The sequence below is a fragment of the Manduca sexta genome, chromosome 16 (genome assembly GCF_014839805.1).
Source record: "Manduca sexta isolate Smith_Timp_Sample1 chromosome 16, JHU_Msex_v1.0, whole genome shotgun sequence".
Lineage (NCBI taxonomy): Eukaryota > Metazoa > Arthropoda > Insecta > Lepidoptera > Sphingidae > Manduca > Manduca sexta.
In genome coordinates, this window is record NC_051130.1 from 1,011,970 (window position 1) to 1,070,102 (window position 58,133).

General features: G+C 37.2%; 2 protein-coding genes across 2 annotated transcripts; one reads left to right on the forward strand and one right to left on the reverse strand.

Moving 5' to 3' along the window:
• Positions 1–27,744: 27,744 nt before the first annotated feature.
• LOC119189513 lies at positions 27,745–28,477 on the forward strand. The gene is made up of 2 exons (XM_037439412.1): positions 27,745–27,749; positions 27,835–28,477. Exons 1-2 carry the CDS (start codon positions 27,745–27,747, stop codon positions 28,475–28,477), a joined length of 648 nt encoding a protein of 215 aa, XP_037295309.1.
• A 5,553-nt stretch (positions 28,478–34,030) lies between these two features.
• On the reverse strand, positions 34,031–38,667 carry LOC119188514 (juvenile hormone esterase-like). Its single transcript, XM_037439330.1, has 3 exons — positions 38,466–38,667; positions 35,516–36,780; positions 34,031–34,877 (listed from the first exon to the last, which is right to left on the reverse strand). Exons 1-3 carry the CDS (start codon positions 38,643–38,645, stop codon positions 34,610–34,612), a joined length of 1,713 nt encoding a protein of 570 aa, XP_037295227.1. The 5' UTR covers positions 38,646–38,667; the 3' UTR covers positions 34,031–34,609.
• Positions 38,668–58,133: the final 19,466 nt, after the last annotated feature.

A 58,133-nucleotide genomic window follows, 5' to 3' on the forward strand; every position in this document is an offset into this window, starting at 1 on the left:
AATATTAAATATATTACAAAGTTATTTTGCTAATATGTATTAGATTTTTTGGGGGCAAGCCGTGTATCTTTACAGGTAATTTTGGTAACTTATAAACTGGCAACTGTCTTGTTTACCCATCCAGCTGTTTTTTTTTCTTTTTTTTTTTACGGACCAGGCAATGTTACCCCACTGTACCTGATGGTAAGTGGAGTGGAATCCAATAGAATATCGACTGACGAGAAATGATTACCTGGATATCATGTATTGTAATGTTTATTAATTATTAAGCGGCGATAGCCTAGTTGGGTGTGGAACGGACTGCCAACACGAATGTCCGCAGGTTCAAATCCCAAGGGCACACACCTCTGACTTTTCTAAAATAATGTGTGTATTCATTGTGAATTTATCGTTCGCTTTAATGGTGAAGGAAAACATCGTGAGGAAACCTGCACATCTGAGAAGTTCTCTATAGGAATTTCGAAGGTGTGTGAAGTCTACCAATCCGCACTAGGCCGGCGTGGTGGACTAAGGCCTAATCCCTCTCAGTAGTAGAGGAGGCCCGTGCTCAGCAGTGGGCAAGTATATAATGCAGGGCTAATATTATTATTATTTATTATTAATGTTTATTTCTGTCTCCAAGAAGTTATGTGTACACGTAGAACTTTAGTATCGTTTCGTATTTTCGTCGATGATCACTTCCCGCTTTACAATCCAGCTCATTCCTTATAATAAGAGACAACTTATAAACTTCCTGAATATAAAGCTTCCAGTTCTCGTTTAACTTTTAAAGAAGCTTATACAATGCCGGTAGCTTTTTTAATACTTTAGATTCTGAATTTGATTTGTTCGAAGGCTATTTTTTTAAATTGTTTTAGGATAACATTATATTATACGACGGAAAGAAACAATGAGTGGATGTACTAGTTGCTACTCTGTCTACCCTTTTGGTCTTAAAAACATAAGCTGGTATGTACGCATGGTAGTTTCGAATCTCTTTGACTCAAGTAACTCCTGTGCCAGCTCGAATATAGGTACAACACAAGAGACTTTGAACATGATGCAGAATGAAATTGGATTCGTTTTTACCACCAACCTAACCTGACCCTTTCGACGGGATCCCATCTTGAGCAAGCATATTGAAAACATAGAAATAAGTATTGCTGACATAAGAATCAAACCTAGGGCCAGTCCTAATACCAAACTACCACTAGACCATGAAAACACTGTGATACAAGGCTTATCATTTTTCTCCCGCTAGACTTGAATAATCAAAAAAGGGAACCTATCCCTAATTCCCAGTACAGTATTAGACTTTCTGGGTCAGACAAAATAATTCCTATAATAGGAAAACTTTGTACCGACATCTCGTTGGTGACACGAACGTACAACATCCGAGCTCGTGACAGGCTTATAAATATTGTTAAGGACCAGAATTGAAGTAAAGAAATAAAGCTTAAGAAAAGAACAAAAATAAACAAACGGCTTGTAATGATAAAGTAATATAAACCAAGCGCTGAAGCCATTATAAGTAAAATAAGAATGTCGTTACTAAAAAAGTCTTTATTATAAAAATGTTTTTATACTGGTCGTTTTATATACAGGGTGACCTCACTGTCCTGATGATAAGTGGAATAGATTCCAGATAGATGTCAGCGGTTGAAAATGACCGCAACCAATGTGTTTGATGGGTTTTTGATGTATAAGTTATAATATCAGCCCTGTATTATATACTATCCCGCTGGGCCTCCTTTACTACTGAGAGCAATTAGGCCTTGGTCACCACGCTGGTCTAGTGCGGATTGGTAGACTTCACACACCCTCAAAATTACTATAGAGAACTTCTTAGATATGCAGGTTTAAGCGAGAAATAATTCACAAAGAATTCACCCATCATTTTAGAAATGTCAGAGGTGTGTGCCCTTAGGCTTTGAACCTGCGGACAGTCGTCTCGGCAGTCCGTTCCACACCCAACTAGGCTATCGCCGCTTATGTATGTTAATGACGAGGAAATTGTAAGCAGATACTAGCTACATCTTGAACAATGATTTACGAAGCGGTTCGTGGCTCTGCGGTGCTCGTCATCCGTAGACATTAGATATATAGGTGGATAGTGAATAGCCCCTGGTTGGGTTGAAACGGACTGCCGACACGAAAGTCCATAGGTTCAAAACCCAATGCACACACACCTTTAACTTTATGAAGTGTGTATTGTTTTATAAATTATCTTTCAGCTACCGGTGAACAAAAATATCGTAAAGAAATCTACATAATTACATTTTCTTACCCTGCAAACCCGCACTGGGTCAGCATTGTAGACTTAGGTCTAAACTCTTTGAGTAGTGGAGGAGACCCTGCTTAGTACTGGGTAACAGTGGCGAAAGGTCTATATAACCAGATTCCTGTCAGTTTACCTTTCGTAAAGTCTCATTATCATTAGAACTGTTTGCAGACCCATTTATGCATATATTACCTATATCAGGTTCCTTTACAGAATAATTCACGATCCCACTGGTGGGTAATATACAGGGTTGGTAGAAAAATTACTTTAAAGCAATCATAGTCATTCGCAAATCCATCTAAAATATACTTGTAAGTTGGAAAACAATAGTTTTTTTTTTAATTTTATGTACTGCTTTAATTCGAAGCAATTCTTGATTAAAATATGACGTATATTTCCATGCAGTACAGCACAACATTATCCACGCCCATGACAATATTATTTTGGAACGAAACAAAAATATTCCGAGAGTTCATTTTCACGTAAAACGTGTACAAAGGCTTCGGTGCACAAAATAATTTACGTTGGACAAGGTATATCCAATGATTTTATTTTATACGGTAGCGGGTCACTTGGTGTTGGCTTGTAGGATATTTGTAATCGCTCGGATAGCAACCACCGTACATGGTATCAAATCCGCCATAGTAGTAAACTTCAGTATATCGCGTTTTGGAGTCAGCTTGAATATATCATGTTTTAAACAAGACGACATAATTGTGTTGGCTGGCGTGGAGTTGACCTCTCCTTCGTCGACACATTTGGACCCTACTGCGCTTAAAATGACTATGGCGAGTTACTTTGTGTATCATGGTCGCTGTGCTACCACCAAAATTGTTTTCCCTAGACGGAGATCTGGTTTAACTCTTACAATTGTAAAAGCTGCAACATGCTTGATGAAGTATCTATTTAATCGTCAGATGTTTCAAACGAACCGAGCCGCATGCAAAACCATGTTTAATTCTGTTTATATTTCACTCATTTATATTCATTAATCATCGTGAGAATGACCTTCTGCTCTCTTATGTACAGATGTTTAAAGCCCTAACCCCTGATCTTTCGAAAGGTCAAAGTGTATAATCCTTTTACATTACCTACATTCTCCACTATCCCAGTCTAGTTTAAATCTTTATTTAAATATAGACGCAAATTCAGTTTCCTTAAACGTTTTCAAGTTCCAATTTGAATTCTCGGTTTGAGAATTAGTGTACACTCGTTTGTCGTCCGGTTTTCTGGAGTAATAAAACTTTTGGTTTAAAGTATAGTTTTCTTTTTTATTTGGACTTCATTGTAGTTAGTGTTATAAGTCACGCAATAAAAATAATATCAGCTCTGTGTTATACTTACTGCCCACTGTCGGGCACAGACCTGTACTACTGAGAGGACCTAAGGCTTAGGCCACCAAGTTGGCTTTGCAGGTAGGCTGGCTTCACCATCACAAGTCTTATAGAGAATTCTCATTGGTCTTCCTTATTCTCTTAGGTTATTTCACGGTGTTTTCCTTGGGCGTTAAACCGAATTAAATAAACAATTCACGGGTAACTCCAAAAAGTCAGAGGTCTATGGCTTGGGTTTGAAATCTGCGGACTATAGTAGTCCGCTCTATTACCAATTAAGCTCGAAAATTTCTCGCAATGGCTTACAACTATTTTGCCTATATTATCCTTCATGAGAGTTTAGACAGTTACAGGGCCCTTATTCTGTATGATAGTGAAATCGCGTAACGCGGCCGTGTCATGTTATCTTCGAGAAATGTGTGTGGAATGGTATTCTGTAAGCCAAATTTCTATAGTACTAAACGTGATGGGTTGTGTTACGTGCTTGTTACGCACTGTCAAAATAACGTGCGGGATAGAGAATAAGGCCCCAGGACTCACTGCTGCTTGCCAACAAAATAGACAATGCCGTACCTACTCTTATAGATTCTTGCATACGAGAGACCTCATAAATACATGACTAAACGAGGTTTAAGGTGTCTATCACATTATTCTGCCACTACCACTTCTATTAAAACAAACCTACGCCAAATTTTCTACACAGAACATATCAAAACTTGGGATATTAAAACAAAATCTTACAAAAAAATACTTTTACGTATACCGAAAAACTAAACTATGATATTAATCCAATCCAATCTGACAATATCTATCCACGAACAGTCGACAAACATGCTGAAATATGTTCCACGTAATGGCCGTAGACCTTACGCATTTACAAACAAAAGAAGTTACGATCCCCATAAAAACAAATTAAGTTGATGCGAACGTCTTACTGAAGACCTAGGTAATCTAATAGAAACCCTGGCTGGGGCAAGCGAGCTTGTAAATTTGGCAAAACACGCCGCCGTGCCAAGTTATTTAGGTCTGAGTTAGGGTGGATTACAGGTGCTTAGGCTTAGCAGTTTTGGACTGAGTAATTCGTATGTATGTTACTTTTTATCCGTGGATTTACTCACGTGAAAGTCTAAAAAATGATCAAGGAATTGTGGATGTTTAAGCAGTTGTTCGGTGGATACAACCTGCTTTATACAGGGCATCTTTATGCCTTTATATTAAGAGTGAAAATCATTTGCCTGATTGGGATGATGGGCAATAAAAAAACACTTAATATTGACCCATCTGTTCGTTCTGGCTAAAAAACGCTTGCATTATTATAAAAACTTTTCCGTATTTTCTTAATTTATCACATAACATTAACCGTCATGTTGGATTATATCGTCGAAACGCCAAGAAACTTTATCCATACAGCCACGACCTATTTCCCACAAAAAATAAGCCTTTCTTAGGCAAATAAATATTGTTTAACTATGGAACCGGTCCAAAGCAGATGTTCAAACTATTTTGACGTCGCGCGATGGTACGGGCAAGTCTGTCAACATAGCTACCTGAACTACCTCGAATAACGTTGAGACCACAAATACACAAAAATAGTTTAACCTTAAGGCTTTTCGCAGGCTACAGACGTTTTTATCGGCTAAATAACCATTCATTTCAATAAACGATTCCAATTGCTTTTTTCTATCGGTCGCGAAATTGGCCCTATCAAAATAGTTTTTTGACAAGCTTGCAAATTACTTATTTTGATTGTTTTGAGTACCTGGGCGATGTAATTGTAATTGTACACGGCACGAGTACAACTACCGCGCTGAAGTCCTCAGTTCGAATCTCGGGTCGGGCCAAAATAAATGACTGGATTTTTCCATCTTAAAAAAATTACTCAGTCGCCGCTCGGAGTCAGGTAGTTGGCGATGTGATACCCTCGTGCCGGACGTAAAGCCGTTGGTCCTGCGCCTGATGTCTCTCCGATCATGTCGGATTGCCGTCTCACCGGACTATGAAGGTGAAGGAACAGAGAGTGCGCCTGTGTATTGCGCACACACTTGTACACTGTAATATATCCTGCGTATTGACTGCCGTTAGGAACATTAACATTCGGTTAGGAAGGAATCATAAATTATCTCGGGATGAGATTTAAGATCGAATATCGACCGTTTGTCGAGTAAAAGGAAACAGTTTGAGTATGTAAATTATCGTAACTTTGCGCGCTGTCGGATATAACAAGAATATTCTTTGTTATACAGTTGATAAACTTTGACGTATTATTACTGAGCATCATGAGGTGTAACATACAATAAAGGTGGTCTTATTATAATTCAATAGTTTATCAATTAGACCAACTATTAATGCCCTAGTGACATCAACCGCCATATTTCGTGGTTTATCTTTTGCAACAATAACGTCTGCATGGTGCTTAAACTCTAAATCAGATGATGACGGCTATGCAGTGCCAATGAATAACCAATTGAATTTTTTAACGTCTCTGAGAAGATTTTTTTCTGTTTGTATTTACCTATAAATTGATCATTTTTGTAAGCTCGGAGTGTCCTCATAACTACTAAAGCGATTCTGAAAATTATTAATCGAAACTGTATTCGGGTATACTGCATTTTCCTCTTTATCTCCTGGTCGGGCGAAGTTATAGTATTTTTTTTTGCACAATATAGGTATCCGGAATTGTGTCCAAACTGCTGAGTAACCAGAATTGTGTTAGCGAAATTCACTAACAGGCCGGCATAATTGTGTCGACTGGCGAGACGTAATAATTTCTCATCATTCGAAACTCTAACTGGACCACATTCCACTTACTATCAGGAGGAGTGGGGACATATTGCTGCGCCTGATTAAAAGAAAACTTACTAAAAGGATTTTCTACGTGTGAATAAAAAAAACACAAAGTCGGATGAAGGATTGGAATCCGGCACCTCCCTTATACCACTTCACTTCCATTCCTAATTAATTGGTGTTAACCCAGTCTAGTCGGTCTATTTATGTAGACAAAATTGGATACAGCGCGACTCATAATTCATACTACAGTAAAATAATATCGTAGTCTGACCTAGAACATAAATTATTCGAGTATGTTTTTGTACACTATATTATAACAGAATGGATGCCTTATTAGTCTTGTGGTAGCGTTGGGGAATAACCACGCACTGGAGTCAATTCCCAGGATGGGAAACTATCAATAAAGGTATTTAGATTTCAGATTGAGTGGAACGGGGCTTCGTTTTTCCCGATATGGCAAAAGGCTTGTCCCTATTACAGCATGGGACGGATATAATCATCATGATCAGTGAAATATTGGTGAATTAGTTTCGCCCCTGCTTGACTCTCTGGGATTTAAAGCTGAAGGTATCAATTTCAATATATGTTAAGTAATTTACATACATAACATCACGCATTTATCCCCGAAGGGGTATGCAGAGGCGCAACTAGGGCACCCACTTTTCGCCAAGTATTTTCCGTCCCATGATGTGATAGGGGGCGAGCACAAATTTCAGACTCCAGGCTGATACTGAGCAGAAAAACCCAAATAATATCACTTTGCCCGACCCGGGATTCGAACCCAGGACCTCAGAGCGCTATTGTACCGGTCATGCAATACAACTACGCCACCGAGGCAGTAATTTATTAAGTAATTTATATAGGTATAATAGTGTTTATTATTTGAGGTAAGTTCAATTCGTAAACGGCGATAGTCTATTTGGGAATGAAACGGATTGCCAAGACAAATATCCGCAGGTTCAAAGCCTAGGGCACTTACCTCTGACTATTCAAAATTTATGTGAGTATTCTTTGTGAATTATCACTTTAACGATAAAGCAAAACATCGTGAGGAAACTATACCTGAGAAGTTATCTATAGGAATTTTCAAGGAGTATGAAGTCTACCAATCCGTACTAGTCCAGCGTGGTGGACTAAAGCCTAATCTCTCTCGGTAACAAAGGCCCGTGGCCATCCTTAGAACAGTATATAATACAGGGCTGATAGTATTACTATTACAATTTATTTCGTGTAAATTTCTCGTTTAAACGTAAATAAATAGAAAAAGACTAGACACATCAGTTGTCATTAATCATGGATTATAAGTTCTAATACGTCAATAACGAGGTCCAATAAAATATGCAGAAGGATCTCTTACACGCACTGAGCCTAGACACTAGTGAATAAAATATAACCATACGACCTGGATTGTTTAAATAGTAAACATTAGCCGTATAGGATCAGTATTTTATACCATGTTTTAAAGGTCGTAAGATAATTAATGTTGATAAGTGGTTTCCAGTAGTACTCGTATGTTGAACTTCATATTCACCTTTTATCTCCACCCAGGTATCCAATTTCCACTGCATGTATCACTTGATGAAATAAGGGACGGGCCAACGCCATATCGAGCACGAATGTAAAGGAAAAACGCTGAGGAATTTATTGCGCCGTGTGTTGGCGAATACTGTACCGGCTGAGTCCCAAGACCCGGTGTGTTGGCCCACGCAATGATCCAGGCGTCTGTGAACAGTATTTTTGGCGTCCTCTTTTTTCTTCCGCTTTCGGAGGGACTGGTTCGCGTCGGGCGCATGTGAGGAAGTAGGGTTGCGGAATATGGAACTAATGACAGTGGTTCGGCAGCCAATTAATAATTACGTTTGAATATTGGAAAAATTTGGCAGTACCAATCACTTTACCCGGGGATCGAGCCCAAGGCCTCAGCACTGCATTCGTATCATAATACAACTACGCCATCGAGGCAGTCATAATACATTGTCATTATATCAAAACTAAATTACACGACAAGCCACGTAATTAGGCCAAATACAACAGACATAATAGTTAAATGGGTATCTGTTTATCCTTCTGAAATCTGGTGGTGAACACAGATTTGATGAATTATAGTGCAACTAATTTATTAAGGGCATGTTTCACAATGTTCAGCTAAATATTATCCGTCAGTTAACGTATAAGGTAGTTAGAGCCTCTTTCACAAATTCTGAACAAATGCAAAAGTCACATAAATGTATAAGCTGACCAAGTACAAGAGTGCTACTCTAACCTACGCTCCTAAATAAATGGTAACAGAATGTGTATCATCTCCATGAAATATTACTACTGTATTTGCGGCGATAGCGTAGTTAGTTGTGAAACGGACTGCCGAGACGAATGTCCGCAGGTTCAATACCCAAGGGCACACACCTGTGACATTTCTAAAAAAATTATGTGTGTATTCTTTGCGAATTATCGCTTGCTTCAAGGGTGAAGGAAAACATCGTGAGGAATCCTGCATACCTGAGAAATTCTCTATAGGAATTTTCGAGGGTGTGTGAAGTTTAGCAATCCGCACTATGCCTAATCCCTCTCAGTGGTAGAGGAGGATCGTGTCCAGCAATAGGGCAACCCTGATTCCGTCACCACACGTTATTATGACAGTTCATAACAACCAAGTAACGCATCCCATCGTGTTTTTGACAATTGAAATTGGCACGCAAAGTATCATTCGGAGCAAATTTCACTAAAATTACACGGCTATATGAGTTTACACTATCATACAATAAGGCCATAAATATTACATCCTAATTAAAGCCCATGTACTAGTTCTTAAACCTTAAAGGCTTCCAATTCGCCTCGTCAAATTAATTTAACATAATGACCGAAATAAAGCTGAAAGAATACAAAAATAAGTAACTTCGTGTGAGTATTCTTCAAATTATATAAAATGTAGACATATAAACAGGAATGAGAGTTGTGAAATTACGAGCGTACTCTCAGAATTAAAACACGAAACACTTTTATCAATTTTTTTCACACGAAAATGTATGGAAATGGTTGCTTTTGCCTTAGCTCCTTCGTTTTTTAAATAAGCCAAAAAAGCAAATATGTCACCTTTGTTAGGATTTTGAACTGTAGATAGTAAAACAGATTGATCCCTAATAATTAATTGTTTACTACATCTTTTAATAAAATATTTAAAAATATTTCTTTAATATGTAGGTATTGGTCCACGTTTAAAAATCCAAGGCGTAGTCAACTAGTAGTATACTAGTACATAATACAAAAGTATGTACGTTGAATCCTAGGGCGGGAGGGGCTCTGGGGATTTTCTAGTGATCAGAAACAGTATTAAGTTTTAATGTATGCTTTATTTATTTTTATGTTTCATGCTACTTTATGTCAGATATGTCTGTACTTAATCAAATTTTCTTCCTTCTTTTATTTAATGCACCTACTGTGTATTGGTCGTTCCATTTAGAAACAAACATTGCCACTTCAATCAGCAAAATCTATCCGCGTTTGATCTGATAGCTTTTGAATGCCGTTCGTTAGCGGTATTGCTGTGATGGGATATGACCTCGTTGCTTTTTTACACTAACTATAGATTACTCAACTGTACATGATAGAGAACACAAGCGGCGATAGCCTATTTGGTTGTGGAACGGACTGCCGAGACGAATGTCCGCAGGTTCAAATCCCAAGGGCACACACCTCTGACTTTTCTAAAAAATCATGTGTGTATTCTTTGTAAATTTATCGTTCGCTTTAACGGTGAAGGAAAACATCGTGAGGAAACCTGCACATCTGAGAAATTCTCTATAGGAATTTCAAAGGTATGTGAAGTCTACCAATCCGCACTAGGCCAGCGTGGTGGACTAAGGCCTAATCCCTCTCAGTAGTAGAGGAGGCCCGTGCTAAGCAGTGGGCAAGTATATAATACAGGGCGGATATTATTATTATTATTATTTACATGATAGAGACATTTGTAAACACGGGGAAGTGAAGAAACTTGGTTTATGCTTCGATTTAAGTAAATTAGCTTTCCCTCATGGCTCCTGTCGCGTTACCGCCCATTCTCCAAACTAATAGCCCTCAGGTATAATGTAGCTTCCGATTTGTAAAAGCTAATAAAATCGTAGGAGGTCGCTGGATGCGGGCTGCTTCCAAAAGGTCGATCTGGTAATCTTTTGGGAGTCCTACGATCAGCAGTGGACTTCCTGCGGCTGATGATGATGATAATGATTCGTGAGAGTTTTTAAGATCTAATACCGGCTTGCGGACAATTATGTTACCAGGTACTAAGTAATTAACACTCATGCTGTTATCAATAATTGTTTATTGATGGAAAAAAAAGTACAAAAATAGGTTCGATATTTTTCTTGATTACTTCCTGACGAGACAACAATTTATATTTGGAAAATCTTCTCCTTTTCCAAAACGACTCGAAACCAGAAACGCAATATTTCCCACAACTCAATTTGAGTTTTATACAGACTTCCCGCAAACTTAAAAAGTAGGACAAATCCAAACCGGGACGTATGGCACCCATACGACCTTACAAGCACTTAATTTTGTATCGTTTAACATGCACGTCATGCTATGTGATAACGAGATGTGGAACATCGCCAATTTTTACTAATATTGTGTCACCAGAATTTTCGTTCAGAATTATTACTGTATATTTACCAAGAGTCTAATGGAATGGCGAGAAGTATGACTGGACAGCAAAGTGGCAATCCATAGTCTCTGTCTACCCCTACGGGATATAGGCGTGATATTATGTCCGTAAGTTCAATGGTAATGAATATGGGCTGCGAATTGTTTTAAATTATATTTCTATATCTGGCCATTTTTGGTGTCGTTATTACAACTTCGAAAAGAACAGAAAAAAAATCTGTTTCCAATTATTCTTTCCGAAACAGCACTGTTGTGTTCCGGTTTGAATAAAATTGTAACCGGTGTATCTACTGGACATAATAAGAATTAACATCTCATGTCACAGGATGGCGAGCGCATAGGAATACCAAACAATGCTATGTAATTCAAGGTGTTGGATTGTGTTTCTACCGTTTCTGGCGGTCGTATCGCTTACCATAAGGCGAACGGCAAGCTCGTCTTGTCATTCAAAGCAATTCAAAAAAAGGTTTAATCGACTGACAAACCACCGACAAAAATTGTAAGTATTCTGAACATTGGTTTCACTCATTCTAATATCACAAAGAAAATCATTTTCATTCATATCAACAGTTCATAATCCTAATAGCGTACTTGGTCAGGGTAAATAAATTTTATTACACCGTCAATTGTTACGATTTTGATAAAACAATAAAGATTAATGTTCAAGAGTTATTGCGTTATATTTTATTATGGTGATTACATTGGTATGGAAATTCGTGCGACTTCGGCCAAGAGAAAATATTTTATGGGCGGTCGGTATTTATTGTGTGGGGAATTTATCTATATATTAAACATATTTAGATGTAATGTTTTTTGTTTCTTTGAACACGCAAATCTTTGGGGCTTGCTTAGATTTTTTTTTTTTCAAAAATAGTACCAAAGACGTACCACAGAATACGGAATAGTACCAATAAGGATACACTGCTCATACGCAGCGAAAGCCAAATTGGGAATCAAATATCAGCAGGTTTTAAACTCAAGGTACACAGATCTCTAAGTTTTCTAAAATTACTGCTGAGTATTAGCCCGGAGTCTGGAATTTGTGCCCGATATGGCGATAGGCTCGCCCCCTATCACATCATGGGACGGTACACACTTGGCGAAATGTGAGTGCCCTGACCGCGTCTCTGCATACCCCATCGGCATCAATGCGTGAGGTGCGTATGGAGCCGCGGACAACGAATCTGTTTAATGATTGTCTACGATCTATAGTTCCAGTATTCACATTACATTACCACAAACATTTTTTACGTCTGATCCCACCAAGCCCACATTAAACAAGCGAACCCCACATCAAACCGGACATAATTCATATCCCCATTGACAAGTCTGAATTAATAGTTACGTAATAAATCAGGAAAGTTGTACGCGGGATGCGGGCCACCTTGGAACTACGGAAAACTGCCGAACCTTACCGGCTTATAGCGATAACTTACTTTCACTACATATATGTGCCGTATGTTTTATACCGATTATATCTGTGAAAGTATGCTTCTAATGCACTAGGTGTTGCTCGTGACTTTGCTTGTATAGAGACCTGTCCTGCTATAAAAGTCCCTGTTCACAGGAGCGATTCATAAGGCTTATTATACAACCAGTGCCATTCGAAAATTATTTAGTGTAAATTTTTATCGCATGTGGAACACCCTAGATCTTAATTAATAAGTTACAACGGATATGGAAGAGCAGTATCTTTTATAACAAGTATTGCTATACTTAAAAAGAGAAGCCAAAGCCTGTAATTGCAAAGGTTTATATATAATATAATAATATCAGCCCTGTATTATATACTGTCCCATTGGACACGGGCCTCTTCTACTACTGAGAGGGATTAGGCCTTAGTCCACCACGCTGGCCTAGTGCGGATTGGTAGACTTCACACCTTCGAAATTCCTAAAGAGAACTTCTCAGGTCTGCAGGTTTCCTCACGATGTTTTCCTTCACTGTTCAAAACAAGCGATAATTTACAAAGAAAATACACATAATTTTTAGAAAAGTCAAGAGGTGTGTGCTCTTGAATTTTGAACCTGCGGACATTCGTCTCGACAGTCCGTTCCACAACCAACTAGGCAATCGCCGCTAAAAAGGTTTAGTTGATACTAAATATATTTTTTTAATAGACGAAAAGCACTTTTACCGGCTAGAATGCGTGAGGAGATGAAAGTAAATGTATGGAAAAAAAAAATAGTACCAATGCATAGTCTATGAGAGACTGAAGTCATATATGTTAACACGTTAATACCTAAGAGAAACTGTTTTAAGTAACAATTTTAAATAAATAACATGTAAACGTATGAAAAATGTAAATAAATCATGCAATGGTGTATTAACCTGTGATCCAGCTTAAAATAGCTTTAAATAACTGAAACAATACATATCGGATTATGGTGTCCGCGCAAAGCCCTTTCACGAGACAAAAGCGAACGAACTGCCAAGAGTACTATTATATGACAGTTTATGAAGAACAAAGACCCGTTTACCCTTTTCAATATTTATTGTCGACATAAAATACATAGTTTGGGCTCCTGAATATATTTGGTGAGGGAGTTTTGGCTCGTAGATACGACTATTCAAATAGATGTATAGATGTTGCGGTGTTTTGGAGATAAAAATATTCGCAAACCCTTTGTTTCAGATCGTAAATAATTTTAAGCTGGCCAAGGCCGTAGCTAAGATAGTCTGCAATCGTTAACGCTAACGTTATTTTATTTATTTATTTGGATGACTTAATGCTATCAATATAGGATCGGGGTATAGGATCAATTAAATGTCTTTCACTATTTTAAATTAATTATATTGTGCTCGACACCTTTCACCTTACATGGTTTTAACAGAGAGGCGCCATCTTGCGCTCACTTTATTTTAATTCCGCCCGTGCACCCAGGAATGCGCAACATTCAGCCTACATCAATAACAATATATGACGAAATGAACACAATACATAAGCCAATTACGAACCATCGCATATAGTTTTAAGGTTACTTAATTCTATCGTCTTGAAATCATAAAAATAAGTTAATATGTCGGCTATATGTTAGACATATTTATTTATTTATTTACAAGTTTCTATACATAATTATATAAAGGCCGAATTAATGTCGAAGGCATTCTATACCAGTCAACCTTTGGGTGGTGCAGAGATGAAACAATATAGATGGGTGTAAAAAGTAATAATTTAATATAGAATAAAAAATACTATAAACAATATATCATACAAATAAAAATATAACTACACGAACATACTAAATAAACATAAATACAAATACAATATAAATATATTACAAATATTAATATTATATAAAATACATATACTTAAAATAATAGATTATTGAGATGTTTCCAGTTTGTTAAGCAACAGCAGTCGTTGCCGCCCTAATTTCGAGTGGTACTTATCGTCAGGATTTGACATACTCATATTTTTTTTTTACTTACGTTACCAATTGTAGAAAGGCGTCTTAGCTATGAAATGTATTGTGAAGAGTCGAATAATCATGTACTAATGTTATCTATGACTTCTCTGACAAGTCACTATTAATCCAATTACTTGCTGCAGATTAAATCAATTACTGCTAATGTATTGATGTGCCTGCTTGTTATTAAAACATCTGTCATCACCATTGTTACGCCGTACACAATCAACACTAAAATGGGAATAAATATTAATTATAGACTAGGTGTTGCTTGCGGATTCACACGCGCGGAAAGCCTTTCCCGCTACCAAAGTCACTAAAACAGTGTTCGACTCCAGCACCATTTTATTTAAAACGTAAGGTTTTAATCCATTATTTTATATATATCCAGTTCTTTTTGTTTTAAATAATTTTATACTTTTATGTTACACTTTTAACGTGCGTCCCTAAAAAGTTTGATACCCAAAACCGAAACTTTAAACCCCAATGTTTTCGAATCAATACGGACCCAAAAAACAATTTTTCTGTATCACACTTACTCCGCAACGTTTTGGAAGTTAAAAAATCAGTGACAAGGGTAGCCACTCTGAACTGCGGCTGTCGGAAACTTTTTTGATTTATTACTCGCAGAGATTTCTGAATTTGTTTTATGTATTTCGCGGGACGCGTCTCGACTATTAAAATTGGGCTCGCTCCGGCGGGATAAATATACCAAATGTGACCAGAATCTGATGTCACCCTTCCTTAGAAGTTGTTGAATTGGGGTAATACAGACAAATACTTTTGTGTCTGGGGTAAATTGTTACGAATGATGCATACTTTTGTAATATTTAAACATAGTATGCCAGCTTTGTTTTTTAGGTTGCGGTATTTTTTGGATTCATTTTCGTGTCTTCTTTGGGTGTTCTATTTTTAATTACTGAGAAACTCAACCCCCTATAGAATATCTAACTCTTAATATTTAATTAAAATTCGGACTTATATCATTTTTAATTAAATCTTTTAGAGCGTTAAGATTATAATTATTCAGAACCTCAACCGGTGTCTTTAACTACTGTACTAGCATTATGGCTGCACTGTGTGAGTCTGTAAGGTTCGAAGTTCGATTCCTTAGCCTGAAACCGAAATTAGGCGACTTATCAATTCATTAATAAACATGGCAGTTCATCATCTCAGCCACAGGAAGTCCACTGCTGAACATAGGCCTCCTTCAAGGATCTCCACGTCGACCTGTTGGAAGCGGCCTGCATCCAACGACTTCCTGGGACCTTAGCCAGGTCGTCCGTCCGCCTTGTAGGCGGCCGTCCGATATTTCACTTGCCTGTACGTGGCCTCCACTCTAGAACCTTTCGACCCCAACGGCCATGGCTGTTGCTATATTATAATTTGTATCTGATATGACAATAACATCACATCAGATCACATCACGTGACCGGTAAACACGATAAGCCACCACTATTTTCGCCTTTGCTTGTCCTCGCGAGAACAAAATTCGTTTGCAACAGTTTTTACTGCCACTATTAAAAGAACAGTTTGTTTTCTCAAAAGTGAACTTGTTACCTATTAATTAGCGAAGCACTTTCGTTAGTTAATGAGTTGAGCTGTCGCGTTTTTCTGCGACTGTTAGCCAAGATGGCGCGTGCCCGGAATTAAGGCTCGGACGTGCTGAGAGCAAATAAGATGGGGTACCCCATACTACACGTAACTCGCGTGGGATGCTCTGGGAATTAATAAGACGGTAGGAATATTTTTTATACAATAATTTAATTGTAATATTATGTAGCCATCTAATTATATATAGTAATAATGAATAAAAGGAAGTTATAATCAACTGGACGTTATATCTGACTATAGCCTAAGTCTTTTCTAAGCTTCTTCTGGATTTTTTTAGGGGAGACCTGTGTTAAGCATTAGACTTTATGTGGCTGATGATAATGATGATGATAGCCTAAGTTAGCTGGCAGAACTGGGATAGTACCACTGTCTCGGATAAATCCTCAAGCCTATATCGAAGGGATAACAGTATATCCATAATAATTGCATAGATATAAAACTGTATTCTGTCTTACGTTTATTAAATAGACTTAATTTTGGAAAGAGGTAATTTATGGGCCAAAAAGTGATAGAGGCTACTTATTGTTGATAATTTTATAGTCCCTTAGAGACTAACCATAAGAAAAGAAACACGTAATGTGAGCGGAAGTGCGAGCGAAAGTAACACGTATTTATTTAAGGACCTCCAACGAAGGATACACGGCATATAATAAATACAATGTCGTAGCATTTTTACAATTAGCAATGTGACGTGCCTCTTCAATTATTTTTAATAGACTGATAAAAGTGAAAATTATTTATCTAACGTTACGTTCTATTAGCAAATTATCATTTGTTAGGATAATAATGTTGTTGTGAGGATATTTGTGAAACGTTTTGCTATAAAAACATTTAGTGTTTGATAGATCGAGGCGGTTGGTCATTGACAGTGGTATCGATTGTGTAATATTTGTGAAATATTATCAGTAGTCAGCGATAGTTCTTTTTATTCTAATAAAAACCCTTTCAGTTCCTAACATAGTCACAATTATTAAACAATTATAGAAGTGCTGGCATTGAAGAAATTAGAAATGATTAGGAAGCGGATTTAACCCTTCGAAAATTTGACGTCACACCGTATTCTTAGAGGTAGTGTTTTTACCCCTTCGAGGTAATTTAGTTTCTGTATCTTTACCAATGATAAAAGAAGTATAGAGGATGGGTAATATGGTCACGTGACATGCGGCACATTTAATGCATAAAATGGTGCCGACTCCGCCCCTTACAATAGTGATATGCTAGTACCGAAAATTTTGTATCGACATCGAAGAATTAAGAGAGACAAACAAGCCCCAAAAAGATCAAATACGAAAGGGGTTAGGAACTACCATAATATAAATATAACAAACCATAATGTAAACAAACAAACTGAAACTGATTTATAAGTAACAATTGTTAAACAAAGCAGTACCTGTTGTGACAAACATCCAGTTGTGTTTGATCTATATTTGTATGTTGCACTATTCCTTGCTAAAAATTTAAGTTACAGATTAAGATATTTATTTAATACATGATAAATGGAATAAGATAGCGTAGCCAGCAATTATTTTGTTGGTTTTATTTTATTTTATTACTAGCTTTTCCCCGCGGCTCCGCCCGCGTTATAAAGTTTTTTGGGCTAAAGTTTTCCGTTATAAAAGTCACGCTATATATTTTCCCGGGAGCCTATGTTCTTCCCAGGGTCTCAAACTGTCTCCATACCAAATTTTATCCTAATACGTTGGGTAGTTTTTGAGTTTAACACGTTCGGGCAGACCGATGCAGCGGGGGACTTTGTTTTATGATATAATTTTGTAGAACTTTTTAAGAGGAACAATCCCGTCATACATTATTGTTGCATAACTTTAACCGTTTACGCAGCGCACGCAACAGAAGCTCTCAAAACTAATAAATTGTCCCCGTTTTTGCATCATGTTTCATTACTGCTCCGCTTCTATTGGTCATAGCGTGACGATATATAACCTATAGCACTCCAGGAACAAAGGGCTATTCAACACAAAAATATTTTTTTCAGTTCGAACCGGTAGTTCCTGAGATTAGCGATTACTGCTCCACTCCTATTGGGCATAGCGTGATGATATATATAGCCTATAGCATTCCAGGAACAAAGGGCTATCCAACACAAAAAGAATTATTCAGTTCAAACTCCTAGTTTCTGAGATTAGCCATTACTGCTCTGCTCCTATTGGGTATAGCGTGATGATATATAGCCTATAGCACTCCACGAACAAAAGGCTATCCAACGCAAAAAAATTTTCAGTTTGGACCGGTAGTTCCTGAGATTAACCATTACTGCTCCGCTCCTATTGGGTATAGCGTGATGATATATAGCCTATAGCACTCCACGAACAAAGGGCTATCCAACGCAAAAGAATTTTTCAGTTCGGACCGGTAGTTCCTGAGATTAGGCATTACTGCTCCGCTCCTATTGGGTATAGCGTGATGATATATAGCCTATAGCACTCCACGAACATAGGGCTATCCAACGCAAAAAGAATTTTTCAGTTTGGACCGGTAGTTCCTGAGATTAACCATTACTGCTCCGCTCCTATTGGGTATAGCGTGATGATATATAGCCTATAGCACTCCACGAACAAAGGGCTATCCAACGCAAAAAGAATTTTTCAGTTTGGATCGGTAGTTCCTGAGATTAGCGCGTTCAAACAAACAAACAAACAAACAAACAAACAAACTCTTCAGCTTTATATAATAGTATAGATTATGCTCTTTGATCGAGAAACATAACTATGGTTCAGCAAACTAAAATCAATGACCGTAAAAATGGTGGTTAAGATAATCAATTATAATAATTATTTGCAATAACAACAATATGATTATGTATCTATTTCCGTGCATGCAAAGGTTGCTCGAAACATAAGACCGCCAATTGTAAAAATATATCTTACATTTCATCTTTATGTTGTTTCTTTTATGTTTATCTATTCTTTTATGTAACAATTTTAATTTTATTCATAGCAATATATTAAAGTAATATTACTATTAGGTGAAGTATAATAATCACTACTATTTTACTTATCGGGAATATTGTTGGAAAACAGTTATCTTTACTCGCGTTAATTAAACGTGTGGTTTATGCATATCTTCTCAAAATGTAAAGAAATATGTATTTGGTGTAGGATTCCAATCACGTCGCTCAGTATTCTCAATTCATTTTGCCTTGGTTTTTAAATTTTTTGGTTATCTTAAAAAAATATTCTAATTTCACTTAGTTTGTCGTTCTGAATAATACAATATTGATCTGTGCTCTAACATTCTTTCAAAGACAAAAACCGTAACTGATAAACGGGCGTCTGTTAAAATATCGATATCAATAATTTCTAAACAAATCCACCCATCCCTAAGCTCGTGTGTAAACAAACATAATGATTTTAATGGATATAAATCACGCCTAAAAGAGTTCTAAGCTTATCAAACAAGATCCACATATAATTTTAATTGATAAAAACACACCCAAAAAGTAAATATACAAAGATATTTACAAATTTTCGGTAAAAACAGTTACTAACCTATGAAAAGATATTTCGGGGTCTTTCTTGCGTGAATTCGATTTGCATCCTTTCACACAACACTGAGTCACTTTCGAAACTTAACAAATACACTAATAAACAAACTTAACAATTGAGAATATGATTATATTACTTTAAATTCAATATTTATGAAGATTTGTTTACATCGTCTGACACTACATGTACTTGCTGACTGGGCTACGATAAATGGCGTTTCGGCCGCAAGGCGGTCCCAGCGTGTTGAAGTAAACGAAATAGTGCCATATTCGAAGAAAGCAATTATTTTTGTCTTTGTTTGTTGCGTTCCAAATAAGCTTTGAGTAAAAGAGATAGACATATATATTGACATTCTGCGTCGATTTCCCTAACATAAATATAACTTATTCATATAGCTAACTTTTGAGGCCTGTCCTCTTTATATTTAGTCATTGATCTTTACCCATTTGGTTTATAACTTGGTTTTGGAAACTCAAATCATTATTTCGAATTAAATAACACATAATAGTGGCTGCATAGTGGTCACAGTGCAAGTTTAGTATGCGACTCGGTCTGAAACTTCCACATCGTTGTCGGACAACTTGTGCACCACTATATTATTTACAGTGCCAGGGACTATGGCGTGGAGTTTTATTAGGATTAATAATAAATATTATAAGGAACAGCTCGGCGGAAAAGTTCTGGAGTGGCGACCACGAACCGGAAGCCGCAGCGTAGGCAGGCCTCCCACGAGATGGACCGACGACCTGGTGCGGGTCACCGGAGTCCGATGGATGAAGGCGGCCCAGAACCGGTCCCTATTGCGCTCAATGGGGGAGTCCTATGTCCAGCAGTGGACGTTTCCAGGCTGAAATGATGATTATTAGGAACTGACGAGATTTTGATAAAAATAAAAGAGACTATTACTGACTTTACAGAAATACTTTCATAACGAACCAACTATGGTCTGTTTACGTCCCAAAAGGTCAATTAACTGCCTCGGTCTCAAATGCTCAGTGTTATATAGCAAAAAGCGTCATGTATACACTCACAACAATATTTTTATCCTAAAAATATAATAATATATATATATATATAATAATTATTATTGTATACTGTCCCATTGCTGGGCACGAGCCTCCTCTACTACTAAGAGGGATTAGGCCTTAGTCCACCACGCTGACCTAGTGCGGATTGGTAAACGTAACGCACCCTCAAAATTCCTATAGAAAACTTCTGAGGTATACAGATTTCCTCACGATGTTTTCCTTCACCGTTAAAGCAAGCGATAATTCATAAAGAATACACACATTATGTTAGAAAAGTCGGAGGTGTGTGTCCTTGGGATTTGAACCTGCGGACATTCGTGTCGGCAGTCCGTTCTAGATCCAACTAGGCTATTGCCGCTCACGATAATACCAGTACTGTTTTACAGTATACTGTTTACTGTTAAGCACGAACCTCCTCTTATGTTAGGGTAATAAGAAATAATTGTACACAATTTTGAAACAGTAACATCAATACAATGTTAATTCATTGAGGTCAAGAAACAATAAATAGGGGCCTCAGTCAGAATGAGCCTGGGTTTTTGGGTCGTGGATTTTAGGGGTTTCATTTTTGTAAAACCGTTAATGAATCCTCCATAGATTTTGTTTTGTACGGCCACGGCGCAATGATCCCACTGCACCTGATGGTAAGTGGAGTGGGGTCCAATAGAATGTCGACTGACGAGAGATGATTACTCTTCGGCAGTCGACATAAATATGCCGGCCTGTTTGAACCGGATACACAGGCTGATCTCGGAACGCGACACACTTGACGAGATGTCAAACGGATAGCCTATAATAAAAACAAATTTGTATAGTCGGAAAAATTTGATTGACTGTTCATTGAAGTATGAAGGCAGAGAAAAAATTGGTTATCCATTTGATTTCACCGTTCAATATAACAATAAATATAAACACGAATATTAATATTTAATATATAAATTAAACTTAATAACTTTTTTATACTCCTGTATCAAAATAATCTTGTGTTACACGTATGTATGTATGTAATGGTATCATTGCTCATATCTTACTGGGTTGATCAATTTATTGCACAAGTCAAATTTAACGCTAGCTGGATAATATACTGGTGGTAGGTCTCTCATATATGAGAGTTAGCCAGCCTAGGTACCACCGCAATATCTATTTCTAGCGCCTAGCAGTGTGTAGTCACTGTTGTGTTCCGATTTGAAGAACATTGTAGCCAGTGTAACTACTGGACATAATAAGACTTAACAGGATCTCAGGATGGCGAGCGCAATGGAATACCAAACAATATTTTGTAATTGAAGGTGTATAGTAGAAACACCATCTAGGTGTTTCTACTGTTTACGGGCGGTCGTATCGCTTACCATCAGGCGAACGAAAAATACGTTTCGTCATTAAACGCAAAAAAAAAATATAATATTCTTGATGCCACTCCAGTGAGCTATCAACACTGTTCGCAATCACTTCTTCATGCGCATAAAATTAAATTTCACACACAATGGTCCATTAACATTATTCGCACGCTATCGCGATTTGGTCACTGGAATTTCATATTGATATGGCACTGCGGACGTCGCCTGCACCCGATTTACTTTATGGGTAATCGTGTCATTTACGATGAGGCACTCTTCTCACCACTAATGAGGAAGGGACGTACTATCGACTATTTTCTCTAAAATAGTGATTTTTGTGATTAGAGAGATATTATTACACACACACACAAATGTTCCTCTAGAGACACTATCCCACTTTTGACAGCTTGTTATTTAAACGTGTAAACAAAATGTAAATCCCTTATTGGCATTAAGATAAGTGTATCAGATTGTGTCACTCTAGTATTAAGGGCTGTGGATTTTTAATAAATAAAATTATATATTATAGTGTTAAAAGCGGCAATAGCCTAGTTGGGTGTGGAACGGACTGCCGAGGCGAACGTCCGCAGGTTCAAATCCGAAGGGCACACACCTCTGACTTTTCTAAAATCATGTGTATATTATTTTTGAATTTATCGATCGCTTTAACGGTGAAGGAAAACATCGTGAGGAAACCTGCACATCTGAAAAGTTCTCTATAGGAATTTCGAAGGTGTGTAAAGTCTACCAATCCGCACTAGGCCAGCGTGGTGGACTAAGGCCTAATCCCTCTCAGTAGTAGAGGAGGCCCGTGCTCAGCAGTGAGCAAGTATATAATACAGGGCTGATATTATTATTATATTATATAGTATTAGTATAATTTTTTTTGTGAGGATATTTGTGACACGTTTTGATATAAAAACACTGAGCGTTTGACAGACAGTCGTACCGGTCGTTTGCTTTGTGTAATATTTGTGAAAGTATATCTGTATTCAGTGTTATTTTTTCATCATCATCATTTCAGCCGGAAATCGTTCACTGCTCGACATAGGCCTCTCTCATTGAGCGTCATAAGGACCGGTTCTGGGCCGCCCTCATCCATCGTACTCCGGCGACCCTCACCAGGTCGTCGGACCTTCTCGTGAGGGGCCTGTCTACGCTGCGTCTTCCGGTTCGTGGTCGCCACTCCAGAACTTTTCCACCCCAACAGCCGTCAGATCTACAAGGTATGTGTCCTTCTCACTGCAAGTTGAGTTTCGCAAGTTTTCGGAATGAGTTTTTTTTATTTTAATAAAAATTGCTTTAGTTCTAACAATATAATCATTTTGGCATCGCTTTAATAAATGAAACCATATAACTGTTTGTTAAAAACAAATCTTAATAAGTTATTCTAACCATAGACGTAAAATAAATTGTAATTGGCGAGCAAAAAAATATTATTAAAAAAAAAAAAACAATTTACACGCCCTAAAGCCTCTACACGAAGAGAATTTGGCGGAGTGGCAAAGTCACACTTTCAATCACAGATACACATACACACACCATATTCGCACTAAATTGCTAAATAATCAAAATATCATGAAACTAAAACTGGTAACATAACTCGAACACATCCATACGTCGTTTCTACTTGCCAAAAAATAATTCAAACAAATACACATTACCTATTTATCCCCGAAGGGGTATGCAGAAGCGCAACCAAGGCACTCACTTTTCGCCAAATGTGTTCCGGTTATGATGTAATAGGGGGCGAGCCTATCGCCATATCGGGCACAAATACCAGACTGCAGCCTGACACTAAACGGGAAAACCCCATATCACTGCCCGATCCGGGATTCGAACCCAGGATCTCAGAGCGCTGTCGTACCGCGCATGCAGTACAACTACGCCACAGAGGCAGTCTACTTGCCATGCTCGCAAATTACTTTATCTTAAAGCCCATAGCTCAACTTCAAAAACGAACCTAGGAGACACTTGTCACAACCCTTGTCTACTAACTAGACAAAGAGGACCTCGTTTTCAGAGATTTTCAAATTAATTAGTTATGTCTCGCTTCATTAACCACCGTTAACGAAAAACTGTGGTTTTAAACTCACATATCAAATACATATAATCCGATTGCTATAATTCAAATTGGCCATTCCACGAATGATATTAATAATAAGCGATATTGCACAAGCTCAATTCAAAATAAACTTAATTAGGTTTATTACTAACTATGGCCGCAATATGAATTATTTCTATCCTATACAGCATGTTCCAAGAAATGTGTATGTAAATTAAACGTGTGTGCTCGATTTGCAGCTAAGAAATAATCTGAAACCAACATAACCGTTCCACTATCCCCCAAGTGGTGGTAGCAACAATGCGTTTTTTACGTAAAAAAGGTGGGAATTTAGATTAAAACTTATGTAACATGTGGATATGGTGGTAATGATGAAATATGAAAACTATGAAAAACAATCTGTGATTTTTGGTATAATACATTTTTATTTAGCCAAGAAAAAAGAATCTAAATGGCACGTTTCATTTCAGAGCTCCTTTACCCACTGAGACAGGTGTAAAATAATAATATAAAATGAGCGTCCCTTGAAATAAAATCATCAAATTGTAAGACTGCCTCTTAGGATTCGAAACCAGGGATGTTAAAGTATTTTTTTCTGATGAGTATCTGTCCGGAATCTTGATCTTTTGCTCGATAGGCTCACCCTCTATCACATCATGGCACGAAATGGCGAGAAGTGGGTCCTCTGCAGTTATGTCTACACCTTCGGGAATAATAGCATGATGTGTGTTTGTATTTATTTTAACAAATACAGCCCTCTTTTTTAGAACATGATGTATATCAACTATAATCGGATTTCCAATTAGAGTTCGCCTTGCGGTTTAGCGAAAAATAAATTTACTTTTATACGGGCGCAGCAAAGTGACCCCAATGCACCTGATGGTGGGGTGCGGTCCAATAGAATGTCGACTAACGAGAGATGATTACCCCTCGATAGTTGACACAATTATTCCGGCCTGTTGGGACCAGATATACACAGGCTGATCCCGGAACGCGACTCACTTACGTGGGCCACTATGGCGAGTTTTTATACCTTGTGTACGTTGCTCGTTATATGGGTGGATATTAAATATATAAAAGAGCAAAAGTATTAATAAACAAATATAGCATCACGCCATTTCGCTTTGCAGAGGTAGGCAGACATGTAACACAAACATGTCACCAGTTACGTTAGCACCCATGTACTGTGGGGCGAGGCTATAGCCATTTAACTAATACACTGAAAGTTTCTAGACTGATATTGAGTTCTTATGATTACGAAAATGTATTAATAAAACTATTTTACGAATTTTATTGCGGTTTTTTATATTATAATTTTCTCCCAAAGTTTCAAAGATTTTGCAGTCTTATTTACAGAAGGGGACTTAGTTGTTGGTCGTTCGAAATCAGAGTTACATTATCCACCTACATTTTACAATGACGCATTTTTGTTATTATTTTAGTTATTGACGGTCCGATCTACGTAGAAAGACCTCACAATGTCTAGATTGATACTAAGCTGAAGAATCCAATATCCCTGCCACTGGATTCAAACCCGAGACAACGGCTCGGTAGTCGCACTGCACACACAATACAACGCCATCGAAGCAGTCTCAAATAATCCCTAATATTAATTTAAAATAAGAAAGGACATTCTGATACTTAACAACTAACCAAAAATACATCGGTAAAATTAATATAAATAATCATCGGTAATATAAATTAAATAAATTCTTTATTTTTTTATGTTTTTCAAAAATTATGCTTGTGCCTTTGAGGTATATTCTATAGATACCAACATCCATATTAATTAATTGTTCAAAATCTGAACTAAAATGTAAGCAAAAGGTCACTGTTATTACCTATTTATTCACTTGAACAATAAATAATTTTACTTATTTGACTAATATATTTTATTCACATCCAGGTTTACACTTAGACTCAGGTTCTTATATTATAAACCTCACCCCGTACATAACCACACGCAGTCAATGTAGAAATCATTCTAAAGTCAGTACGGACTGCAGTACAGTTGAGTCGAACATAATGAGGGTACGAAACGGCAGATCTAGTATGTAGTACAGATATATCGATGGCTTGTGCCCATTATGCTGTATGATGATTAAATTGTAACATATATGCGAAGATTATAAACATTACGCATATTTATGTAGTTATGTAAATTTAAATCTATATTAGTTTGTAATTCCTCCTAAAAATCAATAAATAAATATCGGTTTTGCTAGCACCACCCCAGTCGAGCCGGCTTATTTATAGATCTTGGCCGTACCACTTCATTATTCCTGGGATAGAGGAATACAGCGAAACTTCCTCAATACTGTTACTTCGATGTTGATAAGTTTGATTAAATTCGATCCAGTAGAGCCTCGAATTGACCCTTATAGGTTCGTTATGGCGTGGAGGTCAAAACCGTCTCTATAATTCGGAACGTTGCGTGTAAGTATATTTAAATTAAAACAGTCCTTTGTTTGTATATAACTTAACAGATTTTAATGCAGGTTATGATGTTGTAAATAAAATTCAAGCAGACATGTCGTCTTTAAGAATTGATAATTAGATTTATGGCTTGTCCTAAATAATTTTTTTTTATTGCTTTGATGGTTAGACAAGCTTGCCATACGCCTGATGGTAAGCGATACGACCGCCCATAAACAGTAAAAACACCATCCAACACGTTGAATTACAAAGTATTGTTTAGCCTCCTAACACAGGTATTTGTATACTTAAAGGGAGTGCTCTAATAATTAAAAATTGTATTAAGTAGGTTACATGCAAATAAAGAATATTTTTTAGTATTCTTTTGCGTTTGCCAGCCTGCGATGTTAATCTTATGTCCAGTAGTTACACTGGCTACAATGTAATGTTTAAAAATATAAATCTACTTATAGAACAATAAAAAGGAAACGTTTGATGTAAGCTACTTGTATCACTAATGACAGATCGAATAACAGAATACAGCAAATAACAAAAGTCCAACCAATTCTGTGTAATAGGTTCAAAATAAATCTACTAAATAAAAATTTGCTAAAAGGCAATTATGGGATGACCAGAGTTTCTCGTTTAGTCATTCACACCATTCATCTCTTAGGGGGTAAGCAGAAACCCAATTAGTGCACCCATTCTGCACCATGTGAATCCGTCATAGTATTTCTGATTAGGTTTAATGATTTCACAAATTCTACTTAACGTCAATCCCGGAGTCTAATCCCATAGATTTAAGTGAAATAGGTTAGTTATACCCTTTGAGGCAGCGCTCTATTTTATAAAGCGCTGGCCAGTTTTAAAACGAATTCAAATATTTGTATCTATTGTCAGAGTTGAAAATTGTCGTTTACATTATATATTTTTTGTTTATTTAAATTTTATATACAGTAGATGTATACCTATACAGGTGGATTGCCCGAGGCATTTTCTATCAGTCGACCTTTTGCAGAGATGACACAATGTGTTTTTTTATTCAATATTTCCAGCAATTGTGTACGAACGTGTTATTTAGTGTTGGGATCTCACACATTCATACTACACACTAAATCTAATACGAGAGACCATAAAACCAAATAAAAAATCCATACAAATATTATCGCCCACATTCAAACATAAATTATGGAGAGCCGCGTAGGCGAAGGGAGGCGAGTAGGGAGAAGGGGGAACGTCTGGATCCTTCAGGTTTTATACAAATAAACTATTAAACCATGGCTAACATTGCTATGTTTCCTTGGCTATCGGCAAACATCAATATTGATGCAAGTTATGGGGTATTAGCGTTTCAATATCTGTTCAAGAATTTATAATGCAGTCTATCATCTGGAACCTATAATGTCGTCTCTTATCATATGGGAGATGCGGAGTAACAAGCTCTTTGCCGTTGCTCATTGGTACAGAGGCTGTGGAAAAGGTCCACAAATTCACCTACCTCGGAAGCGTAGTGTCGGAGACTGGAGGAACCGAAGAAGACATCGCTTCGAGAATTGCCAAGTCAAGAGCAATCTACGCACAGCTCCGTCCTGTGTGGCAGTCGCGAAAACTGACCAAGAGAGTTAAACTCAAAATATTCCGGTCCAATGTCAAAACCGTGCTGCTGTACGGATGCGAGACGTGGAAGGTGACAAAGGACATCTCGCACCGACTCCAGGTCTTCGTCAATCGGTGTCTTCGCCGTGTCCTCGGTGTTTACTGGCCTGAGAAAATTTCCAACGTAGATCTGTGGAAACGCTGCGGTGAGACTGCGATTGACCAACAAATTAAACGTCGCAAGTGGAAATGGATCGGCCACACGCTCCGAAGGGACCCTGAGCATATACCGAGGCAAGCCCTAGACTGGAATCCCCAAGGAAAGCGGAAACGTGGCCGTCCTAAGCAGACCTGGCGGCGGACCGTCATCGCAGAGGCAAAGAACATCGGGAAGACCTGGAGCGAAATAAAACGCGAAGCTCAAGACCGAGTGGGATGGCGGCGCACTGTGGATGCCCTCTGCCCCATCTAGGAGACATAGGAATATAATGATGATGATGATTATCATATGGGACCTAACAAGCTTGGATGTGGTCGTAATACACCTCTGCCTGCCACTAAAAAGAAAAAAGGTGTAATGTGGTAGGTTTCTCATGTATGAGAGTCCCCCTGGGTAGGGTCCACTGCAATGTCTATTTCTGCCGCCAAGCAGCAGTGTGTAGCCACTTAGTGTTCGAATTTGAAAGACATTATAGATAGTGTAACTACTGGACATAAGACTTAACATCTCATCTCTGGATGGTGAGCTCAGTCGAGTACCAAACAATATTTTGTATCTAATTCATCAATCAAGGTGTTGGGTGTTTTTACCGTTAGGGGCGGTCGTATCGTTACCATAAGGCGAATGGCAAGCTCGTGTCATCATTCATAGCAATAACCAAGCTGACCTAGTGTGGGCCAGCCTGGTGGACTAAAGTCTAAACAGTAACAATATTAAAGGAGGTGTGCTTAGCAGTGGACTGTATATAGGGCTGATATTAGTATTAGGCTGATATTAGTATTATAAGTTTGTAGAAAAATATAAGAGTTTATTAAAATGATTATTGATGTATATATATGTATATATTTTTTACACCTACCATCATCTCTGCATAACTCAAAGGTTGACTGGTAGAGAATGTCTTTGGCATTAATTCCGCCTTTATACATTGATATATATGAAGTGTAAAATAAATAAATAAACACCTAAATCGCTGATAGCCTATACATTACCCCACTGGACTACTCACTGAAGAAGAAATCAAAAGGTATTGTTCCTAGGATGCTTACGAGAAACGAATCTTTTGAAAATGTTCATAATAGCATCTTTATTTACTTCCTGTTATTGTTTTTACGTAAACAATTGACTGATGTAATTAGCTGTATATCTAGTCTTCTTCAAATAGTGTGTGTACGCACGTACACACACACACACAGAGAGAGAGAGAGAGAGGGAGAGAGAGAGAAAAAAAGAGAGAGAGATAAAATCAACTCATTACCAAGACAATTTATACGTAAAATTTTACGTTCATTATGTTTAGGGGAGTCAAATCTCAATGAAGCGCCATTTCATCTCTTGAGTAACAACATTGTTAGTTGTGGTTGCCTGTAACTGGGATAGTGAGGATTTTGTTTCTATAAGTAGTAATGACAGCTTTTATAGTACCCCACAAATTGCTGAGTCTCTTTCTCCTCTGTTCTCAGGCGTTTCTGGGCACTTTAATGTTGTCCACATTAACGCGCAGAGCATTCCGGCACATTTTCCCGATATGCTGGCCTCGTTTGACTGTACGCATCTACATGCCATCCTTATTTCAGAATCTTGGTTAAAACCCTGTCTAACTTCCTCTTCTTACTCTCTTCCCGGTTTCCACCTTATTAGAAATGTAATGTGGTGGTGTTGCTATATACCTTCGCTCACATATTCCTTACATGGTTGTCAGCACATCGCCGCAGCCGCCTCCATCTAATGCTGGTGAGCACCTATTTCTAGAAATAGAACTTTCACATGCCAAGGTTTTACTTGGTGTATATTACTGTCCTTCCATCCGTATTAATTACTTTTCTTCCCTGGTAATCATCCTTGAAAACCTAGTTCCTTCGTACAGTCAAACCGTAATCATGGGTGACTTCAACACCTGCCTTCTCAAAAACGACCTCCGTTCGTCCTCTCTCAAGTCCACTATTGAATCCTGCAATCTTTCTATCCTCCCACTTTCTGCCACTCACCACTTTCCCAACTGTTCCCCTTCTCTCCTAGATCTCATTTTTGTTTCCTCCGCAAATCTTGTGAGTAAGCATGGCCAACTTTCCGCTGATTCCTTCTCATACCATGACTTACTTTTTCTATCTCTCCGTATCCGTCCACCTAAAGCTTCATCCAAAACCCCATTACTGCGTAATTTTCGTGCCATGAATATCGATAACCTTCGCAAGGATGCTACTGAAATTTGCTGGAGTTTGCTTTTCAAGACAGACAGTGTTGACGATAAGGTTAACATTTTTAATAATAGTTTAAGACAACTCTACAACACGCATGCACCAATTAGGCCTGTTAGAGTGAAACACCTACCGGCACCATGGCTGACAGATGACATCAAATCTCTGCTCATAAAGAAAGCTGCGGCCAAATCATTGTAGCAAGGTGTGTAGGTATGCACAACACGTTCACACATCAGTTGACAACGGAGATCCAGTCAGAGTCTGGAAATTTCTTAAAACACTGGGAGTTGGTAAACCTTGTCAAGAGTCTTTTCCTAATAATATAGACATTAATTCCCTTAATCAAAATTTCTCATCTCCGTCCGACTTTAATAGGACAATTAAAGAAAACACTATAAAGCTTCTTTCTAACTGTCAAGCTCCCGACTGTTCCCCGTTAGTCTTCAAACCTTTTGCTGCTTGTGATGTTAAGAAGGGTATTATGTCGATCACCTCTAATGCTGTTGGAAGCGACTGTATTGGACGTAACATGATTCTTCCCATGCTTGACGAAGTCCTTCCTATAATCTGTCACATCCTTAACCATTCCGTCGCTATTGGAATTTTTCCTACTGCATGGAAGGATGCCCAAATTATCCCTCTGCCTAAAAAATCCAATCCTTCTACCTACTCCGACTTTCGTCCTATATCTATCTTACCTTTCCTCTCTAAAGTTCTTGAACATTTAATCCATTTCCAACTCACTGAATTCCTCTTCACTAATCGACTTTTCAATCTGTTTCAATCCGGTTTCCGCACCGGTCATAGTACCACTACCTCTCTTATTCATGTTACGGAAAATATCAGATCTGGCATGGAGGAAGGGAAGCTAACTGTATTAGGTTTACTTGACTTCAGTAACGCTTTCAACACTGTTGATTTTGACGTTTTACTCTACACTCTGCGATCCCTTTACATATCTCCAACAGCAATTGAGTGGTTTCACAGTTACCTGTTTGGACGTCGGCAACGTATTTGTATTGAGGATAAATATTCTTCTTATTGCTCAACTACTGCCGGCGTGCCTCAGGGCGGCGTTCTATCTCCTCTTCTCTTCACAGTTTTTGTTAACTCGATCTCGTATCAGCTTCGCTCATCCTACCACCTGTATGCTGATGATCTTCAGATTTATTGTAAAGCACCGCTGGAAAATCTGTCTGGTGCAGTTGCTAAGATAAACTGTGATCTGCATCATATTTGTACTTGGAGTAAGGCTCATGGTCTTAAAGTAAACCCAAGCAAAACACAGGTAATTATCATCGGCAGCCCTAGATTGATAACCAGGGTAGATTAGTCGCAAATTCCCCAAGTAATAATAATATCAGCCCTGTATTATATACTTGCCCACTGCTGAGCACGGGCCTCCTCTACTACTGAGAGGGATTAGGCCTTAGTCCACCACGCTGGCCTAGTGCGGATTGGTAGATTTCACACACCTTCGAAAGTCCTATAGAGAACTTCTCAGATGTGCAGGTTTCCTCACGATGTTTTCCTTCACCGTTAAAGCGAACGATAAATTCACAAAGAATACACACATGATTTTAGAAAAGTCAGAGGTGTGTGCCCTTGGGATTTGAACCTGCGGACATTAGATTTTCAAGTGATGTGACATTCCCCAAGTGATTTGTGACAATTCTACTATCCCATACAGTGACTGTGTAAAAAATCTTGGGTTATACTTAGACAAATCACTCACATGGGGACCTCAGCTTCAACATGTCAGTCAAAAGCTCTTTGCGTCAGCGGAATCCTAGCGAAGGTTACGTAACTTCTTACCCATTGCTACCAAGGTTTCACTGGTACAATCCCTTCTCCTTCCCATCCTTGATTATGCTGATGCCAGTTATATCAATATTACTGAAGAATAACTTAATAAGCTTGAGCGCCTCCAGAATTTTTGTATCAGATTTATATTTGGACTGCGCAAATATGATCACGTGTCTGTCTGTTCGCACTAAGCTCAAGTGGTTGCCTATTCGACTTCGCCGGAATGCCCACATCCTTTCCCTCCTCTATATTATTTTGTTCAATCCTGTTACTCCTTCCTACCTTAAATCTAGATTCCTTTTTCTTCACGACTCACATGATAAGTTGCTCAGATCATCAGAGAACTTGAAATTGAAGATGCCTGTGTATGCTACTATATTTATGGAGAAATCCTTCACTGTTGTCGCTGTCAGACTACGGAATGCCTTGCCAGTAGCAATAAGTCGCGCTCAGTCACTATCAATTTTTAAAAGGATGGTAAAAGAGCATTTCCTTACCCTCTAAAATCTAATCGTATTGACTAGCAATTGTTACTTATCTATTTGTGTAATTCATATTATATATATACTAATATCCATCAATAATTTCTAATTTTGCATGTGGTCACAATCATGTATTTACCATATTATTTTGTTATGATATATTTACACATCTACATGCATATTGAACATATGTATTAGGTGTACAATATAGAGCTTAAAATAAAATATAAGTAAGGTAAAGTAACAAAGCGGTGATAGCTTAGTTGGGTGTGGAACGGACTGCCGAGACGAATGTCCGCTGGTTCAAATCTCAAGGGCACACAACTCTGACGTTCTAAAAAAAAAAAAAAATCATGTGTGTATTCTTTGTGAATTTATCGTTCGCTTTAACAGTGAATGAAAACATCGTGAGGAAACCTGCACATCTGAGAAGTTCTCCGTAGGAATTTCGAAGGTGTGTGTAGTCTACCAATCCGCACTAGGCCAGCGTGGTGGACTAACGCCTAATCCCTCTCAGTAGGAGAGGAGGCCCGTGCTCAGCAGTGGGCAAGTATATAATACAGGGCTGATATTATTATATTATGTTGTATCTTTCCTGCGGGAAATCACGGCATAAAGACCGGTCCTTTTGGAAGGCTTGCGTGGGGACTTATATTATTATTATTAAAGTAACAAAACAGATATATTTTATTTTGAAATAATATTTACTATTTTTTTTTTATTTTAAAAATTATAAATCAATTTATCTTATATCGGAACGATCTTTGATAACCCTGACATCGCCAGAAAATGCATCATCACGTTGTAACGGACACTCTACAGTCACGTGACATCTTCACATATAATAATTGGAGTAATTCTTGATATTTCTTAGTATTGTTACACAGTTCAATTAATTTACAATATCCCCTTATTACATGGACAAAAACACTGTGTTCCTTATTTTAAAACATTTATGATTAGCAATTTTTGTTGCTAAAATAACTAATAGTTTCATAGTAATTAAGTGTTTCTAGGCCAAAAGATAGCATCTACGCGACGCCTTATTATTTACACTTTTTTTTTACTATAAGTACCTATATTTAAAATGGAAGAACCGACTAGAAAAGTTAAATGTAAATAAACTAGCTTTTGAACGCGGCTCCATCTGTGACGAAATCCTTTCGAGACAAAATTGATCAACATCCTTAAAATAAACAAACAACCTTTATGTAATAAGGAACGTGCACGACGACAGCTCTGCCATCTAGTGACGCAATCTGAATCTTGTACCCTATCTATACTGGCTGTGACGTAAAATATTCATAAAGAAAAAATAACATTCAATAAGTTGATAATTTATTATGGTATATATTCAACACATACAAATAAATTAAATGATATGAAATTCTATTACGTTCCCAAAAATAGTACCAACTTATATACTACGGTTATGTGGAAAGGGACAATAAATAATAAACATTATAAAAAACATACATAAGTATGAGTTCACAAACTATTTAGAAATGTCCCATAATATAATTTGAAAAATTAATAAAGTTTTATAGTTAATATTCAATACAAACAAATCTGTAATTAAGTGAACATAACCTTATTATTTTGGTTCAATGACATCCAAATAATTAGCATTTATAAAAAAAAAAAATCATGTTTTATCCACGCTGCCTAGCAATAATGACCGGAACAGATATATTTTTATTATTTATGACATATTAGAAAATATATAAACTTATAATTAAAGGACGGGAAAAATTCTTTACTATCCACACTGTGGCTCTTGCGTTAGTATTGTTCTGCCACTTATAGTTTGTGAAGGTTCTATATTATATTGTATATAGTACTTGGATATACATGTTACATCACCATTGTGCCAAAATGAGAATTATCTAAATTGCTCAATAAAAAAACCGAGAGGCTAAACTACAAACTACAAGGCTCAATACATAAACATTAGACGCTACGCCCTTAGCACTACCGGGCATGTTGGGATTCGGACGCATGGGTTTTCTATAATGCTTCTCGTAGATTCCATCCCACAGTTCAAACCTGGCTCCGAACATGGAGTTTTCCAACCGCACTACAGGTCCTAGGTCCATGTAAGGAGACCTGGTGATGTTCGTTGCTGGCCAGGTTGGTAACGAGGATCCATCGGGGACAGGTTTTCTGGACAATTAGAATTTTAATTATAATAACTCTGGGAATAGGCCATTGGGACGGAGAACAGAGGAGTATGTCTGCCTTTCTGTATTCAATCGGGAATGAAAATAATATGTGCTTATGTGTATTGTAATATGCTGTTCTGCACCTTGACTCTTACTGCATGGGCAGGTTTAATAAGTGATTTAAGCGATATCCACTGGCCATGAACAGCCACCAGATGAATTGTAGATGCACTCCCGATCTTAATAACAAAATAAAGATTACAGAAAAATGGCGTCGAGGCTATCCCACCTATACAAATGCAACTTTTATAAGATCTGCAGTGGCACGCATTACAGGATATCGAGCGGTGAAGCTCGACGAGTCTCTGGGAACGCTAATCAGTTATAACTCGAACAAATTCAATCAAATAGAAGTATAGGGAGGTATTCGAATTATATTATAAGTGTAAACAATAGGAAAACGGAGTACAAAGAACTTCAGTAATCTCACACACCTTACGAAACACAACAGGGGGCTGTCGCGTTGTGTTCTTAATAATACATTAGTACTGTTCGACACTAAGCTGTTCGTATAAAATAAAGGCTATAGTGTGGATCTACAACTTATAAAATAAAAGTTAATAAAACATATATAATTACCCGGTAAGTATAAAGTTGGTCCAAAGCGAGCGCATCATATTTTGCATGTTAATATATGCATCTGTTTTGCCCGTCGTGTCGTGGTCGGATATGATATTGGCTTGCTCGCAATGATCCGTCCCTGTCACATTCGTAAACCACATCGGTTGAGTATTTTCATCCAGAAATGAATATTGATGTAAATATATCGGCTGATCCTTAGCTTCAAGTCGTAAAGTAAGACCCTTCATCATTCTATACCCAAACATAACATCGGTGTAATAATCTACGTATTCTGGTATTGTCGACAAGCCTATAGGTCTATTTCCGAAATAAAAAGTCCTGACGGTGTTTGCCACTCTGTCTTTTTCTTGGACACTCTCAAATTCCAGTTCATGTGGCAAAAAATCTGAAAAATGCTCATTCATCTTGCTCAGCCATCCTGTTAATACGTTTGCTGTTCTGGGCATACCTTCCTCTTTGGCTAGTCCGTATAAGAATGGCATGGCAGGGAAATCGCCTTTTTTCAGTATGTCTGCGGGGTCATCTTGTAGGAACATTTCTACTCCAACATCTCTTTCTAGACATGCAGTAAAGGTGAGCCTGGAATCTTTATGGTTTGAGGTAGTTACTAATCGCGTTGCCAACGTTTCGGCTGAAACCGTCAAATAAAACTCTTCCAAGTCTTCAAAGCTATCGATATTAGTGTCATTCAAAAGCCTAGCATAGTCCCTTGCGTTCTGTATCGGATCGTATTGTATTGCAAAGGCTCCGTAACTGCACCCGCTTTCTGGTATTGCCCTATGGAAGAGATTTCTTGTCATGTTCGATATAGTTAATAAGTCTGTAGAGATCCCGCCAGCGCTGCATCCCATTACAGTCACGTCATTAGGGTTGCCCCCGAATTGTGCAATGTTTTGGTTAACCCATCGCAGTAAAGCTACTTGATCTTTCATGCCCGCGTTTCCAGGAACATTTTCAGTGCCCAAACATAGGAAACCGTACGCTGCAAGGCGGTAGTTAAATGTGATCAAGATCATGCTATTATTTTTAACGAAGTTTGTTAAATGCATTATGCTTCCAGATCCGAAGACAAAACCTCCGCCATGGACATTGACCACGACTGGTAGATTAGTATCGTTAGTATCGGGGACGAATATATTTGCTACCAGACAGTCTTCTTGCATAATGTGCGGTATAGTTATTAGAATATCGAGTTGCGGGCATATGATACCTCGGAAAACTGCTTCAAAAGGTTGTGTCCATGTGGGTGGAGGCAGAGGCGCCTGTTGAATATTTGAATTAGAAATTAAGAAGTATGTGATGAAACTACAACGTAACATATTATTTTGTGATCATATCAAAATGAAAATAACACTGACTTCAAAACGACTATACTTAAAGTAAATATGACTTTTGCTTTGCTTATGAAGCAATTTAAATGATATCATTTATGAACCGATTTGAAAAAATATTTTTTTATTCGAAAGAATATCTCTCCAGATTGGTCCGATAATTTTTTTTCAAAATCGCTTCAGTAGTTTAGTTTTAAAATTTAAAAAACTAGAATAATTATGTCGTCCAAGAAAACCAAATCACGTATTAAGCTTTCCTGTGACGTTTTTGGTTATGTTCTTGCTTTGAGTTTGGTTGAGTGTACTTCTTAAATACTTATACATACAGCATAACACCTTTTCCCTTTTTCAGGGGTAGGCAGAGGTATGCAGGTGGTGTATATATGTATATATGTGCTGTATATATGCATATATATATATATATATGTGTGTCGCCGCAGCACTGGTGAATTTCCGGAGCGATAGTGGCACACACACACAACATCACGCATTTTATCCCCGAAGGGGTATGCAGAGGCGCAACCATGGCACCCACTTTTCGCCAAGTGTGTTCCGTCCCATGATGTGATAGGGGGCGAGCCTATCGCCATATCGGGCACAAATTTCAGACTCAGGGCTGATATTGAGCAGAAAAACCCAAATATCACTTTGCCCGACCCGGGATTCGAAACCAGGACCTCAGAGCGCTGCCGCACCGCGCATGTAGTACAACTACGCCATCGAAACTGTCTATTTTTTACTAACACAAAAAGGCGGTATAGTTACTCAAAACAAAAAAATAATTTCACATACAAGTACATATTGGATACCAATTTTGGAGTCAGTGCCTAATTAAAATTGCTAGTTAATGAATGAAATGGTGACATGAAATGTTAAGTCTTATTATGTCCAGTAGTTTCACTAGCTATTATGTTCTTCTAATCAGAATGCAACAGTGACTACACACTACTGCTTGGCGGCAGAAATAGATATTGTTTTGGTTCCTATCCAGGCGGACTCTCACATATGAGAGATCTACCACGAAAATTCCTTATCAATTATAATATATGACTAGAAACTACCTATTTCACGAGCGATTATTTATCCGCCGGTGCGAGCGTACTCACATACTAGATAGTACCTACGGAAATGACGGAATGATTTGATGAGTGATTACTTTTAATTACCCGAAGATTAAATAACCTCGAATTATTTTTTCAAACAGCATATTAAAGTCATTTCTGTTTACCCGCACTATTCTTTGTATTGATAAAGATCGCAGGTCGCAGAGTGCTGGTTGCTTGCGACTGGTTGATCTGTCTGACTGAATGATATTTGGAGGAGGTCTACGTTCAGCTGGACATCTATGGCTCATGAGATGTAAATATTTACCGATGAAATAAGTTGGGTTGTCCTATTTATTGTAAAAGATGAGAATCATTAATATTGGTGTGTAATACCGACTTTAACTCTTAATTTTAAATTGATAAAGCCGAGTAATAAATTATAATCCCTTTATGATCGAGTTCGATAAGGTGCATCTCTCATTTTATAGTCTAAATATTATTGATATTCAAAATTATATTTAACCTACTAATTTCTCAGTTAAATAATAAAAGCTATTGAAGATAATATACCTTGAATTTGTCCCTTCCCGTAGGCGCAGTCGCATAGGGAACATCGTAGAAACTATACATGGAGCCATCCGGGTCCTTGTAGCCCCGGATCGGGCCGTGATGCGTGGTGACGACCCGAGACTCCGAGGTCTGAGCGGCGGCAGTAGCAGCCGCGCCCAGCAACACGAGCAAACACAACATCTTGACACTATGTGGCAAATACACCGAGGGCGGTTTTATATAAATATACTACCGAATCGTGATTATCACTCGTGATGTCGCGATAGTTAAATTATCAGCTAATTTTTGAATTCTGCTTATTGAATATATATTGTTGCACGCGAGTTCGTTCGCGAGAAAGTCGTGCATTTAAAACAAGTAATACAGGGTTGCAAACCCTGTAATGTTTTTATTGCAGTCGATTGACGAGACGAGCTAGCAGCCTGGTCGATGGTGAGTGGCTCCCGGCTATTAGCTTCAGTAACGCCAAGCCACGCCACTGCCTACCGAGAGACGAACACCTATTTATTTTGAACAAGGTGTTGTACGCAGCTTTGCTCATATTAAAGCCTTTCTTTATACAAGAATCAGTCAATGCAGCGTCTCATAGCACCATGTTTACTTACGACGCCAGCGCTTTTTTTTTTCAAAAACCAGATTAATAAATCAAATACATATTTCCCTGAGGAGCAAATTACCTCAATAATGACATAGTATCCATGTGCTAAATTTCATCCAAATCCTTTCATGAATTTCTGCCTTTAATGCAACAAACATCCAAACTTTTTCACGAATATTCGTAAATTTATAATAAGATAAGATGAGCTGAATCCATATCGACTGATTGTAACAATTGAGTCATGTTATCAAGCTAGGAAAATATATTGCGGTGACTAGGTGTAGCAGAAGCAGTGAAAGATAGTGATTAAATGTATAATCCGTTATGCGCTTCATTATCGATGAATCAACGCAATATATCATTTGCTGATTAAGATAAACATGAAGATAGCTCATTCTGTCACTGATAGTAAGCAAGCAGATCCTATTAATCACTGATAAGTAAAAATTTGTTTTTTTATTATTGATACATATAACACAATTATTAATCTTAATTGATTTCAATACACCTATAATGGACCATTTCTTTGTATTCCTGCGGGTTGCATATATATGTATGCATGTATATTATATGTATGTATGTACATATGTATATGTTGTCTATAAATTATTTGTGTTAGCGCATATGTATATTTATGTAGTATATTCTATATATTATCGTATCTAATTTTTCATATTACTATTATTATTGCTATTATTATTATTATTTTTTTATCTTTTTTACGTACGCCCTATACTGCCCTTCCGAGTATTTTTATCATCTCCATCCAATGGTTGTCTGGTAGAGATCGCCTCGAGCGATAAGACCGACATTTGTACCACCAATGTGTTCTTTTCCACCGTCTGTATGCCAATTTGTCTTCTTTTTGTTTCCTTTTTACCTTTTTTGGTGTACAAAAAAGTTTTAATAAATAAATATGATTTGAGTGTTTTTTTTTATTTGTTACCCACTACCAATCTAATTGAATAAAAATGAAACATCTATTTGGTACATCATTATTTCGCTAGTTCCAAAGTGAGATGAACACCGCAGTATCGTTTTAACTGACAAACAACCTTCCCTAGTAAACAATTTACACGTGCGTTGAAACGACATATCCCTATAATTTGTTACTTTCAACGGTTATAGTTATAAATAATAAAACAATATAAAAAGCGTTTAACTTCTTGTACAATTAAATAACATATTCAACAAATTTAAATTCAATAAAAAATATATTAAGCATATACGTTTAGCATATAATTATAAAACAATATTAAATAAAATAGTTTTTAAAGCAATAACTAAACGGTTTAAAGTTATTGATTTAAAAACTTGCGAATTTATAATTTGTAGAGCGTATAGCCAGGTTACAAAAAACAGCATGTTATTGACAATCCTACATTTAATATTACAATTAATGCTAAAGTTTGTGCAGTTAAAAAACAGATAAATTTGGATTTAAGTTGGTCAGTAAATATATTATCTTCGATTAACATCAAAGCTATTGATTATACAAAAAAAAATATAGTAAGATTTATTCTAGGATAACTCTTTGAGGCGTATGAAATCCCGAGAAAACCTTAGTTCGTAATAAAAAATAGAACACAATACATTTTGTTACATATAAAAAGAAGAAAATATCTTCTTTATCGCATCGCAGGCTTGCAACGCTGTCCTAAATAAAATGATTATTCTTTAAAATATAATATTTTACAACTCATATCTTTGCTATACATGAGATAGCACATGAGATATGATAATTAACCTTTTTAATCCTTTCATGGTTATTAAATCAAATAAAATGTATATTAAAACCAATTATTAATGACCAGATAAGTTTCCTGGAAGTCTTTGTCGTCCATTAGGTTTATCTGCCATATAAGTTGTCCATTCCTTTTAAATAAAGAAGGAATGTCACCTTTCTTCAACTTTCTGACAACTTCAGGCAAAATCCAGACCGATCTTTTACAAGTAAGGCAAATTAACACATATTCGCATCCTATTAAAGTTTAAAATATCTTTGCCTAAACAGACACAAAGTCTGAGTTAATTACCCATTCAATAAAGCACTATTGTACTTAAATGAACGTCAATCACAAAGCCAAGAGAGTGACGTGCAAAACGACAGGACGCGAGGTTACAACTACGTAATATCGTTCACGAACACAAAATAATTGCCGTCTACCGGAATATTACCGGTAACCGTGCACCGCGCCGGAAATCGTTTCTGGAAGCTCCATCGTGATATCCTGGTTTGAACGAATTTTATAGCATTCTCGGTTGAGTGAGTGAAACAGAAGAGATAGGCACTAAGCAGGAAATGGTAGCGGCTGAATTTAAAATTAAAGAGCTTGACATCACAGTAAAGGACCGCGCTGATGCTGTTACAAATCACACTCTTAATAAAATAATGACCTATTTCCAAATTGTTAATTTGTGGCAGTCGTCGGAAAACTAATATTTGTTTGCTACCTTTTCTTATGAAGTTGCTATAAAATACAGCTTATTAAATATAGGTAAAAAATGAAACCTGCAGCACGAAAAAAAAGGGAAAATCTAAAAGGTCACAAATACAAATTCGTTGTTTGACCATTTCCAAAATATGTCAATTTTGGAATGGATCATTTTATTAAGAGTGCCATACATACTTACGCTCTTATGGCATAGGGCTAGGCAGAGATACAACCAAGGCATTCATTATTATTCTATTCGAGCATAAACACAGTGGAATATATAACCTAAAAAGAAAATACGTGACGCAGATACGCCTCACATCACAGGACGGACAAAGGCACATCATGGGTATAGAAACGCTTCTCTGAATTTGATTTGAGCTAATATTAAACCATATGACGGGCACTTGACACGAATTCCCACCTCAAATAGTTAATATCAATATCGGCCCACTATTCAACAAGTTCAAGCATTTTGAAGCCAAACCTACCCACGTCACTTTGATATTTTATTACACACGCCTTCATACGACTATAGCAAGGTGTTGGGTATGTATCCGCACGGATAGCGACTGTACACAAGGTGTAAAACCCGTCATAGGTGTTCTTAATACATACGGTTTCAAACAGGCCGGCATAATTGTATCGACTGGCGAGGGGTATTCATCTCTCGTCCGTCATAGTGCATAGGGGTCATTTTGCCGTGCCCACAAATAAAATGACATCGACCAGCTGGTATTCTTATGCCACTGAATTATATCACTTCCTGTGTTGTGAATTTAAACTCAAGAATGCTAATAAATTCTCTAAATGGTGTACTTGTAATTCATTTGGAAATTCGAATCGAGCTTGTTACAATTTAACCCTGTAGGCCCGATATTTTAACCCTTTAACAATAATTTTGTATTATTCAAACATATATATAAAAACCAACCCTTTTCTCCCGTTTTAGGGTATAAAATCGTCTATCAACGACATTCTTCGGTACATTTCATCCGATTTGTGACCAAGGCGAACGTAAAATAACATTAATTAACATCCAGTGACAGGTTAATGCTAAATACTAATTGGTTATTTTCATTATTTTATCAAATTGTACAATTTAATTAAACGCCAGTTGAGACATTTTAACAGCGACTGATTATCTTCAGCGAATTCTTTTTTAACTGAGATGCTAGTTAAACGTCTGCAAGATAGATTAATGTCTTGGACGGGAATAACAACAAAATAATGCACAATACAGTGCAATGAACTGCGGGTCTACGTACTCGATGATGTTCTTCATGGAGAGATCAAGTACAATAATTTATTTTCCATGGGTCATGCTGAAGACATTATCTTACATAATTAGCTCTATCCACCAAAGTACCACAGTACGAAACGTCGAGATACTTATCAAATTGCATCCTAAGCCCAAACAGCCTCTTAGAACAAAATAATATGCATCTATATATATAAAAATGAATCCCTATTTCCCTCGGTCACGCCATCACGCGTGAACGGCTGGACCGATTTCAATATTTTTTTTATTGTGTTTGTTCTTGTCAGGAGAAGGTTCTTATGAAAGAAAAAAATCAAAAAATTGCGCGGAATATTGGAAAATTTACGAAAACTTAACGAAAATATTAATTGTATATAACTGTCAATTGTTTGAAATAACTGACAGCGATTGACAGAATGCGCGCTGCAAATTTATAGTTAAGACGGGACAACGTCTGTCGGTTCAGCTAGTATTATATAAAAGTCTTCGTAGAGGTCGAACGCGGTTTCTCAGTACCCAATCCTCCCACTGTAAAGCTCTCAAATTTGTACAGCAATAACGCATTAATCCAACAATTTAGCAACAGCTATTCATCTGGAAACTTAATCAAAAATGGCTTAGGAGTTATGAACTATTTTATTAATGTTGTGCGTTATATTACACTCCGTAACGCCTGGATTGAAGTTAGTTTAAATCCCTTTAATCTTACAAACACGGCTTATAATAGTAAACGTATTTAACACAATAAAATCTACATCTGGTGGTAAGTCTCTCATTTGTGAGAGTCCGCTTGGGTAGGTACCACCGCAATGTTTTTATCTACCGGCAAGCAGCAGTGTGTAGTCACTGTTATGTTCTGGTGTGAAGGACATTGTAGCCAGTGTAACTACTGGACATAATAAGACTTAACAGGATCTTAGGATGGCAAGCGCAGTGGAATACCGTACAATACTTTGTAATTCAAGGTGTTGGATGGTAATTCTACTGTTTATGGGCGGTCGTATCGCTAACCATTAGGTGCTTATTTTTTTTTATACGCGCTGGTGACCTTACTGCACCTGATGGTAAATGGGTTGAGATAGTATCGATTAATGAAAGATGATAACCCCTCGCCAGTCTACACAATTATGCCGGCCTGTTTAAATCTGGATAAACACATGCTGATTTCGAGACGCGACAGTTACGTGGGCATGATCGCTAACCGAGCATATGTATATATTCTACCACTAAGAAAATACAAATTTTAATGACAGAGTACGACTTTCTTCTAGTGATTGAGTTTTTATCATTAATTTAGTATAGTTTCAGTAATTGCCAGCACTTCCAAGTGCGAGGTCCTTTGCGATTGTCCCACTCGCCATACTTTTTAGCCGCCACTGGTTTTATTTTGTGCAGTATTGGAATCGCGCTTTAGACATATCTTAAATAGGCCGGTACAGTCGAAATATCAAATCCTAACAGAAAACCAAACGCACCTCCTGGTTCCTAATCCTTATTCCTTTTTTTAAGGGCCGCAGTGCAATAATGATCATTTTGCTATAATTTTAAAGGAGTCGAGATAACTATCGGGAGACCAGTTTTAAAAAAAATATAGACAAAGATAGCACTCTATTTTGATGCCGTAAAATAAATAGGATTTATCATAAATCTTAACATACGTTTGTAATATTTTTCATTGTTCGAACGTACATTGAGATAAACAACCCCGAGAGGGTAAACATGGGACATTAAACGACAAAAGGCAGAAAACATAACACACAACTATTATTTGGTGGATTTTATGTATCAAGTGTTGGCGGTTTTTACACCGTAGCGTATTCTTGGCGCCTTTATATCTAGCAGGGCAAAGCTTATAATGCAAAATGATGACACAGATGAACGTGTTGAAGGGACGTGTCGTATATCCCTATTTAGTATTTGGCCAAGGTAATGATATGTATATTAATAATAATCTGTATACTATGTCTATAATACTATATAAATAATAATCACTGCTTAGCACAGCTCTCTTCTCATATTGACGAGCTTAGGCCTTAGTCCACTATGCTGGCCTAGTGAGTTGGCAGACTTCACATTCCTTTGCAGGGACGGCTGCGGACGAAGACTTAGACATTTCCGTCAGAGGAAGCCCGCAGTCGTTCCTAATCCGCCGAAGTGGGCCACCGCGGAATTTTAGACTTCACATGCCTTTGAGATTTTTTTGGAGTATTCTACAGTAAATTCGTCGTGATGTTTTACTTCACTATTAAAACGGATGATAAAAATATACACGTATCTGCGAAAAATTAAAAGAGTGCCTTAGGTTCTGAACCTGCAGTATAAAATATTCTTAAGATTCAGGTGAAGAAATATTATATAAATTCACAACGTTTTACCAAAAAGTTTGTCAGAACGCAGTGAACTCATTATTCGCTCACCATAAGTAGGGTAGAGGCCATCGTTGTATTGGACGGGAATTACAACACTAAACAGTTCATGACTATTTTATTCCAACTGAAAAATTCACTTAAATTTCCTTCATTCGTCTTCGAACTGCGTTGCTGGTGGTCAGATATTTGTAGCGGCCCGCATAGCGACCAACGTATTTGAGGTGTAAAACACCAACGTAAGTGTGTCGAGTTCCGGAATCAGCCTTTGTTAATGCAGTTTCAAACAGACCATCATAATTGTGTCGACTAGCGAGGGATAATCATCTCTCGTCAGTGGATACTCTATCCAGACCCCACTCCACTCACATTAGGTGTAGAGAGGTCACTTTACTGTACTAATATAAAAAACTCAAAATCCCAAGATTCAGATATTCGCGTAAAAGAAATTGTAAAAATTACGCGTTGGTGTAAACGTTCCCGGTAATAATAGAGCGACCCTCGACCCGCCACAGGAAATTACCTCTCTCGTGAAAGCCGGCAAAAATTTAACGATTGGTTTATCCGAACACTTGAGCCTTCGACATGCCCCGAAATGTTCTTATGGGGTTATGATCACCATGAAATATGGTAAAGATAGGCCTATATGCTACTAAATGCCGCATGTTGGCAGGCTGATAGAAAACCCCCTTTTATGTAGTGTAGTTTGATATGATGTATAGCATTGGATAGTGCTCAACATCCTAAGACGTCGTTATGTTCCTTTTATTGCAGTTGAATGACGAACATGCCACTCGCCTGATGACCCAGCGATACGCCTCTAAACAGTAGCAACAACACACTTCGAATTACAATGTATGGCGTAGGACTCTACTCCAAATCTTATATTGCCTATATTATATTTGCTGTAATGTCAATTGCAACTCAACGGAGCTAGCTGATTTAGCACAACGACTTGAAGACAGGAAAAGACGTTGCTAACCTTGGACTATTAGTGACATCCAAAAACTTTACAAGCAAGCAGATAGGATTGTATAGCATGACCAGGAAGATAACCTCGCTATGTTGTAATGCAATATTTAAGTTTCTTTCGTTTGGCAACATTAACTTGTCTTACTAAAAGTTACTTTCCTAAAGCATGTTTTTTATTTTTCTGGTCAAGATTAAAAAACATTGACATCAATTGTATTGAGTGTCTGATCCTCGATTGGAATTACAATATCGACGTGATTTTAATTGGGTTCCGGCGTTGCGTAACGCGTTTAATAAATGAGCAAGGAATTACCTCTGACTTATTGTTAATGTAACGGGCTATTGGAAATTGAGATGTTCTACGCTTAATGGTGATTATGTTACGCTAAGTTTTGCTCACAACTTTGCCTGTTAAGTAAAACTTTCACGATGTAAACCTCACTGAGCGCTTTTCAAAGCCAGGCTATGCTGATGGTGGGATATATTTTATATCCGCCCGGAGTTGCGATAACCGTACACAAGTCGTTAAAACCATAGTGGCCCACGCAAGTGGGTCGCGTTCTGGGATCAGATTGTGTATATCCGGTTTAAACAGGCCGGCATAATTGTGTCGACTGTCGAAGGGTAATCAACAATCACCTCTCGTCAGTCGACATTCTATTGGACCCCACTCCACTTACCATCAGGTACAGAAGAGTCACTATGCCGTGTACATAATAAACAACAACTTGCTTATAGATAGCCCAACTAGCATAGTACTAATATCTCATAGACAATCAGCGCGAAATGATTGCTGTTGTGTTGTTGAGACTTCCTAGGCCCAACCACTCGCTTTCCTTCTATAATCATAATCCTTTCCTAATTTAAAGCCAATTCTGGTATTTAGGCTGTTTATAGGCAATAGAGTTTAACATTTGATAACCCATTGGCTTGTTTGTCTAACAATGCTTATGTTGCTAATTATGTTGTCTATTATCTAGAGTAAAGTGATTTTGAAAATTTTAATTTTAGAGGAGTGTTATGAACCTTTAAAAATAATAGTTTCAAAACGAGCTCAAGTTTTAATTAACTATTACAAAGATCTTTCCACGTGTTTAAGAAATGTTATCAAACACGCAGTTTAAATTATCAAATAAAAAAAATATTATTTTTCGGAATTATATTATTGAAGCAAAGAAGCAATGTGTACGTTTACGTATTCTGTAATACAAAGCCACGAATGCACCAATTACTAAATCCAATTTCGCGTGTTATTTAAAAATTCTGTACAAATAGCACATTTGCGTGGAATAACGAAACATTCAGTTAAAATCGGACGCCGGAAAAAGGTGTATCATGGGCTATTACGAGTGGCCACTCAATACAGGCCCCCATTGAGATTGGGAAAGGGTTTAACACGTTTGAGCTCAATTATTTGATTAGTGGTTGTTCTATTAAAGTTTGCGTGAATGATTTCAGGTTATACCTCTCTCGAAGTATCTCCCCGTAATGTGAAACACGAGCGACGCGTTCGGCACGTCTCTCCGTGTGTCCGTGTATATTAGCTCTGTGTTATATACTGTCCCACTGTTGGGCACGGGCCCCTTTATTACTGAGAGGGATAAGGCCTTAGCCCACCTCGCTGGCTTAGTGCGGATTGGTACACTTCACACACCTTCGAAATTCCTATAGAGAACTTCTCAGGTATGCAGGTTTCCTCACGATGTTTTCCTTCACCGTTTAAAGAAAGAATATAGACATAATTTTAGAAAAGTTAGAGGTGCCCTTGGGTTTTGATCCTGCGGACGATGGACATTCGTCTCGGCAGTCGTTCTACAACCAACTACATAGGTTATCGCCGCTTCTGTGTCCGTGTGTCCTCGACTTACCCTATCTAATAACTGATAGATATAACACTTTATATCTATCAGTTATTAGTAATTGATATAACACTTTATATCTATCAGTTATTAGTAACTGATAGATATAACACTTTATATCTATCAGTTATTAGATTTTGAATCCATTGATAATTTCTGGCCTAATACGCGAATGGATATTTGAACAAACAAAAATCCAGAATGTAAAGATTGATAGAAGTAATCTGTGTTTTATAGGATCGATAAACGAGCAAGTAAGAATTGATAGTACGACAGAGGTCTCTGAAGTACTCTGAGGTCCCGGACTTGAATCCCGAGTCAGGGAGTGTGATACTGGGATTTTATGCTTAGTATCAGCTCGAGGTGGAGATTTTTGGTTGCACCTCTGCTTACCTCTTCAGTGATGACAGACGTGAAGTTTACAGATTACTGGTGGTAGGTCTCTCATATGTGAGAGTCTGCCTGGGTAGATACCACCGCAATATTTATTTCTGCCGCCAAGCAGCAGTGTGTAGTCACTGTTGTGTTCCGGTTTGAAGGACGCTGTAGCCAGTGTAACTACTGAACATAATAAGACTTAACATCTTAGATCTCAGGACGGAGAGCGCAGTAGAATACCAAACAATACTTTGTTATTCAAGGTGTTGGATGGTGTTTTTTCTGTTTATGGGCGGTTGTATCGCTTACCATCAGGCGAACGACAAATTCGTCTCGTTATTCAAGTAATAAAAAAAAAGTTTGTATCTTTTTTAAATCAACTGAAGTGCATTAAACGTAATTTAATATTATGGAAAGTATACTAGAGAGTCAAGAGAAACTTATAGCGCAATCCAGAACTTTCTAATTCATAGTTTTGCAGTAATGGTTGTCGTTTATGCGGGAAGTAACTTTCTCGACTCCAATTAACAAAAACCTCATATCTTATATCGTAGGACGACCTCCGACCCGCTGGTCCGACGACATTCGCAGGATCGCCGGTGGACGCTGGATGAGGAGAGCGGAGGACCGAGCAACGTGGCGCGCTCTAGGGGAGGCCTATGTTCAGCAGTGGACAGCTGTAGGCTGATGATGATGAAGAAATATTGCAGAGATATATAACGCGAACATCCTTATTTCGTATGTGTTTATCAGTTATGATCAAACAATGAAGTGTTCCCTAACCGCGGAGTAGGATGCCCGGGTCTTGTTATTATAGAGCAGTGGTTTCCAAAGTATTTGTCGCGCCACCCTGCTGCCTAAAATTGAAATGCCCATTGCCCACCCCTTCTCTTTAAGTCTCAACAAGTAACTAATATTATGAAAGTCAGTTGGTTTATTTGTTACGGCTTCATATAGAGGTCTATTATGTTTATAGTTTTGCAGATAATGGCATAACATCAATCTATGCGTAATAATATTATAAATTTTAAAGTTTAATTCGAAACTTTATTACCAGAGTATTTTAGACTATTTTGTTACCTTTCTTTAAATTTGTAAAATGTAGGTAGATATAACATTTCATTTTTCGGACGATCAACACTTCTGTCCTCCCCGTGACGACAAAGGCTGTAAAGTTATGGAAACGTCGGGAGAAAATTATTACATAAAAAGAAACACACGTTAAATCCGTAATATTATTTTATTTCAACAAAACATTATGTTTTAGTGACAACTTACAAACAATATCTTACAAACAATGTGACAAAGGTACCATAATCCCCACAAATCCACTACAAAGAAGACAATTCATAATACATTACGGCGACCTCAGTAACATGTCTATTGTGAAGTCCCACCTTGAGCCTTAATGCTCTCCGATTAGTGGTAACTGGCCCCTGTCATACGTTCCGCCTAATGCTCGGAATGTAAAATCATGACATAGATAAACACGTAGAAGGGAAGTGTTATATTTGCTTATGAAATACGTATCCAAGACAATGACATGTATATACCAGCCTTGTATTATGCTGCCCACTGCTGGGCACGAGTTTCCTCTATATAGAGGGTTTTCTTCTGAGAGGGTTACCTTACCACTGTTGCCTAAAACTAAGCAAATCCAATATTTTTGTCCGAGTCGTGATTAGCAATTTAGGCCTCACTACTATAGTCGTACAGCGCACGCAATGCAACCAAGGAATTGTTTTCCCCCTGAGGCAATTCTTGTATGCTCGGTCTCCACGAATGGACGCCCATGCTCGGGGGGACTTTTACCGTGGTCCTAATTACGCAGGCCTGTGTGTATACCTCATGATTGCAACTACACATTGAGGCCTATGAGGGCTCGCGAACATTTCTGGCCTTCTCCCCTCTTCCCATCCTAAGATGTGGCGGTTCAATCGATGCATACACCGCCATCTTGTCAACATCGCCGGAACTTCAAGAGGATCGATGCAGTGACGCAACTACAGTGATATCACACAGCAATCACGATAGATGGCGACGTCGATCCTGAATCACGCTTGCACAATTTAAGCGACGCGTTGCATATATACCATCTCCGAATAGGAACTGTCGGAGGGGCCGCGGCCGGTCAGGCGCAACATCTGCCTGACTGGGAATCTTCCCCCTCTATAGAGGAACGCAACCATCTGTTCCTCTACAGCGGTGTCTACCTTTACGCCGCTAAAGTACCTTCTCCTATCCCCACACTTCCTTCCCCAAATATCCCTCTTAACTTTCCTTCTGGGTCTCGTGCAGTTACCAAGCCGGGGATTCCAGTATCCCATTCACAGGTTTCCCCCGGTGTTGATTGCGGGATCCGATACCCACAAAAAGCCAAGGAATTGCATGAAGCAATCATTCCTTCATAAGTACTGTTTATTGGAAATATAGGTAGTGACATGCTTAGGGGAGTCGGGCGAACCACACCCTTGGACCAGGGACCAATATCAAACTGTGGACATTCTTTTTAAGGTCACATTTTTTTTACTTTCATAGTTTGCGATAGAGTATATAACATTATAATGTTGGTTCGTTCACTTGTAAGAATCTTAACATCATAACTAAACTGATCTTACTAATAATATAAATATGAAAGTTGGTCAAGAAATTTGAGTTATTTAGGAATTAACGCCGATAAACGGATTTACTATTTCAAGTACCATTCATTTATCACCTCATATATTTTTTATACAAAAATTGCCACAATAATCGATACTCATAATATCGATGGCTCCTACGCATAAAGTCGTAACATATTTTTTGAGCAAAATTATATTTTTGTGCCATTAGATCCCCATTAAACTAAATTATATGTTCCTGAATTCAGAATATTAATATTTTCTATAAATAATGAGTTTTCGAATGGATAATGGTCTTATCATTTGAACTCTCCCGCGCATAAGGTTGCATTATTAGTTCAGACGATGCGCGCCGTTCTATTGGACTGCGTTCTGGTCAATCAGAGCATAGTACCGACGTCGTATGACATGAAGTAACAAGAACGAGAACTCAGTTTTAAATGTTAAAAAGAATGTAGATTCTGCTTTATTTCGGTTAATTTTAATAACTTAGACGTATAAGCTAGTGAAATGAGTAACGTACGGTTTACAAAGATTTTAAAATTAGTGTTAAATAAGCCCAACCCAAATAGCGAAGTAATAACGGCCGATGAAAATCTTGCAAATGGTAAGTTTTATTGTATTTTATGTTTATTTACTTGTTTATGAATGCAATACAGTCGTACAATAAATTATATTACTATATATTCATGTTTTATTCACCTCGGTAAGAAAAGACATGGTTCCGGCGCACAACGTTGGAACGTCTATGATACGACTTTATACGCCGTTATCAATCACTACCAGTGATTTGTTACGACTTTATACTTCGCAACAATTTTATTCTAGGGGTCGTAACTTATTACTTACGACAATATGCGTGGTTTCAATATAAAGTTAAATAAACTTATAAAGACGGATCATAGACATACGACTTTATGCTTTGTTATAAAATAAAGATACAATTATTTGCATTTCAATAATAGGTGAAATATCATTAAAATTTAAATCGTAAGTCTATATACGTAAGCGTATTTTGCGCAAAATTATAGTGCGTTATGAATTTCATTAATAGACTTTTTTTTTAGAATCACCTGTACCCCTTGAAGCTGAACATCATTGGGAGTTAAACAAGACAATGTTCGGTGAATCTTTTAATAATAGTAGCAGAAGTGTTGATAGTACTTACATAGCAAATATTGACGAGGTAACACCTAGTCTATCCATCATCCATCCATCAATTTTACCCCCACCTTCATCTTTAACGCCAAATGAAAACAAAGCAAATCCATATCCTAAGGATTTTACACAAGAATCAGCTGATATTATAGAACCTTTTGTGGACCTAACACTAATGTAATCCCCAAATAACGATTTTTTCGAAGATGATGTGGCCATTTCAACTCCGTTATTTAAAAAATTATCTATTTGTGATGTAGATAATTGTTCTTCTATCAGTGTTAGTAGAGCTGATACACCACAGCATAGTAACTCTTCGAGTCAGGATTCTTCTGTTTGTTCGTCTAATGAAAGTACACCATCAAGTAGAATTGGAAGAAAACGTCAGCGTCGCCGTGATGAGTGGAAGGACATAAAAAGAAAATGTTTAAAAAATTTAGGAAAAGCGTATTTGAGTAGAAATGGAGTTCAAAGAGAAGGGAAGGTTTTAAAACCACCATGTTCAATTACTTGTCACCTTAAATGTTTTCAGAAGTTTAATGCACAAGAATGGGAGCGTATATTTACTACTTTCTGGCAAATTGCAGATCACTGTAGACAGTGGCATTACATAGTCAATCATACCGAAATAGGCGACACTAAGTATCCATCTACTTCAAATGCCGTATCTAGACGTAAAAAATCAATTAAATATTATTTACCTCTTATGGTATCCAACTCTGGTATACCTAATAAAGTGTGTGTCTGCAAAACGATGTTCTTAAATATACTCTCTGTGGGAGAGAGAACAGTTCAAACAGTATTGGTAAAATGGCAGTCAGGTGGTGGCTATTTCTCCTGCTCGGCGTGGTACCAGAACTATTGTCATAGACGATGAAATAAAACAGGGGGTTTTAAATCATGTCAAAACGTTCCAGCCAATTGAATCTCATTATGTGCGTAAAGATTCTTCTAAAATTTACTTAGACAGCGATCTTACATTTACAAAAATGTTTTCTTTATACAATGAATGGTGTGCTTCTGAAAATATAACTAAAAAAGCAACGACGGTTAGGCAATATCGTGACATTACAAATTAAAACTTGAATATATCATTCCATAAACCAAAAAAAGACATATGTAACGAATACCACATATATAATAGAAACAAAAACACAATGACTCAAGAAGAAAAACAAGAACACCACATAAGAAATAAGACAAAAGTTAGAGAAATAAAGGCAATTGATAAACAAGAAGCTTTAGAAAGTAAAGGAAAAATAGTTAGTGCATGTTTTGATTTTCAAAAAATTCTAAACTGTCCTCATGGTAATGTCGCTTTATTTTACTATAAATTTTTTTTATCGATTTACTATTTTACTATATTTCATCTCGCTAGTCAAAAAGGTTATTGTTACATGTGGCCTGAAATAAATGGCAAACATGGAGCATGTGAAGTAGGAAGTTGTTTGTCTAAATTTATTGAAACCAAAGTTAGTGATGGTGCAAAAGAATTTCGGTTTTGGTCCGATAACTGTGCCGGCCAAAATAGAAACTGTATTGTGTTTGCTTTTTATATTTACTTACATATTTTACAAATCCTCGATTAAAAATTATAATTAAATATTTGATTTTGGGTGATTTACATTCCAATTTGAAGAGTTATAATATTTAATTTCATTTAAGTTGATTATAATAATTATTAAAATAATATGTATCAGTTACATAGTTTAAGTAGTAAGTCACACAACACAGATTTTATTTTTCGTTTCATTTGATTTTTATCTAAAATCAAAGTATGCTATGTTTGCTTTTAAAATACTCACTAATCAGTATTAATTTTGTTAAATGCTTCAGAAATATTAATTGTGTTTTTAAATAAAAGTTTATTAAAATGTTAATAGTAATATAAGAAGACTGAATTATGTTTATTACCTATAATTAAACTTATTTTAATGAATTTGAGCTTAAAATTTTTATTGTTTTGTTTATCCAGTACCGATTATACGACCCTAATATACAGAGGTATGACAGTTTACACGCAGCACAAAGTCTTAACTCAAAAATACGACTATATTCGTGTTGTCTATTTCAATCTGATTAACAGTATAGGGTCGTAACAATAAGATACGACCTTTCTCCGCTAAGTACAAGGTCGTAAGTTACAAAAATGAGATACTTTGCATAAATATTATTTCTTATTACATCCAGCGTCCGGTACTGTGTCCCTAAACTGATTATTTAACGCGTTATGCAAAAACATCGGTTGAAAATGTTGCACAAATTACTTATATCATCAAAAGTTACAAACACAGCTCTCCTGAAAAAAAAGCACTCTAAGCCTTACGACCTTATGCGTAGAAGGCATCGATATATTCTTGACATTGCTGCCAACCACAGACATGTCACTTTAACAGCTGTCACAGGCCCAAGGTAAATTTGACAAATTATAGATGTTCGTATTCTGACAGTAAAACATGCAAATAGTTTTATGAACTATAAATCGATTTAACGTGAGTATATTTCAGAAAGATGGTAACCGAATATTAATATCACTTGTCATTTTAAACTTCAAAATTATTGCGATAGATGTCAAAATAAAATAATCTGAGTCTCGTTATCGTCTGAGATCACAGTAGTGTGTCAGATTTAAAATTTTCTGGTAAAAGTCATTATTTTTAAGCTATCATAAACCAATAGACAATTTCTATTATTTGGTAAAACTAGGTATTTGATTATTTATTTTGAATTTAAATTTTATTTTTTATGTAGGATCCGACCAGGGACCTTATTATACATCACATAGTTTCTTTAACTATGTGATGTATGGTGGTTTCGTCTGGTTCAATAGAGGTACTGTAGTGAATTTAGATCTACTAAATGGAATTCCCGAGCTTGCCTACATAAAAGACCTACCCCGAATATAAATCTAACGGTAACTTTAACGAGATAAAAGTAACTTTTAAAAGAGCATGTTTTATTATGCGAAATTTGATACGCATGTATAAATATGTATGTTCCTATGGAAACCAAAACGGCTGGTCCTTTATAGATAATCCTCAGATTAATCTGCGGCTGATTCTGTGAGTTTGATCCTGTGAACCTTGATATTATTTATAGATAAATAGGATTTCTTCATATACCTATCATGACTTATCTATTTTATAATCTGTGGCTTTGTTTATCGTAGTGCGAATGACGGCCATTTTGCATGTCTGTGTAAATGAATGATTATTATAGAGATCTAAAGTAGTGCTTAATGCTGGAGTAATTCAACCTAGTTATGGCAAAGTAAGCCAAGCTAGCACTTTGGTAAAATTGAGTTACTTCCCATTAGGCTACAATGCGTAGAATATTTTGTATTAATTAAAACATGTATTAAAGAACTGACTACCTCGGTGGCGTTTGTATTATGGTAGGACTGCAGTGCTGAGGTCTCGAGTTCGAATCAGGGCCGGGCAAAATGATAGATTTTTCTTCTCAGTATCAGCCTGGAGTCTAGAAGTTGTGCCCGATATGACAGCACGCTCCATATTACATAGGATCTTACATAGTTGGTGAAGTGTTGGTGAGTTGAATCCCTTCTAGCCGAATTTCAGCCACGTCGGCCAATCTTACCGGAGATCAGCCAGTTACGCAGAAAATATTATAATGCACCAGTGTGTGCAATACACCGGTGCACTCTCTGTTTCTTCACTTTTAAAGTCCAGTGAGACGGCACTTCGATATGACTGGAGAGACATCAGACGCAGGACCGGCTTTACATGCTTTCCAGTACGGGGGTATCACACCGCCAACTGCCCGACTCCGAGCTGCGACTGAGTAATTTTTAAGATCGAAAACCCAGCCACATTTATATCTAGTCCAACACGGGATTCAAACCCAGAACCTCAGCACGGTAGTCGTATTTATACCGCGTACGCATTACAACTACGTCGAAGCAGTGGATGAGTTACACCTCAGTCTACCTCTGAAAACATCCCCTAACCAGAGAGAGACTAATTTTCATGCCCCAATAACCCACCCCAATTTTATCTCAAACATAGCTCGTAACATAGGATTAAACACTCTCACCTAATAAACAAACTAACGGGCGGCTTGGTGTCATCCTAGTTGAAATGTGGCCAATATAATGTCCTCATCCGTCCTTTTTAGTTCAAGTTAAGGGCATTATAAAGGGATGTACCTAACTCACACCTCTGAGCGTTCATTACTTGTTAGGGTGGGACTGAGATCTGGCTTGATATTTGGTTTGAAGATTTATGGTTTTTTTACGTTCACGGCAATATGACCTCACTACAGTAGGTGGTAAGAGTGAGGTTTAGATTTTCTCAGTTCGATACAATTATCACGGGCTTAAAAGTAGCTGAATATATTCAGAATTTCTAATCGCCTTTAATTTTTTGTGTCCGTATTAAGAAATGTTTTTTATTCACTATAATAAACTTTAAAGGGTTAACTCTATTTTATATAAGGAAAAAAGAACATTTCGTTAGAAGTTATAGTGTGGAAGCGTTTTAAAGTTTCAAATTTGTTCAGATATTTTTATGTCTGACTGTACATGTTGATTTCGATACTTGTTTGTAGGTTTTTTACACTCAAATGAAAGACGACCAAACAGCTCGCTTGATTGATAAATATGAGTTACTGAACTCTTGGTTGATATCTTTGTGAATCAAATTTCTAAATAGTGTTGTTAATCTCGGTCTCCGAATCAATCAAAATGTTTGGCCGGTTATTAAATTAAATGAAAGAAACCGGACAGGTGCGTATTTAATTCGCGCACTGAGGGTTCCGTACAAACTTGTAGGAGGTATCTAAATTTAAACTTAAATTTGCCGTTCGATCCCTAGATAGGGTTAGAGCAACAACCCAAAACAAAAAATGATATTTTTTCTTATTAAAGCATATACATATTATATTTACAGTTATCAAATATTTTTTTGTGCCCTCACAATTTTTTTCTTACCAATTACATTATTTTTTGCCATATATTTTAGGTTGTTTTATGTTCCTTTTTATGTTTTCTTCTGAAATTATATTTTTGGTGTATTGTGTGCAAAAAATTTTTATTATTATAATTATTTTAGTTAAAGAGGGGTACTCTATAGGTTTTGATTTGCTTGTGACATAAACGGTAATATCCTTTGATCGTTTTGAGTAACAAGTTTGATTTTTCACAACTGACAGAGACCGTAGACCCGTAATTGATATAAATTTCAACTTTATACCTTAACGTTTTAAAAGTCTTGACATTCAAAAATAGACGATAAAATTACCCTATAAGGGTTCCTTTTAAAGTTCGTAACCCTAAAAATCAGATTATGTTTAAAAAGAATTTAATTCGACCCAATCCTCTTCAAATATTAAATGTATTGTTGACATGAGTGGGTATTGCATGGAGTTCCGGTTAGGGTTGATCCTTAAACAAACAAATTGGATGTCGGTTTAAAGTGCCTTCTCGTGTACAATTAGCGAAGGTCCGAGATCTGTTTAACGCGTTTATTGAGTTATCCAGACTTTCAAGTTTCTTTAACTATGTGATGTATGGTGGACTCATCAGATTTAATACAGGAACTGAAGTGAATTGGATGGGTTGAGGTTCTGGGTTTGGCTCCCAGATTGGGCAAGTATCTTTCAAGCGGGTCGTGAAAAGCAATTAGGAACCGGCATAACTGTGCCAATCGTTCAGGATGTGTCATATAATATTAAATATTTTGTTAAACACACATATCACGCATTCCGTTCCATGATGTGATATGGGGCGAGCCTATCGCGATATCGGGCACAAATTCAGACTCCAGGCTGATACTGAGCAGAAAAACCTAAATATCATTTTGCTCGACCCGGTATTCGAACCCAGGATTTCCAGACCCAGCGTTGCCGTACCGCGATTGCAGTACAACTACACCAACGATATTTTGTACGATTTTCTAATTGTTTTTTGAATGTTTTTCAAATCGGTCAATAACTGCCTGAATTCTGAGGTAGCAAAGAATAAAATACAGTATCAGTTAAGAACGTTCTTCTTTGAAGTCAGT

Excerpts from the sequence above, each read along its gene's own strand:
- LOC119188514 (XM_037439330.1), bottom strand. The coding sequence starts at position 38,645 with ATGTTGTGTTTGCTCGTGTTGCTGGGCGCGGCTGCTACTGCCGCCGCT. Across the intron at positions 36,781-38,465 it reads CGGGAAGGGACAAATTCAAG|GCGCCTCTGCCTCCACCCAC; the intron begins GTATATTATCTT and ends AATATTCAACAG. Across the intron at positions 34,878-35,515 it reads ACCAACTTTATACTTACCGG|AAAACCTGTCCCCGATGGAT; the intron begins GTAATTATATAT and ends CTAATTGTCCAG.